At 34.4% G+C, this 72,089-nt stretch overlaps 1 protein-coding gene across 1 annotated transcript; it reads right to left on the bottom strand.

The window, feature by feature from the left end:
• Positions 1–44,287: 44,287 nt before the first annotated feature.
• Positions 44,288–45,562, bottom strand: LOC144436936 (uncharacterized). Its single transcript, XM_078125804.1, has one exon. It carries the CDS (start codon positions 45,560–45,562, stop codon positions 44,288–44,290), a length of 1,275 nt encoding a protein of 424 aa, XP_077981930.1.
• Positions 45,563–72,089: the final 26,527 nt, after the last annotated feature.

The raw sequence follows: 72,089 nt of genomic DNA on the forward strand, positions 1-72,089 counted from the left end.
TGATACTGGAGCTCAAGGAAACCAATGTACAATGTACATGTCACACATCGAAACCATTCACTGACAGTGTAATAAAGCTATTACTTACTCATGAAACCTTAGTAAAGAATTACATATTATGTAGATAATCTTTGAAGTAGGTGAGCATGTAGAAATATATAAGCGAAATTAGTATCAGCAAAACCATTTTGCTTTCATTATTCACTATTTTTAATTTTTATAGTCGGTTACATGTCATTCAGGCGGACATCTTGCCCGGCTACCAGCTATCATCAACATCACTGTATATATCAGATGCATGCTTGGCGAATATCTTAGCAATACACTGACATCAGCTACCAGGTAACGGTGAAGAAACTCAAAGTGTCCATATGGATGACAAATGGGCATGACTATTTATTTTGGATTTTTAGTTATTTTTAAGACAACTCTAGTATGTTTACCTACTTGACACCCATCCCCCATTTACAAGTACACATCTGTACATATTTACAAATTTGCCATATTTGTCTAACAATCAATCATGACTATTTTATTGGCATCAATTAATTACGAGAACTGCTACAGTAGTTCGCTGGCTATTTGAGTCATAATTAATCAACACAAGTGCAGTGAGTATCACATCAGAAATATAAACTGTTGATAGCGAAACAGACAGACACATTTCTGTGCCATTTTAATTATTTTTCCACAATCAACTGGTGCCACAAATCCAGTTATAACTAGAATACGTAAATACCAACTTAATGAAGAACATACTAAATACATGTACCTATAATTTCAGAAAGATTATAGAAAGCTTAAATTATACACTTCAAAAGATAACTGTTGTTGTCATGGCAATATGTGCTTCTTAGTAAAAAAATTAAAGACATTTTATATTTTCAGATAATTTCATATTTCATAATTACTGTAACAATTAATATAATAAGCCTGAACTATGAATGTATCTCTAATTTCTTATGAGGCCAGTTTACCTTGTTGAGTCTCTTTTGTCATGCACAATAGGTAAATGATATACATAGACACATCTCAAAATACATGTTGTTTGTTTAGTCAACGTGCAATTGCAATAAATCAAAAAACCACAAGATAGGTATTACACAGTGTACATATGGCATATGGTGTTGAAGTACATTATATTTACTAATTTTCAAATGGCTCCAAATGTAATAATTATTCAAAAGATGAATTTTCTGCAGCCATATTTCTGATCTCTCTTATATTCCCAATGAAGCCAACTGTTGCATACGGTGTTGAAATATTTACTAATTGCCCTGTACTAACTAAAGATTCATAAATTCATTGGCAAATTTCTTTAAAATATGATTCATAATTTGAGATATTTAATGTGATATAACTTCAAATAATATACCAGTACATATCTCAATATTTTGCACATTTTTAAAAGGAGTTTTTGAAAATTAATAGGTTACAAACAGGGACTACTGTAGGTCTGTTGTTTCAGTAGAAAAAACATTGTAATTGTTTCATTAATTCAAAAAATATATATATATATATATATATATATATATATATATATATATATATATATATATATATATATATATATATATATATATATATATATATATATATATATAGTAAATAAATAAATATCCATTTTTGATCAACATTACCACGTTAAATCAATTATCAAAATATTACCTGTGTACAACATTTTTACAAAAATCAACAACAATTTGTTCTAAAAACTTAGTTTATTTCAATGCAAGTTTTATTACAAAAACATCATCTCTGTCCAGATAACCATTACTGACAATACACAAGAATAGACCACAAAGTCGTTAAAAATATAACATAACAAATCAAGTAACAATGTGCACTCAATGAAGACAGCAAGGTCACGTCATAATCATTGTGACATCACCCATATACATATACATATACATATGTATGATTATTTTACATTAAATGTGTATGGTTAGAATAGCATATCAGTGCAATGCTGTGAAACTGCCTACAATTTACATGTACATCCAAACACTCAAGACATTTTCAAATTTATCTTACAAACTTTACATATAAATTAAATATAATATCTGAAAAATCATACTTATCCCTTCCATAAAATTGAGGACTTTTCAAGGATAACCTCGCTTGTCAACAACCAGTGTTACATAATTTTGAATTGACTGAATTGCAGTCTTTATATCAAATAGTCAAGTGTCTATTATTCATATACGTCAATTTACTGGATTACAGGAAAACTTAAAATCTACTTCACAAAATGTTTAATATTATTTTTCTTAATATGTGAGATGTTCTCTGCATGTAGACTCACAATGAAAAAGAGTGATTGAGAACGGATGAATGATATTATGTTGGAATGTAGGGATTGCGATATTGGATTTTCCAGTTATGAGAGATTATACAGTCCTGTCCAGATGCAAGGTGCCATCAGCATTATGTTAACCGTGACTATGTATATGTATGAATCCCCTAATATAAACTATCCAAATTAAAAGGGTTCTCCACATACATCAATCCCATATTTTCTAACTAAGTGGCATATTTCAGTTTATAAACCTATTTCAATTAATGCTTCTGATTACTGCACTTTGAATTCCTCTGATACTTTTTTATAACTGTTTTTTTTCTCATTAAAACTAGATATATAAATGCACAAATTTCATCTGACACCCTAAAGCTTATCATTATTACTATAAGCGATTCCATTATATTCAGTTTATGTTGGAATAAAATTTGTGTCATTGCACTTTAATATGCACCAAGCTGTGGTATTGATTTATGTGACTACAATTGAGCAGGATAATTCTACCAGGCACTTTTCAAGTCTAAAGAAATATTCACATGGTTATTATGGGAAATATCAAATATGATAAAAAATATTTTAAAAATTTGTAGATGTGGATGATTGAGCAGTGATTCTACAGAACAATTTTTGAATCAAATGTTTCTAAGATAAAAATATTTGAAAAATTATATATTTCTTATCATTGAGCAGTATGATGAATCTATAAGGCAGGTTTTAAAAGTGTATGAATATATTTGTATGGTTTAGCTGTGGGACATGTTTACTGTGGGGAAATATCAAATATTGTTACTTTGTAAATATATTTGAAAATCTGTATATATGTATGACTTATCAGAATTATGATATCAAACAATACCTAATCAATAATCAACAACACAATGACAACACAATTAAAAACTATAACAAAAATGTTTTTACAAGACAGTTATCATATGAAAAAAAAATATCCACGTTAGTTTTAGAAACTGTTGAAGGGGGAACACAACTCCAGGAAATAGAGACATTTTCATAAACTATAGGTTCTGGAGAGTCATTTCAGGATTTTACATCGGCTACAATTACTTGCGATTTCAGAGAAACGTCAAGTTGACCTTCAGCATTTTATCTTTGCTGTCGGCCATTGCATCATGGGAGGAGTCACCACAAATAGTATAGCCATGATTGCACAATGAATATTCAACTCCTGAGTGTTTATTCCCTTCAGTGAGTGGTGTTCCCCTATAACAGAGAGGTGTAAATTTGGTAAAAGTAATGCATCATTCAGCATAAAGGGCAAGGATATGAATTTAAAAAGTGATGTTTTACTTATACATTTTAGGGACTACATTATTACAACTTTTGTGCCCTCTAAGGCGTAATAAAAAATATTGTGTGGTTCAGATTACACTCAATTTTAGAATAGGTGGGGGTAGGTAGTTTAAATTTATTATATTTTCTTTTCATGTGTGAGTGTCTAGTTCAGGTTTTCCATCGTTTTCCAAATGGTCTCTGTGTTATTTATTTCTTCCTATCAGATGTACAGCCATTACACATTGGAAGAACAGTTTTATATTCCGGAGACACAATTTTTGCCATTTTTTTTTTTTTTTCTCGAATACATAAAAAAAAGTTCAGAGTCGGCGGTGATAAACTTGGTGGGGTAGGGTAATCGGAACCAAACAATTATTTTTTTGAGGCCTAATAAGACATAATTTTGATGGATACTTCAGACAAATATTATAAACTAGAGAGGCAATATACCTACTTCCTGCCCACATGAACACAAAACACTAATTGGGTCTACTGTCATTGTTGAAATCAAATATTAAGTGCGTTTTCCAATTCACCAATATATTGTCAATAATGTACATATAGTCTAGAGACGCTGAGAATGCTTCAGGGCAGTAAGATAAGCCTGAATGTCAGTCTCTTGGTAACAGGAAATGCAAGTGCAAACATCTGGGTTCCTGTCATTTCAAGTTAAAGATTATGGTTTTTACATTGTAGTAAGGATCTCAAAGAGCCCCGGATTAGGTGAAAAGAGAACCGTATCATCATGTAATTTTTTTTGGAAGTCAAGTTTACTAAGTCACTAAATGAAACAAATTGTTAAGCAAGACTGACATCTGAGCCAAATTGTATTCTATATATCTAATATAAATAAATATGTGTAGTATCAATCCATACTCCATTAGAATTCAGCTTCTTTCTTCAAAATCAATACCAAATTCAGTTCAGATTTATTAGCAATGCACACATACAATTGTTTACAACTGCAGTACCCTTAGTTATGACAAGCTAGTATGTCAGACACAACACATTTATTCTAAGGCAAATGTTTACAATGCAGTGCAATTAGATTTGAGGCAGAGACAGACAGACAGACAGACAGACAGACAGACAGACAGACAGACAGACAGACAGAGACAAACAGACACAATTATATTATTGCAGCATGCAATCCAGGTCACAAAGCATGAGTGATACAGATAAAATCATCCTATAATCAAAATAGCGTAAACAAGTGGGAAGTCCTTTAAAAAGTACATATTATTAAATATTACAAAGTGTACACACTCAAATATAATACTGCACTTCTACTTTCCATAAATTCTGAACCATTCTACTGTGAATGAAATCACATCAACTAATATCAGAATCTCAGTTTTACTTTGTTTCTATGTACTAGCTTGTTGAAAATAATATTGCCAAATGTAAAATTTATCATTTTAACCATCTCTGTACTTATTTCTAATACTAGCTATATTTCAATTTAACAGAACTAATGAAATACCAAATACACATTCATTCTGTTATCTACAGGCAGATTCATCCTCACAATAAATCTTAGCAGTAATTCCAAACAAATTTATTGAACATCATTACTGTGTAGAGCAGTTAAGAAAATAATCTGTCCATCAATTTGCTGGGATCAATTACACTGCTAAAATCTGTCAAATTTATCCAATTTCAATCCTTTACTAGTAAACGGTAATTTGGCTACTTTGCCAGGGTGTCCGCAAAAAACTCAGCATGAATAATCGATCTGACAATATAGTATACCTTTCTAATATTTCAATAGCGCTAGATACTTATAATCCAGATGCAAGCATCAGATTATGTGGTTCCATGGCAACAGAAAGTTTAGAGTACTATGCACTACAAACACACAAAATATCTATTTGCCGTTTCTGATGAGTCTATCAGAGAGCTGCATGTGTCACGGCTTCAATGTTTGATGGACAACGCACTGACACATTTGACATAATACATGTATTACTCTCAGTCTAGCAGAGTATTAAATAGCACAAAGGCCATACTCCATGAATGTGTTCAACCAGGTGACCGAAATAGCTCCTTTAAATCATCACATCTTAGTTAGCCATTAACTGAAGAATGATGCATGTATATATAGTATACATTACACAGCTGTCAAAGTGTCTATCATGCCTGGCAAATAAATTGTGTGAGTTCAGTTCAGAACGACAGTTCAACCACAGTAACTGGGAGATCTGTAAAACATCAACCACAGTAACTGGGACATCTGTAACATGATCAACCACAGTATCTGGGAGATCTACATGAACTACATGAACTACAGTAACTGGAAGATCTGTAACAGATCAACCATAGTAACGAGGAGATCTGTAAAAATTCAACCATAGTATCTGAGAGATCTGTAATTCTCCATGTAGGCAAACTGAATAAACACTTTGATGATTTAAGTTTTGATACTGACAGAGGCAACAGGACTGCTGAAAAAATAACTAAATGGAGATATGTATTTTGAGTCCCAAGTCAACATAAGTCCAACTACTAAGTATGCTTTTAATTGATAAAAATAGCGTCTGAACTTGGCCCTTGTCCCTTTAATACAATGACATTACCTTTAAAAAGTATTGAATTTTTTTTATTTTCACCTTTCGGGTTTACGACATCTCAATTTTGATGCTACTTGATCAAAATTTCAATTTTAATGCCACTTTTTACACATTTTTCTCAAACTACATAGAAAGGTTTGTCAGGATAATCGGGTAAAATCTGATAATCAAGACAACAAAATTGTTCTGCTTGGCTTCAATATAAACCATTTCCTTACAAACTGCTATAATTCACTATCAAATATTGTGTGAAATCTGGTAAATTTAGAGATTTTGCAAATATTAAACATTTTGTACATGTACATTCAGTCTATGACAGTTTTGATGAGAGACTTCATTGCTTTGAGCCAAGAAAAATTGTGCCTCTGAGCAATTCATATATCATACACGTACAGTCTGGCTTCAACCACTCTGATAAAGAGCCAATCTTACACATTCACGTACATTATAGTTGTTTCTATGGCAACCAAGCAATGTCTATGACATATTTATTGCATCTATATCAATGGTACCGCAAAGACTTCTTTTTTGATGTCAAAGATCTCTTTTTGAAGCCAAATATGACTTCATAATCTCTTCCTTATGTCACATGAGATTTCTTAGAAGTATTCTGACATCAAAGATATGTCAGACTTCATATGGTTTCTGGCTTGTTAACTTGTAGGATTCCAACGACATGTACATAATAAGACATGGAAGCCCATTCCCATCTCTGACTTCTGGCCTTTGAAGATCATACGGTACTTCTTCTTGTGCATAGCACAACTTCTTTGTAAGACACGGAAAAAAAATCTGCTTCCGTCAATTCAAAGGATTTGTATGAAATCAATCATTACAACTATTGCTTCTTTGTTGCTATTGTACGAATACTTTTGAGAATTTTCACGCATTCATACCTAACATTGCGAATTTGAGATGAATTCTCCCCTGCTGACAGTACATGAATTCTTCTCTGCAGTTAAAGGAAAACTTTCACTTTCAGTCTGCACTAAGTTGAAATCACAAGTAATTTTCCACTTCATTTTTTGTTGATAGGAATTGTCTGACAGATTTTAAATTTATACAAATCTATACTGTCAATAATTTGGAATGAGTGCTCCCTTCCTAGAACAAACTTTAATCAATACACAATAGTGTTCACTACATATGAAGGGTTGATATTTGCATATTCATGCCATTAGCATACTAAGAACAATATATAGTGGACACACATAAAGTGTCAACATTTTGTAATTTCATTACATTTGCATAACTATATTACTACTATCAACATACATGCAGTGTACACTGTATAGAATTCATACATTAATTAATTATCACTGCTTGTAAAGTGTCAACATTAGCTAATTATGATTCTATATGCATACTGACAGTTGTAGTAATGTAATTGTACAGTGTACACTAATTGCATGTAAAGTGTCATATTTGCATATTCATTATGTCATTTGCATATTGATTACAGTTAAAACAGTGTCTCCTGTATCAATACTGCATGCTTTTAGCTACACTGTCAAAGTACCCTCAAATAAAGACTTATCATGCAACTATTTGCACATCCATAATATCAAAACAATATTGTGATGGTGACAAATATGAAAATGAAAATATGAGTATGTGAGGCATCTAAGAAGGGTAAAACCAGATTAAAGATAAGATTATGTAGAATTATGCTGAATGTACCATATGGACACCTGAATCTGTTATTACAAAGTAGCTGAAAAACAATTCTCAGGCTCTATATTTTCAAATAATTCACATAATTTCTTTTGAAGCTTGTGAATAAAGAAATCTGTTCTTTAAGGTCTTTTTGACATAATTATTCCAATATTTTTCACACATTGTGGACTATGAATCTCCATGTAATGACTGATTAATCTGATATATACAAAGTACACATTGTACTTTCAGTTCAAATCTCCACTAATGCACACAGTAGCCTGCGGAGCATTTAATTTATCAAACAACTGTTCGAATTTGACCCAACCCACCCTTAGGCAGGAATCTCATTTATGGAAGCCTACAGGGAAAGACATATATATCTCTTCTTCGCATTTACAACATTGCTTACAATTTATAAATTAAATAAATGTACAACAGGAGCGACTGACAATCCAATTCCGAATTCTGAATTATTCAATGGAAAGAGTGCAATCCCATCTTTTGGCTATACATCTTTTAGAAAAGGGTTCTGAAAGAGATTGACATTTATTTGAACTTTTCTTATTTAATGTTGAAAATGCATGAAAATATAATTTAAAGTTCTTTTGCAAAATATGGGCATATTGGCGTGAAAATACATAACTTGTAAAATGTTAACGAAAGTTAATAAACTCTGGGTTCATACAAAACATGGTAACATGTAGTACAATGTATCAATTGCAAATTTCCACTCACAGTCAAAAATTCTAGGAAGAGAATCTCAAAGTGTAAACTAATGGCGTATCACATATTTTTATCATTCTTGTGAGAAAAATAACTACTATGTAATGAAACGATACACTTGAAACCTTCATGTATAACAGACTGCCACTAATGATGTACATGTAACTCTACACTTCAGGCAAAAATTACCCAATCATGAAATGTAACTAACAAGTAGTGGAGCTTCTATAAAATTTGCATATATTAAGCATTCAAAATGTGGGCAGCAAATTTTTCACCATGAAACATCTCAACCTCTATTTTCAAATTGATATTTTTCCATGATACTGTAACAGCAGTTTTTATCTACAAGTAGGCTTTAATTTTGTCGACAGTAAATAAATTCATCCCTGGAGATTTAAAACTTTTCAGTGCTATAAAAATAATTTTATTTTTAACTTCCATTTTTCAATTTCTCTAACTTTAGCAGAGGTATACATGTAGATGAAGTTTTCTCTGGGATTCCATTTTAATGGATGGTCAAAATGGTAATAGCAAATAAAATTTCAAATAAAAAATAACCACCCTTTTTCACAGTACATTTGCTGTTTATTAATTTGCATTATTAAATAATGCCAATGTACAAAAAAAAATACATGTACAAGAATACCAGTTTCAAAATTAAAAACTTACAAATCTACAAAGTAAGATGAAATGACAAGGCCAAATGAAAAATAATTATGTGTTTCCAATAATCCAACTGAAACTACTTTCAGCTGTCGACCTTAAAACACTTTTTCAAACATTTTTTCAAACATATAAAACAAAAAGATTACAAAATCCTTGTTCTCTTGACCTTCATTTGTTTTCTTTCCCCAGCTATATTTGTACATATTTCATCAAACTATCACAAAAGGGGTATTAAAAAGATTGACATTTTCTTTGATTTTGGGTTGAAGCAATATTTTTCAAAAATAAAAACAATTAAAAAGCTAAAATAAAATTATAAAATAAATTTCTACCTTCCCTATTTTCTGAGACCATGTTATTGGAAACATTCAATCTATTTTTTTTCCACCAAAATGAAGTAAAAATAACTTAGAATAAAAAAATACTAGAAACTTAACCCAGCAACTATTTTCATTTATCATTTTGAGAAAGTTGTCGAATGTCATCCTGGGAACATATACTGCTGGAAGTGTTTCTATATAACACACACAAAAAAGAAAAACATTTGAAAGGATACTTTACACAGAAATGTACAGAAGTCCATTTTTGCCAAATAACACTGTTACAATACATAATATACACTTGTGACATTCAAAATATATAATGTGATAAAAGGAAAGTGCTTCTTGGAAATACATTTAAAGAATTAACAAGGGAAAACAAAATACATGGAAAACACATTATACAATTTTGAATTTGTTAAAATGCAGTGATAATCCTACTACAGAGTTGTCACATTAATGATGAAAAGTATTGTTATCAAATATCTTTATTCGGGGTAGTTCAAATAAGTGCTGCAGTAAAGTAATTAAAGCCATCAAGGCAAGTGGAAAGTGAGAAGCTGTTAACAAAATCATCACATCCACTCTTTATAAAGAACACCATTCTCATTGTTATTTTCATTTTTTACACACAAAATGGAAAATTCAACTTTACTTCCAAGTATCTAGAAATCAATACTGTCTGACTGGCTTATACAGAGTTATACAAAGGAAATGAAATAAAGTCCAAATGAAATCTGTTTCTATACAAATATAGTTAGTTTTCTACTTAAGACATTCAATTAATTGTACAAATATTCTCATGCTATAGGTAAAATGTATACAAAATAATTCATTTGATTTGCATTAGCAGCATACAATTTCAATATCCCATTTCATAAATTGTAAACCTTCCAAGTGGGTAATAATTTTTTTAATGATTTTTAGGCATAGACAAACAAAATTCAACCACACTTTAACTAAATAATGTTTATATTATAAAATCCTTACAGAACTTGACCATTTTTTAAATAAATGTGCATCTATCAAAATCTCTCATATTTCAATATAGGTGGCATTTCTGTTTAAATCTTTATGTTAAGTGCCAATATAACTAAAACTGCAATATGAAACAGCTGCTATACACTTCTTGTAAAAGGAGAAGTAAATTGCTATGACTGCCAAAAGATATGATCTGTAGACTAAACTACATGCCTAAGTAATGATGACAATTCATACACATAAATAGAAAGATTATTCATATTGGTTATTCAGAGGAAAACATTTACAACAACATTCTAAAAACTAACTGCAACAAAGGAAGAGTAGGAGAAATACATCTCAATATCAAGTAATTCAGCAATACCTTTGGATGCTGCCTACTTCATGATAGTATACTCTAGAGAAAGCAATTACTAAAATATGTTTTTATTTCATATCTTCCTTCTTGTATATTTAACGCTCTAATTCCCACTTGTAGTGAAAGCTCCTTATGTTACCCATTTTCAGCAGAATAATATCATAGGAAATCATCAAAAGCAATATGTTTGCTGATCAGTGAGCTTTAACATTAAGTAAAAGCATACATACACATAGATACATAAATACATACATACATACATACATATATACATACATACATACATACACACACACACATACATACATACATACATACATACACACACGTACGTACGTACGTACGTACGTACGTACGTACATACATACATACATACATACATACATACATACATACATACATACATACATACATACAGACAGACAGACAGACAGACAGACAGACAGACAGACAGACAGACAGACAGACAGACAGACAGACAGACAGACATACATACATACATACATATATACATACATTTTTGTACACACACACACACACACACATACATACACACACACACATATATATTTTACACAAAATTAAACAATTTTCTGGTAAAATTGTAAAACATATAACATGTTACTAGATCAGGTTCAGCAGTGTTTCCTACAAAAGCATTATTTGGTACACCACTCAATTATTTCAATATGTGTAGATTCTTACAAACTCTGATTGTACCAATGGATAGTCTGTTTACTGTGTGTACAATATGGCTGATCAAAAATCTGGAATAGCCTTCTTAATAATCAACTTTAATATTGAGTTATTGATCTTACTTGCATATTATAATAGCAACGCTGTGACTTATGCATGTAAGTATGGCATATTTAGGGCATTTCCACAAGTGCTTATGAAGAACTTCTCTGCTGCTGTACTTTTACAAATGAAACAATAAGTACAAATAATATGTATTACTACATAATTAAAATTTTATAATTATATGATACTTATGAAAGTAAAAAAAACAACTTAAACCTTAAGTAAAGACAATGAAGGGTAATTAATTATTATGTGATTAAACCACAAATTAATGTTTGAATATAGCCTGGAATAGAAAATCGTTGAATCCTTATAATTGTTTATACATACATGTATACATTCTGGGGAAAAATCCAAATATAATTTTTTTTGTTTGAATTATTAACTACATACTATATATCCTGGAAAAAATCCAAATTTAATATTTTGTTTCACTTCTTAAATACATAATACATGTCCTTGAAAAAAATCCAAATTTCCATATTTCGTTTCAATTCTTAAATACATAATATATAGATCCTGGAAAAAATCCAAATTTAATATTTCGTTTGAATTCTTTGTTTGGTAATCGATACTTTATATAATAGCCAACACACTTAACAGGCAAATGTGAATACATGAGCTGTCATGCCCTATTACTCAATATATTAAAGTGAACTTCCTGAGTTGGGTAATATTTGGTCAAGTGTTTCCTATTGAAGGAAATGTGGGGCCAGATGTTTACTATGAAAACAGTACAGGCAACGTTTTTAAAGAAAACTTCATCTCCATTTCTCCTACCAAATATTGTTACTTTGATGAATTAACAGCTTTGTATGAAAAGACAGAATCAATTTCTTCTCTGTAAATTAAAAACGACACATGTTGACCCTGTTATTAAGCTCTGATATATAATTCATAAACTTATAAATAAATGATTGTGATACATGTATAAATAATAATTTTGGTATCTGTCTGCAGGTCTCGATAGGAAAACGTTTGAATTCAAACGATACAATGATGCTCCTTACAAAAGAATTCTCCCAAGTCAGGGTTAGACCATATATCCTTGGATAAACTCTTTCACCTGACCATAGTTAGCTCATTGTTGGTTTCCTCTTTGACAACCACATGCAAATGATTGTGCATCGTACACTTACATATACCGTTAACATGCGGTGAAAAGCAATTTCCTAAATGGCCTTGTTGGTTTGTTGATTTACTGCCAATCAATCACTTTGACAGTGAGATAATTTACAAGATGAATAGGTAATAGATGATATAAATCGCTCATTTTTTTCTACAAGGAATCAATTTTTTCAATATCATATTATGATACACAATGTTAACGCAAAGTGTTTCTTTTAAAACATATTCCTCATAGAAAAATTACTTTGATACTTATATATACATTTCCATACAGAATCTACTTCTAAATATTAAATAATATGATACTATGTAAGAACACAATGTTTCTTTTTTTAAATAAACATTTCAAATCTTTTCTAAAATACAAGGAATTGATTTTTTTCAATATTACATGATACCCGATGTCAAAGCAAAATGTTTATCCTTGTTTTAAAACATGTTCCTCATAGAAATTAATTTTATATTTATGTCAGAGCCTTTTTTAAATAAACATCTTTCTATCCACTGATGTAAAGAAAAGATGGATAGAGTAATAAATACAGACTATTGAGGGCCATGATTTTGCTAAGGTCCAGGTGAACCCAGTACAACAGAAAAAGGAAAAGTGGGAATCCGTGTGGTTTCCTGAACAATAATTTTGTTTGAAAAACGTAGTAAAATTACTGAGGAACCAAGTACATTTTACCTAATTGCTGACCTTAGCTATAACCCTAGTGAGTATCTAGGCATATACATGTTCAACTTTGAAAATTGCCTGTAAACATTCTAAATTTAACAACCTATGTCTTGTTATTTTTTCATTTCAATAATAAGCCCAATTTGAAATATACACGTACCTGTCATTATTTCAAATCTGGTTCATATCACTGCTACATAATATCTTTCCAGTTACCCGAATCCATCTAATTTTTCACTGCCGACCCTAATCCTTTCACATATTCATGAAAAAATAAATCGCAAAAATTGTGAAGTCTCGCGAAAAATAGTGAACAAAAAAACTGACATCAACTTAAAAAGACAATATAAAAGTGTTCTTCCAATCTCTAATGGCCGTACATCTGATGGGAAGAAACCAATAACACAGAGACCATATAGAAAACAACAGAAAACATAACTACCTGAACTAGACACTCACACATGAGAAGAAGAAAAATCTACCTACCCCACCTATTCTAAAATTGAGCGTAATTGGAACCACACAATTTGTTTAGGCCTTAACAATAAGTTAGAATGTGATATTAATATGCCACTTTTAATTTAAAATATCAGCATAATGTTTGTCTGAAGTATTTTATGTTGATGTGAATACACAACTATTAACCTAAAAAAGTGAAAAAGAAATGTTTTCTTGAGTGTTTCTCTCTTACTAGTGTTTTATATGAATATAACTAAATAATTTCATTTTTCATTTAAAAAGTGAAATATCAATCATTGAATATTTGTCTGAAGTGTTGATGGAAATATCCAACCTTGGATTTCTAAAGAACAAGCAAAATATTTCCTTTAATATACGGTCTGCCCCAAGTGTTTTATGATATCTCTTATCACCCAACCTTATCTGCTGGAACAGTGTCATTCTTATCTTCCAAGAAGTGAACATTAAACCTTACCCTTGAGGGCAGGATGCCATTTGAATTTAAATACACACATTTTTCTATGATTAATCAACATTTTACTTTGTTTTGAAGTCATGCCAAGACATTAGTAGTAAACTTTGCCCTTATGAGCAGGATTCCATCTAAATGAAAAGAAAAACGCACATTTTTCTGTGATTCATTGCCATTGTACTTTGTTTGGAAGTTATGAATTAAGAAATGAATCTTTATATTCACTTGTATGACATTTTCACTTGGAATATGCCATCACAGCCAAAAAAACAATTGACGTGACAAAAAAATAGCGCCAATGGCATTGCAGCACAACTGTAGAATTTGTGATTTTTAGAAAAATGTTTTATAATCCACATGTCAGTCAATCCCCCTGTTGTTATCTATGCAACATACTTCATCATTTTACTATTGCTATGTGTGTGGAATCTTAGTTGCTGGGTGACTATATATGGCATATCCTAACACTTGGACTGGGCTCTTGAGAAATAAAATGGAATTGAAGTCTCCTAAGTCAATAAAATGGACATTACACTACAAATTCTGTTTGGGTTCACTCATACATCACATCTTCCTACGGCTAACAGCAGAATTTTCATAAACGCATTCATTCTGAGGTGTTTTCATGTGTGCCATCTCTGACAAAAACACAGGATGTAGAACCGACAATAAACTTTACCACTGTGGACAGGATGCCAAATCACAGCTTACTATGTTTAAATCTAACAAAAGAATTTTTATAATCATATTAACTTCTGAGATGTTCTCACTTGTGTCGCCTCAGAAGAAGAAAAAAACATGACATAAAACCTGCATTAGCGCCATGTGACATAAAAACCCACAATGAATTCCCACATTACCTCAAGAAGATTACATATGAGGAATTAGTTGAATTGCCTACATAACTGATTACTCCCCATGTGAATACATAAAAAAATAATTGGAAAGATATTATAATGCTACATTGAAAACAGCAGTCACTTTCAAGAAAGCAAGCACTAATCTGCAAGGATTATAACATATCAACTTTTTGCTCTACACTTATATATATTACATACAGCAATACATCAGACTTTGATACATGTATACTAATTACTTCATAGGTAAAATATCATGTACACTTTATGAAATGACAACATGAAAGCAGAAATACAGATAACAAATACTTAACACATGACGTATTTTCTGTTGACTCGTGACCTCTCGTCTGATGACCCCCCTAAGTATGTGTTTAATTACAAATATTGTGGGTGAATGACATTCATACAACCACCTGATATTCAATCATTACACAACTTTTCTAATTTGATATGGTTGTTGATCATCAATTATATTTGTAATACTGATATATTATATGTATCAGTTGTAACATTATAGGATTATATAAGTAACAAATATGGTGAGATTAAAACCAGGACAAGGATTCAAGTAATCATATTAAAGAGTGAGGAAATCCAGGATGTCATTTCACTACAATAACGTATGTAGAAGATTATTTCTCTGTTACAGGAGTGTACCTTGATTAAAATGACCTCAGATTGAGTCATTTCTTTTAATCCTACTTGAGAGTTTTGATAAAAGGGTAGTGGCCATTTGCTATATGATACATGTAATATGTATGTATAAGGTATACAGATTCATGTAATGATACGGTATATACATACATGTACGTGCATGCATGCATATATACATGTACATACTTACATACATGTACATATGTACACATACAGACAGACAGACAGACAGACAGACAGACAGACATACATACATACATACATACATACATACATACATACATACATATCGGTACATACAGTACATGTATGCAGACACCCATAGTTTTATCGAGAAAATTTTGAAAATTTATTCTTTGCTCTTTTACCTCAAATATAATACAGTGTGATTTTATTTCCAAGTCTCCTTTCACTGTTTTTTTTTGTATGTGTGTAATTTGTTTGAGAAAGTTAATAATCATAAAGAAAGAATTAGAATGTCATTCTCATTCACTTTTTGTTCAAAAGTCTGACGCAATCGTTTGGAACATCAGATATCTAACACTACGTATCAATATATCAAACTTCTGAACTACATGTACCTGATCAGTACATGTACAATCAGATACATCTAGGAAATGTGTATGTACAAAGTGATAACTCTTAGAAGAACACAACTCATCAAAGGTACTCTTCATTGACATCGCCCCCCTGTTGAGACTCAATGATATAAAGTGAGGAACGATGGTACACATGCCCTGTTAAAGAACTGTGACTGATTAACAGTATTGTGCACTACTTCATCTACATGTAAGTGGCACTCACCATTCTGTTGACCTGGATATCTCAAAACATACATTAACTTTAAAGATTTCGGTTCCTGTTCTCATAAAATTGTTCTAATATTGAATCACATTACTGACAAGACAGCATCTTGTATTTCTTCTTCTTTTTGTTCTCAAGTTATCCACTGAAATTTGATATGGAGCCAATAGATTATTACACTGTTCTTTCATTCTGGAATTGGATCTAAACATGGCGAGAATGAAAGACCTTTACATATTGTACATTACATATCCTGCTTTCTTTTGATTATTTTATTTTCCCCCGTCATGTACAAGTACGTGACTCAAAAGCAGAACTTAACACAAAATATTCAAGTTCCATGAGGTGCATTACATATGTGTATGTCCACCTAAAAATTTAAGATTTTTGATGGTATATATTCCATTTTACTTTCTGCATTTATAGAATCACAAAATCTTTTTTAAAAAAGGAATCCCGAATTTTCACTTAAGGCCATCAATATTCATTCTTGCATGTATTCATTTATTTGCTGAAAACATAATTGAAGCCAATCATTTATATCATTAGAGTTACTGATGCATTGCCTATCCTTGATACGTAAATGTTCGATTTCTGATCACATTTTCGAGTGTAAAGAACTATCTTTGTCATAAAAATAAGTATTACAGCTGCACTACCACTTTAAAAGTTATAACACTTGGGAAATTGGATGTACCCATCATGTATACTTCCTGTAGATGGTTTTATTATGAGCAAGATCATATACAACTGTCATATATACATGTTACACTGTACTAATAAGATTCAAAAACTCAATCACAAGTTAGTACTACAGGAACACTAGTGTAAGCTTGTGACAAGCTTGTAGTATCCCAATCTTGTGACAAGCTTGCAGAGAAATTCACTGCCTCAGATACTTGCAAGCTTGCAGGGTATTACAAATGTGTGACATTAAGCTTGCAGGACAGAGATTGAAACTTGAGCTAGTTGCAATCTTCAACTATATAGGCTCCTACAAGCTGTTTACTACGAGCTTGTTCCAAGCTTGTGCAAAGATTGTAGAAAGTCAGTTGCAACTTTCATACAGGAATACTATGAGGTATTGGGGCTATTATCAATGAACAAGAGCTTAATATACATATAGTTACATGTATACTTAATTGAATATGGTTCATGTGCATGTACAGATACATGTAGGCTGACATTTTATCCAACGCTAAGATGACAACCCTAAACATTATATCTAAGCCTTGTCTTCCATCTACATGATGTTATCAAGTATGTATGATCAAGAACTTGAAGAAGTCGCCCTTTAAAGAAAATAACTAAAACTGAAGGCATTCTTGATAACATAAGTACCTATTCATCCTTTGGCATATGCAAATACACAGTGCTTCTCCTGACTAATGCATTTTTTGGAGTCTAAATTGATGTCAGTGCTACTTAAACTGAGACCTGCGTAACATGTGGGTGAAATGACATGAGAGGTATTACGATAAGATTAGGGATGAAAGTACCTGATAACAGCTGACATCTCTACTTTCAGTGTCTGCAAGATAAGCTCTTTAAGAGGAAAATCATCATTTTTTAATGTCAATGGAAGAAACATCATTCTGTTCTTCCGATTCAATGTTTGATGCAATTTTTTGTAACATTCATGGCCATAATTTTGAAGATACTTTTAATAATACATACATAATGCAATATGTCAATATTCCATCCTATGTTAATGAATGAACATTTGCTATTTATATTTCTAATGATATAATTTCACATATATACATGTCAATGAAATATTAAATACCATACATGGACGAATATTTGATGTTTTTTAAAACTCAGCGTGTGAATCCATTCATGCATTGTGCTTTCTTATCAGTGAAGCTAGACAGATTTAATACTAACTGAACATTCTTTTAATTAGTACCTACTGTTTCTACGTTGCTTTGCAAGATAAGTTTTTCTCATCCAAATGTTAATCCTTACCTAGCTGACAAGTGCCGCTAAATTTATCTCCAATTCTATTCAATGAGTTTTCATTACACAGCTGAGTATGTGATAACAACACTTGATTTTCCATATTCACCTTTGGGTTTTCATTTTATGGATTAGCTAGTCAGTGAAATGAGCTCCAGTAAACCTTGTGGAGTAGTCAATGCTCAATCACAGTACAAATTTGAAAAAAAAAATATTGGATATAACTTGTATGTGATATAGTCTGAGTAAACCCCAGAGAGTTGCTAATGTGTCGGTATACAATGTATATTGAGGGAACACCTGGGGAAAAAAATATTTGCATATAAATTATGAGTGATGTGATCATCGAATGCAAACATTTTGTTATAAATAAGGAAGTTACAGTCATGTATATAAAGTGTCTGCCTCTACAGACATTGTATCTCACAATCATGGGTTAACTGAAACAGCCTTGAATACAGGAATAATCAGGTACATGTATACTAGTATTACATCAGGGTAGACAACACAACAATAACCACTTTACTTTAACGAAGAAACTGTCAGGCTGATGCATTTTACAAAAGGCTTTCATTTTGAGCGATCAAAAGAATAAAAGCAAATGTATACAGTTACGACTATACATGTATATATACATGTATACAATGGCCAAATGCTTTCAAATGCTCCTGGTATGATAAATGTACATCAACATGCACAGTCACGTCACTATTGGTATTGATCTTTTGATATTCTGATGTCCCGAGAGACGTAAACGCATGATGTACATTGTATACTTGCCAGTCGAACACTAATAATTGAACTCAATTCTCATCTTTGAGAAATCTGCTCCATGAATGATTGACTGATCTCAATATATGTTGTACAGCAAACTGACATTAAAAAGAACAGCATAACAATCCAGGTAACTGTGCTCATTCTAAATCGAAAAATGACTGCTATTCAGCAGAGTCATACATGTATGAGCCTCAAAATTAATGCATATTTCCCCTTGCTCTGTAGTACCTGTGTGCAAGATTTTGATATTTGACCCTGAAGGTCAAGGTCAAGGTCAAAGGCCAAAGTCTTAAGAGAAAGATGTAAATACGGGGGCAGACACTTCAATGGCATCTCTATGGATTACACTTTTGGAGTTATGCACTACATATTGATTTTTAAGTACAAGTATAGCCGCCATATTTGCGTATGTTGGAAAGCAAAGTGACATGCATATGTTGCATATGATATGTCACCTTTGTGCTAGGTTTGATTGAAATTTGATATTGCATGTCAGACAAATGACATATTAAGGACAGAACAGATGGACAGACCCCACTATAACTATCCCCCTCCATAGTCCTTCCTCCAGGAGACTAAAACAAACGTAGCAAAACTGTGTGTTGGGGGTGTGGGGGTTGAAAATCCAACATCATGCTTTTCTGTATTAAGTGGGTGGGCAGAAGCAATCAGCGCTGCAGTTTCTTTGAAAGACACGACTACACATGTACATGTATATGTAGGGAAAAACATGTATTACGATAGATTGCTTTTCTACCTACTGGCAGTAACTGCATTAATTGGGATACCAAAAGTCTGTAGCAATCTGCAAATTAAGTAATTCAATGAAAAAATTCATTCAAATCTTTAAGGAATGGCACACCAAACAATATGACCTTTTACAAAATGGAAGAAAAAAAAGATTGCCTGTTTTCAGATATGTATGAACATTATACAAAGTTTGCATACAAAGTTTACAATAATTGTACATGAAAATTCAAATCACAGTATAGTCACACATGTGCACACACACCTCACGGTCCCACACTATGAAAACCTAACCAGTGATGTGAGCGAGAGATGTTAAATCTACACTTTATTCCCGTCCTGAACATAAATTTACATGATTTATGAGACTATTTTTCTCTCTTGAGTTAACTTTGGTGTCATGAAAATTTATTAGCCATGTCCAGTGTGGTTGTTGGGAAGTTCGGCTGAGTATAGAACTTACATTGTGTTTGTCAACAAAGAATACATTTCACCCAGACATCATGTATAGTAGATGACCACTGAACATGACTGTAGACTCACTGACATACCCTTTCCTTATTCTGAAGCCTTTGTTCAGACTGTATTATACTTTTCAGCATATACAAATCTTTCATCCACAGGGGAAAACTTTCATGTACAATGTAAAACATGGAAAATTGCATACCATGTGATCTGTATACACCCACTACATTACATTAAAAACGAAACACCTCTGCACTGTTTACAACTGCTACAGAAAGTATTTTGCACGTTCCTTTTTAACTACTAACAACTGCCCACAGCAGCCCACACACATTTGCCATGTCCATATATATTACAGTCTAAGATTAATTTGAAAGCACCCACCATGTTCTTTTAACAAAAACCAAACTTAATTATACATCTTGTAATTTAAGACGAAGTCCTACAACAACTAAAGATTACAAGTAAAGCCGCAGGAATAGAGCTTTTCACAAAAACCCACCCACTATTTTAGCAGTATCTCTTTACATATATACAACAGTTACTCCACTGTCACATCTTCAACTATCAACATCATTCCAAAACTGACAGATAGTGATTTATCACAATCTAACTAATAGCTGCCACAACACATTAATTAACTTTTTATCACACACGCCATCCTTATAAATGATAAATTAATAGCACAAGAGCGAACTTGAAGGTTCAATTACTCATTCTCATTTTAAAAAGCTATGATCAATGAATAATTCATTTATCCAATATCGAACTAGACAGAGAGCTTTCAAACATTTTCACAACAACTGCCACTTGTGAAATACCACTCTACATATCGAAAATTGAAATATTACAAATATAGCAGTCTCCTCCCCGAGGATGGTGGCTAATTTGCATAGTAATTTGCATTTAATAAAAACTGTAATTTGCATAATGTTGGCATAATGATCTGCATATAATATGCATGCCTTCATCATTGAAACATACATGTACCCTGACATGTTTATATTAAACACTGTGATACACACATGGACATTGGGATCAGCCAATTTGTCTTCATGTGACAGTAATTATCATAACATTGACATTCAAAGATTACTAAAATTTACGGATGGTAGAACACATTTCAAGCATGGCAGAATTAAACCTGCCAAGCATGGTGATATGGGTGGCAAGGTTGTAGCACGGCTCTTTCTCCACAAGTATTTATTAAGTGAAAGTATCTAATATTCATCTCAGCTTTCCTAACAAACCAGACAGAATATATAGAGTTTCAATTAAGAGACACAATGTTTTTTTTACATCTCACGCAACATTTTTGTAACGAATTACACAAACAAAATACATAGGCACTGATAGCTGTGCACACACACTCATGAAATGTTACATTTGATGTGATGTTGATTTGTGTTAACAGACAAATGTATCAATGTATATGCTTGTCATCCTGCAAACCAGAGCTATTATTTCTTCAGTAGGGACCGGCTCGTTACGAACGGCACCGTAAAACGGTCGTGGTTTGCGACGATGATGCTTGTGTGCTATCAGTGTCTTTATTTTGTTTTATGTAATTTGTAACAAAAAATGTCCGAGACGTGAAAAATATCATCCTGCCTAATTGAAACTTTGAAGTCACTCTAGTGACAGTAGATTTATCACATTATATAATTATGTTCCATGGTACCGTGTGATGCTTCTCAGTAACGACATATGATATTTCCAGCATTATATAAAGGTTGAAATAATTAATTCATTGGGCATAAAAGACATGTATATATCAAACTTTTTAAAGACAGTGTTCAATTTACCATGTAATTCACAAAAAAGAGGTCAATTTCAACACTTATATATAATTTTCAAGCTTTTAAAGTGGTATGCCACTGGGTTTTGGAGAGATTTGACATCATGTACTTACTTATATGTATGAATGCCAAGAAACACCGAGTTGAAACTTGTTCCTCATTCACTGTTCAGTGCAGATCTTCACCATGGGCATAGTCATTACTTTCATTTTAAGAATTATGCAAATTGTGTTATTCTAAATTTATTGACATTTTTCATCTTTACTAAGAAACTGAGATCGCTAACAAATAGCTGAGCTAAGCAAACGGAATGTCAGTGATTCAATGGATGGCTTCTACCGATTTTTTTTGTACAAGAAATTTAGATTAAACATCTGATTCAGCATATAGATGAAGTTACTTCAAATGTAAAAAAAAACATGACTATTTATGTTCTGCTAATCAACATGCATAAAGCATGTAATTCTTAAAATGAAAAAAAGAATAATACAGAAAAATGTATGGGGGCTTAAAAAGTTCATACCAAGGCCATACACTTGATCATATATTAAATGCACTTGTACTTGGTGAGAAATAAATCATAAAAGATTCATGTGCTTGGTTAACAACTTTCAGACTTGTTCAGAAATAAATGTTAATAGAGTTTGTGTCAATGTCTTACAGGATTACAAACCACTGACTGTTTGACCACAAAACTGAGAGGGAACAGTCAACAACTCAGCATGATCATGCGGGCCCACGGCAGGTAAAAGCATCCTGATATATCTCCATACTAATAGTGTTAATGGCAGATGCTGAAGACAAGCCTTAAGCTGTTTCTTTCAGATTTGTATCTGATTATATTTACTGCAGTAATAGAAAAAAATTGATTCTCAAAGGAAGCCACATGTGGGCTTGCAATCCCTGGCAGCATGGACACAAATTTTTTTATTCAAGATGTGATTCGTTAGGATTTACGCAGTTACATTCTGTCAAAGGATTTTTTTAAGACGGCATACAGACCTGCAGCATAACACCTGGATGAGATTATCCATCATGTCTCATAACACTCAAAATACCTGGAAAAGATGTTTCATCCGAGCACATCACACGGAAGCAGACACCAGGGAAACAGGCTTATATTGATATGTAAGATATTGACAGAAAACATCTCATATTTTCCTGTTTTGTCAACCTAAAGACTTAAATATGGACAAAATCAGAAGGTGACATAATCTCTTTTTTTCCATCCTAAACAACTTTCATAATAGCAAATAATGGCGGATAATTACTTCAAACTAAGGACTTACAGGCAGAAAAAAATACTAGATAATCTCCTCTCCTTTCTCAATCTAACATAAGACTTAAGCCATTACTAATCTCTGCACCTTCAGGAACAAACAAATACTGCCTGCTAAATCTGCAAGAAATATTAAATCCCCATATTAATATGCCACCAATCAACATGTACCTCTACAAAAATCATTGTATTTTCATGACTTTTGAGCTTCCATCGGCATGGATTTTGTATAAAGTTGGCTTAATAAATATCACCAAGTCAACATAGTTTAGTACAAAGTTATCAAAGTCTTGAGTTACATCACATAAAAAAATGTTTCATTTTTAAAGCCCTTCTCCATTCCATTACTTTATAAGTCTCAATTCTGAGTAATTTTCATATTCATTTTCACCCCTCAAGTTTTTAACAACAGAGGAAAAAGAACTTATTGCCCACGAGAATGTCATATACATGTAGGTTAGATGATACATCTTCACGGCTAAGTTGGGCGTAGTAAAGCAAAGCTGGACTAATCCATGCAAAGATCTGTCTTATCAAACATTGACCAACTTAGTCATTGGCTGCTTGTTTTGATTAATGACAGCATCAAAATTGTCACTCAAGGGCTCATACAATAGTTTAATATTTGATACGGAACAGAGTTGCAAACAAACATTGTTAGATGTGTTGGAGGGGGACACAGTATAAGCCATTGTTTAATCAATCTCAGTAGGATGTCTTCTCAATAAAATACAAAATTGTAGCAAATGAGCTGTGAATATTTCTATTGGGCAATAGCTCAGGGTAAACAGTGTCCGTACAGATGAGGAATGGCATCCATTATTTATTGTTAATTAATGTAATGTATATTTATTACAAATAATGTAATGTATATTTATGCAGATTGTACATAACATAGCAATTACTAAATATGTTTACCTAATTTATTTACAAATCATTTCCAGTATGTACAATAACAAACTTTTCCTATATTTTTGTCTTGGTCTATTATTTCCTATCAATTTTTTCAAGTTGAATAACATATATGTTTATTACTCAAACAGTCATAATAAATAGCTATTTCTCAACATTATGTCCATTTCAAGGGGTATGGTTATACGTAAGCATTGAAATTTCAAATAACATAGACTCAGAAGATGTTGGTCAACAAATAAGAAGATAAAACTCAGTTGAATTACAGTCTTTTGTATGCAATCAAAAGTTTCGTCCACAATTTCTACTTTATACAGCGAATTTCACATTACCGTTCAGCTTTTCTGTTTAATACAACCACACAGAAACCAATAAGATACTGGACATGTACAATTTCAGATAGCGAGATTGAATGAGTTCAGTTTCTTGCTTCATTTTGTCTAGGTGAAATGAACTACACATGTCACCATATACACTATACGAAAAGACATATTTGACCATATCTTGGGCAGAGGATATGTAAATGAGGGTAGTATGAGACGAAGTACCACCTTTGACTTAATTTACCCCCGGTGATCTCTCACCTGGGAGTTGTAGACAGTCAAAAGTGGTACTGCGTCTCAAACTACCCCTGGACAGAGATGGTAGTTAGGTGGGTCTCACCTAGGGTAAAGGTTGGGTAAAGGTGGATAAATTTGACTTTTCGTATAGTGATACAGACATCAAATGAACACCACAAAATCGATTTTACGTGCTCTTCATTGGGTGTTTGATACAAAGGAAAACACTGACGCCCGAATGTCTGCATGGAGTTGCAATGTATTAATAAATTATTTCTCTTTTAGATTATATGTAGCAAAAAATGTGATTTTGCTATTGAAGTGTGGCATATACCGGTACATTAACAGTTTCTTATTGGTTTTTGTGTGGTTGTATCAAACAGAAAAGCTGCACAGTATTGTGAAATTCACTGTACATGTATGTGGTACATTTTTTGTATATGTGGAATTTGAATATTGTATGATGCCAAGATGGCCAGAAGGAATCTTTTGTTATCATCTGTAGAGCATTTGGGCGATACAGACATGTAAGTGGGGTCAACAGCTATACCCTTTTAACTCAAAACTCAATTTCCTGTTTCAATATGGAAGTCAGGGATTGATAGCTCCGCTTTGTTGGCAGTTCCTTCAGTATGACACGTACAATCAGTGTTTCTACAAACTCACTATTACTACACACAGAAGTTTGTAATCCCTAAGTATTCTTGATGTGGTTAAAGTAAAGATGTGCAAAATTAATTGCACGCAATGTGTAGATGTAGGAATGGATATCTTCTCTTGAAAGACACAGCACCCATCAATCACAATTGAAAAAAGTTGCATTTCTTATCAGGATACATGACTGTACATGACTGTCTTACAATGGAAGTAGTGTATTCCCTTAGTGTCACACACGTCTTTTTCCCATAGACCTGTCAATTTAATATTTGCTGGAGAAAAGTAATGATCACATTCATACAAATATACAACAGTGGTCTTAGTATATTATACTACATGACTATACCTTCTTCCAAAGCTTTGTAAATATCTTGTACATGTATATATACCACACTGTACGCAACATTGAACTCTTGATCACGTTTCAAAAATTTCATAATATGCAAAACTAAACCAAGTCAACAATGTGATAACATTTATAGGGTGGAAATGAATGGTCATGGACTCTTGGGTGGGTTCATATATTAGTAACAAATAAAATTTCTACACACACAGTCAAACAAATTTGGAAGAACACCCCCTAAGGATCTATGCTAACAAAACATCAGTGAACATTTGCTAGCCTGGTTTATGACCTTAAATGACCTTTGTGACCTCAAAATAACTTCTTAGTATGTTGTGAAGTAAACTTTGCACAAATTATCCTTTTCCTATTCTACGACATCATCATGTTTGGTTTTTTTGTGGTTAGCGCAGAATTTTTCAACCCATATTGATATCTGAAAATACAAGTGCATACAATAACATAACATAACCTGATCAAAATCTTATTTTTAGGAATATGGTTCAATTGCTTTATATACCTCTATTGCCTTTTATACTGTTGTTTGTTTTGTCCCAGGTGAGGCCTCTCTAGTCAATAAAGATGTTCTGTGTATTTGTAACATTTAGAAAACTGGCTGCAGACTAGTTGACAAAAATACTCCAATACATATAATGGTATACTGTACATCAATGTTTTATCATTCTATGGACAATACTCGAATATTCAAGTGTATACTTTCATTTCATTGTTGTTTGCTTTTGTTTTGTTTTTCTTTTGTGTTGTGGGGTTTTTTTTGTTTGTTTGTTTGTTGTTGTTTTTTAGGAGTTTTTTTGTTTTTGTTTTGTTTTGGTTTTTTTGTTTTGGTTTTTTTGGAGGGGGGGGGGGTTCATGTCCCTTTTTCAGTGTTTTTATGACATGCATTGTCATAGCTTCTGCAGTTTTCCTTGATGGCACATACCTTTTCATTGTTTGCACAGTGTATCTTTTAGATGTGTCATTCTGATATTGAATGGATTTTGTTATGTATTTCACAGTACGAGCAAAATAAATAATACTTTTCATTTGTTTCCATCTTGTATTGATGTAGGAGAAACCATGCCACCGTAATTTCTCTTACGTAAGAATAAAAAGAAAGGATCTTTCATCTTGTAATGTATGGGATGTCTACTTCTAATGAAAAATCACCTCATTTAACCTCAACATTGTTTGAATACGTAACCCTTACCAAGTTTTAAGTCGGCTTTTCTGCCCGGTTTCTACCGGGACTTAAATTCTACATGTACAACTGTACAATGTACTGCGAAGGTTGTGGCCTTTTAGTGATTGACGATACTTTGGGCATTTCTAAAAAAATAGATAACCATCTGGAGAGTAGTCCACAAAAGTAGTGCCATCTAGAATGACATTAATGTTTTATCTGTCTACTGTATGTTGACAATGTTTGGTGATGTTGCTTCTAATGGAAAGCTTTTGATTTGTCTGACAAGGAAACAATTACGAGTCATAGATAACCCTCATTTGACATGGCTCAGGGAAAAACACCACTTATCTCGAGTACACAAAAAAAAAACGCAAGTAGAAACTACCTAAATTAAAGGATAAATTTGATAATATAACCTCAGGCTTAACGTCTATCAAAGTTGTGTCTATCAGGGTATGATGAAAAGGATTACTTGCATGGTATTTGATAAAGTTGAAACCTGCTTAACCCTGAGTTTTCCTTTGTTTAAAACATGTACTAAATTGTGAATCCTTTTAAAACCTGTCAAGTGGAAACAATATATGCACTGGACATGATAGTTTATACAATGATTACTTTTGTTTAGAGTGGCCATACTTAATTCTAAGTCTCTCATTGCAACACCTTAACAAAGACAAGTTAATCGGTCGGTCGGTCAGTCGGTCGGTTAGAGATTTATTTTAAAGATTTTTAAAAAGTATGTATAAATAGATGTTGATAATACTTGCAATTCATAATCGTATTTTAACAGTCTGAATGAATTAGAAGTGACAATTAAAGTCAGAGGGAAACTTACAACCATTTTTTTTATTAAATTACACAAATTTTAGCAATAAACAATAACTTTCACTCATATACATGCATGTGAGGTTTCCATCTGCCAATCAGTGATGTTGCCAGTTTTCCTACTCCCGCCATAGAGGGCACTGATTTAATGTTTGCCATATTGAATAAATATAGGATCAGTCAGGTCATGAAAAACAGAATTTACTAAGTCTGCCCTTAATACCTACATGTACATGTAGTCTTTACAAATCACTTCCTGTACATACAACTGTGGCGGTCGGTTGCCGATCGGGGGCCCGGAGGCGCGTTGTGTCCCAATCGCTCGACCAGTTTGCGCCTCGTGTTATCACTGCACACACTAGGCTCTCACACAACAACAACACGAGACTGTTCGTTTGAATTGTGATCGACACTTTGCTGGTTTAATTCTTCATCACCATCTACAACATGATGGGAAGGCGAAAGGTCAAGAGGGTAACAACTTTACAATAAAATACTAGAATACAAAGTTACAAGCTCATCAAAACTTGAAATACATCTATGACGCAATGCTAAATACAGGCGACTATGACAGTTCAATCACAGATGTTTCAATGTCTCAAAAAGTAGTAAAATCTAAATGAAAACTTTCCAAACTTCACTCGGACATCAATACATATGTCATCTTTCATTTGGCATACATCAAGAGTCTGGATGCTTTGGATTACTACACAAATTAAATAGTTTTTCTGAAGACATGAAATCACTTACCTACAACATGATGGGAAGGCGAAAGGTCAAGAGGTCAAGACGAACATCGCCCTCTCACACATGAAGTGAATTACTTTTGTCTTTACTATATGCACAAAGGTATAAAGCTTACAACATAAATATAAATTAACAACACTACCACAAGGTTCTAAGAACCTGGGTCACACAACAACAAAATTTAATGTTTTACATTTTTTTTAAATATTTTGTATGATTTATTGAGTTGCACACATGGGCTTGGTCTGTATTGTTTAATATTGGTTTTTCAAGTAGAAAAATAGTGAAATTGTTTTACTGATGAAAAATCCCAAATAAAATATCTATTTTTCATCCACTTGGACATGTTAAACATGACCAATACCTTTGACTATATATTTACACTCTCTGCTTTTCAATAAAACTGATATTTTTTTTACATTTCATAGTGAAATTTATACGTAAGGATACTGTTTTTTAAAGCATTTCCAGAGGAAGTAACCTTGCTGCTTCAAAGTTTGTAAGTAAATCTGAATGTGTATTCCACACAGAGTGAAATTATACTTTCAAATGTTTCAAGTTTAACACCAACTGATAATGTTTAAACTGTTTTTCTGAGGAAGTAACCTTTCTGTTTAAAAATAAAATCACAATTTTACTTTACATATGCCAAATTATACATTCCAAATGTTTCAAGTTTAAATGTTGTAACAAGCAATGTTTAAACTATTTTCTAAGGAAGTAACCTTTCTGAATGGCAATCAAGATTAAATATTTACTAATGGTATCAAGTTGACATGTATTGTGCGTGGTATGTTGAATGATTGATTCCATTATTTAAGCCTGATACCGTGCAATCATTCTACTTTGTTATCCTAGCAAATGACCTCTTTAGTAGAAAGGTCAGAAAATACTGGGTAATCACGATACTCTGTTATCCTGGCAAATGACCTCTTTAGTAGAAAGGTCAAAAAATACTGGGTAATCACTGTACTCTGTTATCCTGGCAAATGACCTCTTTAGTAGAAAGGTCAGAAAATACTGGGTAATCACTATACTGTTATCTTGGCAAATGACCTCTTTTGGAGTAAGGTCAGAAGATACTGGGTAATCACTATACTCTTATTATCTTGGCAAATGACCCCTTTCGGAGTAAGGTCAGAAGATACTGGGTAATCAGTATACTTTTTATTCCTGGTAAATGACCTCTTTAGTGGTCATGAGAGGTCAGAAAATACTTGGTAAATGCAATAATCCAGGACTTTATTATTCTTGGCAAATGACCTCTTTGCCAGTGAGGTCAAAAGATACTCTAGGTAAACACTAAACTCCAGGACAAATTGACATTTATATCTGTCACACTTTGTTGTTGACTTGTTTCTTTATTTTTTGTAAAAAAAAACTAATTCAACCAGAGTCTCCTGTGGTTACACCTCACTTTATCTTACAGCTTCAGTGAAATTAAGTAAACAAGATAACATGATTACACCTTGAAAACCAGACTGATCATTATAAATTGTTTATTGTAAGCAAACGTACAGTACCCGGTTCTCAATATGCTATGAAGTTCTGGAAAACGTACCAGAATGTTAAATAATTTGATTTTGAAATCTAACAAAAAAGTACAGATACTTGGACAGAAAGACTGATAAAAACCACTGCTATTATGGCATCAAGGTAGTTCCACACACATCAAAAATCAACCGACATCATTACACAAAAACGGTTGCCAACACTAAGTTGACTATAATTGTATCAACACGGCTATCAAGCATTCAGCGTATCAAAACTAACAATGGCTCAGTCAAATAATTTCTTTCAGTTGTGCATGAGTCAACACAAAGTGTATTTGCAGATAAATTTATTACACAAGCGTGTATCTAACTTTCTTCAAAATGATAAACCCGAATACAAAATGGACTACATGAAAATTACCAAATGACATTTCTACTCGGTCAAAAAATTCTTCAGAAGCAAATCCCCAATTATTTTTGTAATACACTTCCACAATGTTGACAAGTAATCAACAACAATTTGGAATTCACCTCCAAAGAATTTTTTTTTCTGAAATTCACCTTTGAAGATTTTATATTTTTTTTTACTAAACGTGAGTAGAAAATTCCATTAATTTTGTAAATACGAAAACAATCCGTAAATACTCTTTTTCATATACCATTAAATGTTTATAGCTTAATACTTCTTGATCGGCCCACCAATGGTTAGATAACCCATAATACATTTCCAGTCAAAAACTAATTTTAGTTTGAAATGAAAATGCTGTCATGCAAAATTACTGGGAAAAGATTAATCAAATGTACATTTTCTAGATCTATACGGTTTTTAAAACTGAAAGTACATATCGAATTATTTCGCCATTTATCTGATGTAATCTTTTATGTGATTTATAATACATCACTTTACATACATATATCAAAATTCGTCATTATAGATAAAAAAAAGTAATGGTTGCATATATGGTAATCAAAACATTAGAAGCCCCATAATTACATTGACATTTAATGGGAATTTGTGAAAAGTATTATCTTGATAACTATGTCTGAACCCATGGTATTTCAATTGATTAAAGGATACCAATTCGATATAATGAGTTTCACTGAACTTATAACAGCTGTAAAAATTAACTATTTCGATTCCAATTCCATGGGGAATATCATATGAAATTGGTCTAATAACACTATAAATAATAACATTTCGTATCTTTTTATCTCAATTATGTACATTTTTCATTTCTATGCAAACTGCAATTTTATATGATTTTGACATGTAATCTACATTTGTGTCTGATGAACAATCCTTTCAATATCCGTAACACTAAGATATCATCCCCGATATTTTCTACACTCAGCTGAAGGAATATAAGAGTGACATAAGGGGCCTAAGTCACTCCGAGTGAAGGAATATAAGAGTGACATAAGGAGTCTAAGTCACTATGCGTGAAGGAATATAAGAGTGACATAAGGGGCCTAAGTCACTATGAGTGAAGGAATATAAGAGTGACATAAGGGGCCTAAGTCACTATGAGTGAAGGAATATAAGAGTGACATAAGGGGCCTAAGTCACTATGAGTGAAGGAATATAAGAGTGACATAAGGAGTCTAAGTCACTATGAGTGAAGGAATATAAGAGTGACATAAGGGGCCTAAGTCACTATGAGTGAAGGAATATGAGTGACATAAGGAGTCTAAGTCACTATGAGTGAAGGAATATAAGAGTGACATAAGGGGCCTAAGTCACTATGACTGAAGGAATATAAGAGTGACATAAGGGGCCTAAGTCACTATGACTGAAGGAATATGAGTGACAAGGGGCCTAAGTCACTATGAGTGAAGGAATGAGTGACATAAGGGGCCTAAGTCACTATGAGTGAAGGAATATAAGAGTGACATAAGGATTCTAAGTCACTATGAGTGAAGGAATATAAGAGTGACATAAGGGGCCTAAGTCACTATGAGTGAAGGAATGAGTGACATACGGAGCCTAAGTCACTATGAGTGAAGGAATGAGTGACATAAGGAGCCTTGTCACTATGAGTCAAAGATTAGTTAAGTGACAAAAAGTTAATCACACATATTTTCTGTCTACATGAAGAAATATAATTTATATAATTATAACCGTTCATGCCAGAACAAAAAAGAGGGAAACTAATGACTGTTCTGAATGTGTTGTTTGGCTCATTTTTCAAACACAGCAAAATCAATGATGTAGATAAATCAGGTAAATTCTGTACATTCTGTTCAAGCATGTACAACTTGCTTTGCAATGGGTATAATTTAAAAATGAACCAAACATGTACAAGCAAAGGTACTGTTTCATTGGTTTTGCTATCCAGCAAAAAAAAATTCTAATTTTCAATATTGTCTTCCACAAGTTGTCTGATAATCAGTGAGTTATTGCATGATAACAAATACTTTAAGTTCCTATATCAGGTGACAAAAAGGAAACTAGCCAGCTCCTAGGCAGAAAGATAGCAATTATCAGAAAAGATTACAAGCACTGATGTGAATGTTATCATTCAAGTGTATGTCAGTACAATCTGTTATACCTAAGGTGTTGATAACACCCAGACATTTCAATTCAACATTTTATTAATATGATTCATTAGAAAATTCAACTCTATCACAAGAAATAACCTATAATTGAAATATCAACTAAATGTACTTCATTGTTATCTGTTTGTTTTTATCACACTCATAACACATGTCATACAAAATAATTGAAACAACACTAAACAGTCAGGGTAGTATGGTGGATCAGCACGGTAACTCAAGGTAGGACAATGGACATCATAAATACACTGGTTGATATATATTATGGATATTTTACTACATGCAGTATGGTCATTTAAAAATCAGACCTGATCCTTAGGGAGAGGCCTTACTTAATTCTATGTTCTCATGACCGGACCAACCCTTTATTTCTTCAAGCTGGTGAAATTAAAATAATTGATACCCTCTAGGCATAAAAAAAATTGTGTGGTTCTGATGACATTCAATTTGAAGATAGGTGGGGTAGGTCGATTTTTTATTTTATTTTTTAAAATTACTTTTTTTTTCATATGTAGGTGTCTAGTTCAGGTAGTTTTGTGTTTCTGTTGTTTTCATATGGTCCGTGTGTTGGTCTCTATGTTATTGGCTTCTTCCCATCAGATGTACAGCCATTACAGATTGGAAGAACAGTTTTATATTGTCTTTTTCAGTTGATGTCAGTCTCCGCATCCACTATTTCTTGCGAGACTTCACAATTTTTGCGATTTTTTTATTTTTTTCTCGAATATGTCAAAAATAGTTTACGGTCAGGATTAAAATTAGGTGGGGTCGGGCAACTGGAACCAAACAACTTTTTTTATTTGGCCTTACAAAAATCACGTCACTATCAGATGGCAATCCACAAATGCATATCTGAGCAAAAATTATAATTTATTGCTGAAATTCAGGAAATTTAATAAAACAAATGGCAATAAGTTTCCTTCTGACTTGAACTGTCATTTCTAAGTCATTCAGACTGTTAAAAGTATAATTATGAATTGAAAGTATCACCAACATGTACTCCTACACTTCTTACTATACAAAAAAATTACATCTTCAACCAACCGATCCAAGGTGTTACGATGAGAAACATATCATTACATACTGGTGTCCTAACCTCAGCATAGTCTAACTAACCACAGGACAGTCACTGCACATGTTGTACAATTGAAAATAGACAATTTGTACAAATTTTACTTCTTTTTACACTTATGATTTTCTTCAGTGTTTTTATACAATTTCAAATTGACCTTTATCATTGGCGGGGTGGCACAATACTTAACAGCTGTTACATCTTATTACTTTTCATTCCTCAACAAATTTACAAATGAGAATATGATCAGTATACTAACATTTCATGGAATAACTTTGAATTTGCAAATTTAACACAAATTTCAAATCAGTCTGTAGTTGGTTAAAATTAAGCCAAAAATCACAGTTAGTGATTGTGTGACATACTTAAATTGTAAGGTACCTGGCATGCTAAAAGCCAGACCTATATGCAACAGCAGACATAATCAAATCAAGTCGTAACAGGTAGGGTGTACATAAAGAGATTTTTTTAGTCAAGCGTGCAATGGAACTAATGTTGCTTTAAATCTGAATTCAATGATTTACTCCCCACTTAGCACCACCGTTAATACCATTATTGTATTTTCTGTTGGTTAAGTGCAAAAACCCCTTAGGATAAATTTCAGGAGTTTGTTCACACCACAGTACATGTAAGTCAGTGAAATTGCTCTTTTTTACACTACCCTGGTCTGTATGTTTAATGGACCATTGGTTCAGATGCAATCACCATGCTCACATGAATCACAGACACGGCTCCAAGGATTGTTACACCTGCAGACTTGTAAGCACACTCTCGCATGACAAGTATCACATCATGGAATCACAAACATAGTTCAACAGTTTCTTTACATTTACTTTACTGTAGAAAACTAGTTTAGGCAATGAAATAAGAAATGCAATATGAATCAGTGTCGGCGCTAAGGTTCATTAAATTTATGTCCATGGATACTTCTAGGGCCACTTTCTGATGATATAAAGAACTTATCAAAACACATGCACATCACAGACACAGCTTTGAGGTTTTTCACATGTTCCTGTAGACTTCTAGGCGTAATTTCCAATGACATAAGGAACTTATCAATATACATTTATATTATATACAGGCATCAAAGAGAGAGCTCCAAGGTTTCTTACATTGACTTTTTTGTAGACTTCGAGGCACAGCTTTCTCAAACCATATGGCACTAATTTTATTATAAAGATAATAGACATACATGTAAAAGACACAGCTGCAAGGTGAAATTACAATGTACATGCATACTCCTGCAGACTCTAAGGTGCAGCTTTCTCATGACATAAAAGGAACTTACTACCTATAAAGCACATTAAGTGGCATCACAGATACAGAACTTATCATTACACATATATACTTTACATAATATATATAGGTATGGATTGCAAAGATACAGCTGCAAGGTGAGTTAACAGTTATACTATGACAAACTTCTATGTACACCTTTCTCATGACATATAAATGAACTTATTATATATAATACACATTAAGAGACATCATAGACACAGAACTTATTAATATACAAGTATGATGCATAAATGGCTTTTAAAGAATCACAGACAGAGCTCCAAGGTTTGTTACTTAATCAGACTTCAAGGAGCATCTTTCGTATGAAATGAGAAACTATATACAATACATGCATGAGACTAGAGGTATCACAGACAAAAAACCTATTTCAACAAAAATGTGTATATTATACATGTAGTAGTCGTGGCTAGGCATCACAGACACATCTCCAGGACATAGTGTATCTATACACAGGTAGAACTTCTATGCACAGTTTCTTCAAAAGAAGCACATGTATTATACATACACTTTACTGCACAATATAGTAAGGTTCATTTATATGTAAACAACATTTGTCATTTCAGAAAAATATGACATAATGGCCAGTGTATATTGTCCTAAAATAATGGCACTGAGGTAATATATTACCACTTGTGAACTTAAAAGTTAAATTTGGTCCAACTACACAATATTAATCAGGGAGTTTATCTCTGGCGACCATACACATAAAGATAAGGGTAAATATTTTCTACCTTCAAAGTTTGTCTTATGCATCATATATCAGGTAAATTTTTAATTCATAACTTCATAACACTTTACTTTTGCAGTTGTATTTGAGCCTCGAATGACAGTGTTATTCTTAATTGTCCATAGCTATATTTTGTATATTTTTCATTCATAAAATTTACTCTGTTTGTCTTTTATTTCCCTGCAAAGGTTAGTTCAGAAATATAGTTGATGGCATTGCATATCAATAAATAATCATTTTAATCATTGCAGATGGTTATAAAATAAAATTCAGGTCTTGTAATATCATGAGCGAGACTGTATGTCAATGGTTGTTAACTGAGAGGAAAGGAATCTTGAAATTGAAGGTAGATGTATGCAGGGGTGCATTCAATTATGCCACCCAGAGAGTCTTGGCTTGGGCAACCAACACACTTGGGAAGCCTAGGGGCATGCGTCAATGTAATGCATTAGGGGTAACCCAGGAAACCCAAGCGGTACATGTGCATGCATTAAATCTGTGATTCACAATCAATAAATTGGTCCATCTTACCAAAATATTTTAGACACTTTGAATTTGAAAAGATTTGCTCACAAAATATGGATAGAGCTTCTCAAAATATAATTCTTTCATATCTGATAAAAGTAACCATATGTGTGTGTCCAGGGCAGGCCAGGTCAGGTCAGGTCAGGTCAGGTCAGGTCAGGTCTTTCCACAAGCTACCCCTGCTTCACAAGGAGAGTTGACGTGGAGCATCCCAAGCATGACATCATGTAGTAATTGAGTGGAACTTGTGGCAACGTGGGTGCCTTAGGGCTCCCCAGGTGGCATAACTGAATGCACCCTAAACAGCTTCCGGGAAACTTTCGGAAATTCTATTCCACTTTGGAAAGGTCTCTTTTTTTGATTGATAAAGGGTTAACAGATATGCTGCTCACTGTAGACATATCAAATCATGACATAAACTTGCATTTGACACTTTCATTTTCAAGATTAACCCATGTAAAAAGTTGCCATTTGGCCAAAAAATTGCCCAATTTTTTGGTATTTGCCAAAATATTGGCCAATATTTTGAGACTTCCCAAAATATTGGCCAATATTTTGAGACTTCCCAAAATATTGGCCAATATTTTGTGAGTTTGCCAATATATTGGCCAATATATTTTCAGCTCTCAAATAAACTGCCCAATATATTTTTCCTAAATGAATGTATTTGGTCAATATATTGGTTTCCTTTAAACAATTTTACCATTTTGTCCCCAGAGTTACAAAATTTACTACTTGTAACATGTTTTAGTCGAGGTATGTAAAGGTACTTAAAATGTTAAACTGAGACCATGAACTGAGAGTCTCAGTTGCAAAAAAATAGCCATCTGAGACTAGTCTCAGTTTGCCAGTCTCAAATGGCAAAAAAAACTTCCATGGTTAGAGTGTTTAATATGTTCTTAGGATTTCGATACTTGTTTGTGTTTGTATTGTAATCAATGTTGCCTTCCATACATACCTTTTGTTATTCTGTGTATATGGTGTCAACTCTTTCTTTTGTGTAGTTATCATGTGATCTGTATGTGTAGTTTACTAAGCCTTTGTTTTGTTTCTAGCATGGATGTATTCATAGACCCTTATGATGTATTAGGGATGCATCTATGTTACTTGTAATGTTTGTTGTCATTACAATCTTTGGTAAATTTTCAGTCTCAATAGTATACATGTAGTGTGACATCATGAATTTTTGTGAACTGAAACTATTCTCAGATAGACTTTTTTAAATCTGGGACTGAAGTTCATGGCAAACCGAGACTGGTCTCGGATATGGATGGCTATTTTTGGCAACTGAGACTCAGTTCATGGTCTCAGCATGTCACACCCAGTCCCTCCAGGTGGGTGGAGGGACTGTGTCTCAGTTTAATGTTTTACATGTAGGTACTTTGTGTACCATTACATACCTCTTTATTCATTATATTTTAAACTCATTACTTAATTGCAGTTTTACTTTTCAAACACAACTAATAGCTCCCTTTCAAAGCCAGGCACTGCACTGTTGTGTGTTTTTAATCCCAGTAAAGCTCGAGACTTGACATTTTTTTACAGCTCATTTTAAAAGATAGCCACTAGGCCAATGGGTCCATGTTCAAGATGGCCACAAGCTTATGCTCCATGTTCAACTACAACGGCTTGCCGTATGTGGACCATCTTGTGTGAATAGTTTAAATCTTAAAGGTATCTCAGACATGCAGACATGTTTACAAAACTAATTTATTTGAATGTTGACAGTTTCTTCTAATAATGTACAGAGTTTATACACATTGTGATTGTGACGTCCTATATGTAATATCTCTGGATAAATTCTCAGGATTGGGGTTGGAGAACTACTAAACATTTTGCATCGGAACTTAGGGAAGGGTTTGCCTGTGATCAGTGATAGTGGTAACATTTACCTGTTACCAGTGAATATCACTTTGATGACAAAAAAATTTCATTTGTCCTTAAAACAGAGAGGAATTATTTTGATTCTGATGGCTAATTGAAAGATGAATATTTTGACCATGTATCTGGTACTATGAGGAAACATTTAGTCAACATCACAAAAATATTGGCAATTTGCTGAAATCTACTGACAATCTGAATAGCTGTTGGTGAATGGTAAACTAAATAACTATCGATTTGCTTGGAAAAATCATGGAAGTATAACCCACTACCTGGGATATCCCTAAACTCTTGTTCTTTGTTGAAAATTATCAACATGACAAAAGAGTGACAGTCACCCTTGTATTCAGATTGTAGCAATGTTTGTATGTACTTTACTTTTGCACTCACAATGATAACACAACATTGTAACAGTCACCTTGCAGCTTGGCTTCAATACAAGTATGTTCTGTCACAGACAAGGAACACATGTGCTGCATGTCTGTGGTTCGATCTGTGTGTCACAAACCGTACCCCTTTCTACCTCAAGTTGTCTTGGCCAGTAGATGTTGTCTCTCTTGCATGATCATATAAATGTATCTGTAAGTGAAGCAAGTCACGTCATTTCTGACATATTTAATATTTCATGGGTGCACCATTGAAATTTTTTCTTACTCAGATATGTGTATAGGGCTGAAAAGTATATTTTACGGCTATAGTTACCAGAATTCCCTAAATGTTGTTTTCAAATCAATTAAAAAAAAATTTGCATTTTGTCAGGACAAGAAACACTCTGTGCTGAATGCTTTGTTAACAAATGGCATGAATGCTACATTTGGAAATAATTAGCACACTGTCATTGGGTATAAAACATGGCCAACTTAATACAAAATATGTAAATAGTATGCAAATGAGCATTTTCCAAATATGATTTAATGACCTGACAGTGTTACGTAATCATGATAAAATATCCTGAGATTATCACAGTCTACATGTCATAATCTGCAAAAGCAGCATACTAGTGCTTGATCGAAAACCATCGCGTCATGTTCTAGTCTTCAAATGCTTAGATGGCAATGTTAACATCGTATGGCACGTCAATGGAAAGAAGGAAAACTTGCCCTAGTGGAAATGTCACTTTGATACAGAGTGGAAGTGAAAGTTCCGAGATTGTGGTAAGTGTAGCTCTATCATTTTGGAAAGTTAATTGATTTCTCTGTTGTGAATGTTATTGTCAATAGAAATTTTACATCCATCCTTGGAGTAATTAATTACTCAAAGATACATCTATGCTGACCAAAGATGATTTGCTACTCAATTTCCAGACTCCACATATAATGGTTGATTTTCAAGTGAAGATGGTAATTTTATGGTAACATGTCATTGTCCAAAACGTGTGAACAGTAAGCATTCTACTGTGGAGTGGCCTTGCATTTCATTTGTTTTCTCAAAATGTTGAACTAATCACAGACAACTAAGAAGTTAGTTGTGTAGCAGTCTTTGTTGTTTGCTTTAGAGGTGCTTCCTTATCGAACCTTCAATTACTCTTGGAAGGATGTGACCCCAACCCATTTTTACCGGTAAAAACTGAAACTTCTAGCATAGGCAGTGGATCACCTTTGTCCATAAAATATATGCTAGACCCCTCAGGCTATTTTTCTCATTATGATGGCTACCAAAGGTTGCCAGTAAGGGCTAGCCCAAAGTGTCTTGGAAAAGTTGAAATTTTCCTTAGAGCTAATTTCTATTTTGTGGGTTGAGTAATGTATGGTAATCTATTCAATAACCCATGACCTCTAGGATATGTACATTAACATACATGATTATAATGTTTGTGTTCTTACTGAGGATTACATCTTAGTGTTTGTGTAGCAACCGTTTTGCAATTCTATGCATATCTTTTCTTATTCTGTGTATATGGTGTGAACTGTTTCTTTTGTCTGTGCTTTGTGAAGTATGATTCATATCACTACTAGTGATGTGATGTGACCCCTAGCTGTACCGTCTGTGGTTGCATTTTAGCCCACATAGTGTATTCCAAGTTCAAACTGGTGATACCTCTTATACTTAGTTTCAAATTGATTTCTCACAAAAAGGCAACTAAAGCTTGGAACATTTCCCTTGAAGCATGTCAAGAGAAAGGTTCTTGTATCTGAATGCCTTTTTCAGTTATTCAGTCTATACGATGGGATGTCTATCTAGGTTCTATGCTCAGTCATGATGGTATATAATCTCACTACTGTATATACATGTATGGTAATTGTGAGTTTGATGAGTGTGTAGACATTGTCATTCACACATTTTGGTTGATCCATTGTGGTTATTTTTACCTCAGACCACTAAAGCCACTGACATGTTCTCTGTATTACTAGCTGTCAACTACCTTTTCTGATCAGCTGTTATTTATATCATCAAAGTGTGGAGATGACTTTAGCTAGACCTCAGGCTTTCGCCCTTGATTGTGTCCCACCTATCAGAAACACAGTGTTGAGAAGAAAACCTTACTGCAAAAAATTTTCAATTAACATAATGAGAATGAAGATTTTTTTCCAAAAAGCCTTCAATCATCATATGGATATAATTGGAGCCATTTATAAATTGTATGTTTGTACCAATCCAAAGCATCTCACAGGGTTGAATGAAAATGTATTCTTTGCCCCAGTAATCAGTAATAACATCTGTGTTATTTTGTGATGAAATCTATAAACTTTTCATTGACATGCACAAACAATTTGTACATGATACATGACCTGTGTGTTTCTCGAAGCACAGAAAAAATGCTGAAAACAAGACCCAGAAGCTAGTGCTCTGTACAGCAGTTTGAATTTCCCGCATTTGCATAGATTAGCCATAATCCTCTTTATATAGGGCAGTTGTGTCTATATTCAGTTACATAATGCAAGTTTTAATGCAAGCTCTTTTCTTTGTTTTTCAGGTTAAAGCTGTAATGACTGCCTTATGGAGGGTGAATGGATTGTGACAGTATATGATGAAATATGTGTGGGAAAGATCATAAAAACTAACTGGAAAAATGCTTTAGTACATTTTTTGGAAAAAAACTGGTGTTTATGAATTGTGGGGTGAAAGGTAATTCTGTTTGGGAGGGAAATTTCAAAATAGAAACTTTGTCTTGGGAAGGGGCTGAGATAAAGATAAATTTATGAAGTAAAAGTTAGATGTTTCAATATTACATTTATGCATCATGGTCTTTTTTCAACAGGTGTATGTGTGTGCCATTTCTCATTGTTAACTCTTCACCATGGTTACAAAAAGAACTGTAGTTCTTGAGAATGTTTTAAGAATTTTTGTGCTTTGTATCAAACACTTTTTCTTTTTATATTCCAAATGGTATGTAAAATTGCTGAGTATTCGGCTTGTCAGTATACCTTGTATATATGTGATGGTCATTGTTATTGTTACAAGAAAGTTCAATAGGTCAGTCACAAACACTCATTCGATTGATCTGCTCAGAGCAATGAAGTTTTGCAACCCCCCGCCCACCAAAAAGAAATAAAAATAAAAATAAATAAATAAATATTAATGTCAAAGCAAGAGTTCATGTTGGAAATTTTGTTGAGGAAGCTTCCAACACTGCAGCAACTAGGAAGTGGGGAACATAGAATTTTGGATAGTAAATAAACAAGAAAGGATTACTTCAGCTGTATTTCCCATCTACGATAGCTCGCCCAATATTGTCACTGTTATTATACTAGTTTGAAAGTGGTCATTTCTTTTGTCCTAGTCCATAATGTGTAAACTAGCACAGCAACTAGGCTCATTTAAAATTAATGTTCAAATATTTTAAAGTAAATTGGCAATAACAAGGTGTAGATAGGGGAAATGATGGATAGTGTATAAAAGTAAAATATTTCACAATGTTTACATTTGATGCAACATTTGGTATTAAACATTATGGGATGGAAAATTTGATTTAAAAAAATAAGGGAATAATTCCTAAAAATACTGCAAATGGCACTGTAGCACAACTGTACAGTTTTTATAAATGTTTATCCACATGCCCAGGTCCATGTTAACAATAGGTGTTCATTTGCTGGATGACTATCCAGTTGCCTATCCAACCATGTTGCTATCTTTGCAATGCAAGCAATCATTTGGCTGTTGCTATGGGCGTGGTCATGTTGCTAGACATACTTGCATACATTATAAAATGTTTTTCTTCACTTTTCTATGAATTCTTGATATTATCTTTGCAATGTACGCAATCATTTGGCTGTTACTATGGGCATGGTCTTGTTGCTGAATGTTTACTCACTTGCCTACCTGAAGATGTTGTTATTTGACCAAAATATACTGCCATCTGGTTGTTGTTAAGTTAAGTTTAAGTTTAAGTTTATTTATTTTCTAAAGCGCCTTTTCTATTTAAAATATTCAAAAGCGCTGCACATAAAATACAAAAACGTAAATAAGGTGAATGCTACAAAAACAAGTATACCGTTAACACCCTTAAAATGTCAAATGTTAAAAGGATAGTGAATGGTCATTAAAATTATAGACTGAGACTTGTTATAAAAGCCTTAAAAAATGTCAAATATTAAAACGAACGTAAATGACCACTAAGATAATATAAATTTTGTACTCTGAGTCAAATAACCAAATCACAATTCATGATACATTTTAAAGAGGTGTGTTTTAAGTTTTCGTTTAAAAAGTTCAAGTTCTGAAAGGTCTTTGAGATCATCAGGAATGGAATTCCATAGTCTAGGTCCTGCAATGGCCAGGGCACGATCATTAATCTTGTTATAAGAACGGGGAATTACAAGATTTCTAACAGAGTTTTTGCGTAAATTATAACGAGGCTTATCAGGGCGGACAAACATGTCACGAATATAAACAGGTGCTGCGTTATTTAGAGCTTTAAAAACTGTGAGGATAACTTTGAAATCAACTCTTGCCTTTACAGGAAGCCAGTGTAACTCAATGAGAGTTTTGGAGATACTGTCGTACTTTCTTAACCCTTTAACCACACGTGCCGCATTATTCTGAACTCGTTGCAACCTATCAAACAAGTATTGTGACATTCCAAACATTATGGTATTCGCATAATCTAGATGTGAAGTAATTAGAGAATGAACTAATGTTTCAGTTGCGCTTTGATTTAAATATTTCCGGATCTGACGAATATTGTGTAAGTTGTGGTTCACTTTCTTGCAGATTTGATTGACATGGCGATCCATTGATAGATTAGAGTCTAGCCATCCACCCAAATTACGTACATGGTCTACTACTTGTATTTGATCATTTCCGACGGCAATATGTTCAATTGTAGTCTTTGCTAATTGTTGAGGTGTTCCTAAGATCATGACTTCTGTTTTGCTATCGTTTAACTTGAGTCGATGTGTTGTCATCCAGGTCTGAATATCCCGTATACACCTCTCTATACACATTGTGACCTCGGTTTGATCACTTATCCTGGGCTTGAACATCTTTATGAGTTGTGTGTCATCTGCATAACCATGAGAAGTTATCATATGTTTGTTAATGACGTGAAATAGTGTACTGGAATAGGCTGTGAAAAGAACTGGACCGAGACAAGACCCTTGTGGGACTCCGAACTTCATTTGAACACTCTTAGATGTACTGCCAGATATCAAGACTCGTTGTGATCTGTTGACAAGATACGAAGATAGCCAATCGAGAGCGAAATTATGGATACCAAATTCTTTTTGCATAATGTCAATGAGTATATTATGGTCCACTGTGTCAAAGGCAGCACTCAAATCGAGGAGAACTAATAGTGCGACTTCTTTTCGACCCATGCACTCTAGTATGTCGGATACAACTTTACCAAGAACAGTCTCTGTATACTGTGGTGTTGTTTGTATGCCGATTGGTGTATTGGTAACGGTGCATTAATCTGCATATGCTTGGTAAGTTGGTCGGCGACAACGCGTTCTACTAGTTTCGATATGAATGGGAGGTTGCTGACTGGTCTGTAATTGGATAGCTCAGTACCACCACCTGTTTTTTTAATCAGTGGTATTACTGTAGCTTCTTTCCACACAGCTGGAAAAGTGCCAATCTGAAGAGAACGGTTTGTCATACAGGTGATAATAGGTAGTAGAATGTTAACGTATTCTTTAAGTAACCAAGTGGGAATGGGATCACTTTGGCACTGCTTTGTCGGCGATTTCATTATGTATTTCTTTATTTCATCTGGCTTCAGAGGTGTGAATTTATTCAAGTTGGTGTCGACTATCCGTGATCTGAACCCATCCGTCAGGGCAGTATTTTCGGCCTGGTCATCTAATTTCTGTCTGATGTTGGCGACTTTATCAACGAAAAAGTTGTTGAATTTGTTCGCTAACTCAGTCTTACAGTCGTGATCGGGCAACAGCGTCAACTTTGGTGGTCTCATCAGAGAATTCACTATGCTATATAATTTCTTCTGGTCGCCTTGGCATTCTGAAACAGCGTTACAATAGTAATCGGTGCAGGCATTTTCAAGTCTATTTGACAGTTTATTCCTGAACTGTTTGAAAGTCAATCTGCTGTTGTGGTTTTGATTTTGTCTCCATTTTCGTTCAGCACGTCTTCGAAGTCTTCTTGTAAGCCGTATTTCATCATTGATCCACGGTAATGTTGGTCTTGTTGTAAATCGCTTGGTAATCAAAGGGGCGTGTTTATCCAGAAGTTCAGTAAGTACGGTATTATAGGTAGAAACTAACGAATCAAGATCGCTGTTATTCAGCAAAGCATGATCGCATAGTGATGAATTAAGTATATCATTTCTGAAGGCCTCTTTGTTTATTTTCTTGTATTGTCGGAAGGTAACAGTATTTTCTTCAATATGCCGGTTAATGTTGGACAGATGTGTGATTACAAAACAGTGATCTGAGATGTAGTGTCCGCTAACAGGTGGGGTGATGGATAGTCTGTTATCATCCCGTGTAATAATAAGGTCTAGGGTATTGCCTGATGTATGCGTTGGAACAGATACATGCTGTGTCAGGTTTCTTGACTGACATATGTCATTGAATTTATTTGCTGAGTGGTCTTTGACGTTGTTAACATGGATATTTAAATCGCCACATATCATGACAGGTTCACTGGAGTCTAGAATCTTGTCCAAATAATTTTCGAGTTCTTGTAGAAAGATATTCACACTGATCGGATGTACTGCAGAATATGGAGGTCGGTAGATTGACACCAAGTTGACTTTAATATCTTTATGCTTGGCCACCCATTGTGTGTATTCAAACAAACTTTCTTCTTGTTAAGGGCGTGGTAATGGTTGCTAGGGCCAATTGTGTCAAAATATTTTAAGAAAATATGCAGAATAACACTTTTAGAAACATCTCACCAAGTTTCAGTCTCACTGACCATGTACTTTTTGAGATATAAATTTTTGACCAAAATTCACATTTACAACTACTTTGCATATAACTGACAATATAATTTGCATCATCATGTCTTTTGAATCATCATGTCATGAACAAATCTGAATTTACTAGCCTTCAAAACTGTTCCCACCAAATTTCAGGCCAATCTACCCAGTCTTTTTTGGAGTTTAAATATTTTTACCAAAAATCCCATTTTTGTGACCCAAAATCACATTTCTGATGCAATCATTTTTATTTGAACAGTTTCCCAACTAGACACCAGAAGTAACATGACCACCAAATATCAAAGCAATCGGTGCCAGCGGTTTTTGACTTTAAGTTGTTTACACACACACACACACACACACACACACACAGACTGACAGACAGTTTGCCATGCTTATAGCACTATCGAACCTTATCAGTTCAGTTGTGCTAAAAGGGAACAAATATATTGGCCAATGATACATTTATAGGGGAAAAATATATTGAGAGCTGAAAATATATTGGACAATATATTGGCAGACTCCAAAAATATTGGCCAATATATTGGTAAACTCACAAAATATTGGCCAATATTTTGGGAAGTCTCAAAATATTGGCCAATATTTTGGGAAGTCTCAAAATATTGGCCAATATTTTGGCAAATACCAAGAAATTGGGCAATTTTTTTGCCAAATGGCAACTTTTTACATGGGTTAATTTTGAAAATGAAAGTGTCAAATGCAAGTTTATGTCATGATTTGATATGTCTACAGTGAGCAGCATATCTATTAACCCTTTATCAATCAAAAAAAGAGACCTTTCCAAAGTGGAATGGAATTTCCGAAAGTTTTCCGGAAGCTGTTCCTAGTAATCACCATAAGGAAGTCCACTATCATAAACCCATTCTCGCAAACCAGAGCTGTTATTTCTCCTGCTACACTTCGAAATAACGAGACTGTTCTTACAGCAAGTTTCGACGGTGTCGTAAAAGAGGCCATGGTTTGCGACGATGTCATAAACCCTTCTCCTTTCATGACAATTATGCTAAAACATAATTATGCTTCTTGCATAAGAAGGAAAAGTATGAACTGACGAGAATGAATACCATCATTCTACACACTACATGTATCTCTTTGCATTCCACCTAGAAAGAGAAGAATTCCTCATAAAATAGAAGTAACTTTTTGATTGAGCAACGGCCACTTCTTTGATCTTAGAAGTATCGCTCAATAACTTCTACTTTATACCAGTAAGTCTACTCCTACATCATTTAATAGCAACTTTATCCAGGTATTTTTTTCACTAATTTCAACTAGTGTGAGAGATTTGTCAATGAGGTAATTCAAGACCACTTATTTCAAACTGAAATAAAATGTTTATGGATGGGAACTGAAAGCTGTGCTCATATTAAACTACGAGTTTACATGTATGTTATTATGAAATCTGTCACTGTAGAAAAGAGCTGCATCAAATAAGCTGTGAACATTAAAGTACAAAGCTCTCATCATCACATAACAATTCTACTCTATCAGCTGTCACCAACCATCTATCTTTACATCATCAGTCGGCCCAAAGAAGCATCCAGGATAGGATGCAAAAGTGTTGCCATTCAAAACAACAGCAAGTCCAGTACGATATATTGTAATTACTTCGTTATTAACTTCAAACCTGGATGATTGAGAACATTTATCTAAACTAGAAAGCATAAACCATCTAGATTATTAAAAGCTGAACAAACTATCACAACTTGTAGTAACATGACACCATGCATGCATTGTCTCTTCATATCAGACGGTCTGGATGAATCTATATTACATATTGTTATTGATTGGGAAATATTAGGACTTACTTTCCATATCTGATGGTCTGGATGAATCGATATTACATGTTGTTATTATTGGGAAATTAGGACTTACTTTCCACTCTCATATAACAGTCTGGTAAAATTTCCATACATTTCATATTTTGTACCGAATTCTCAGTACCTGAAATAACATCTCACTTTATGTTAGAGGGTCGAAAATAGAAAAAGGACAACTCATTCTATTGCACGCCTATAGTAACGTAGTGCATGTGTAGTTTGAGAAGCAGAAGTCATGGTGTCGACCAAGAAATCGTATAATCGTTAATTTTATGGCACACCTAGGTAGCAGAATTATGGTAATGCAGGTTCCGAGAATTTTGATGCGAAATCCTGATATAACACCAGAGGAACATATTAACCTACTTACCACCCTTAACAAACACATATAAAATAGATGCATGATATACAACATACATATATAAAGGTAACTTATAGCATGTACTTAACTTAATTTTTGTCAGGTAAGCTATATGCCTTTAGTTATTTATGTTTGTGCAACACAGATCTCCCTTACATGAATAATTAACTATTATATTAATCTCTGTAAAGGCTACTTTTATGTCGACATAAAAACTTCTGCTGTTTTCACATATCACATCAGAGAAGGTTTTCTTGGTCATATAAATATATATACATATATACTCTCCACAGTTTTCTTTTGAAAAAGAGATTTCTCATTAATTATTCATCAAAACTGCTCATGAAATTATATGCCTAGTGCAGATTATATGCCTTTTAAAGTTACAGTTTTAGGAGTAAACTTAGCTGTGCTAGTTTGTCACCTGTGTTTGATGTTTTAATGCACATTCAAGTTCTGCTAGCCGGGTCCTTTTGAAATTCTCGTTAAATTTTGTGTGCTTTATATAACATGTTGTTTCAGTAGTTGTTTAGTAAACCGATTACAGTTCATTGACATTTCAGTTCTATACAACCATATTAACTAAAATCCACAAATTGTCACAAAACAAAATTTTCATAAATTTGCCATCATTCAAACTACTTTTAATGAGCAGTGTCATACAGAGAAATCAATTTTAACTAACGAAAGTACTTTGTTCTCCAGATCATTTTGCTTCAAAGGACATAATAATGGAACTGTGCAGAGCATATTCAAACTACAGGAAGGCATTTCTCATAATCACAGTGGGAGCTCCATATGGTAAAATAAACATTCTGCTTTATTAAATCCTTTCATGGATGCAAGAAATCCTACATATTGTGGATGGAATGAACTGTATTAAACTACAATCTATATACCATGAATACATGCTTTTGCACCTTGATCAGGGATTTACAAATTTTTGCTAAGGATAATGTTAGTTTTAAGGTTTAATTTTCACTGCAATGATGAGTACAACAAGCATAAAATCATTCCAAGTCAGTGAATCCTAAAACATGATTAGCCCATTGATTTATGTGTTTTTTGTTGATCATGATAAAGTGTAGTTGAGACAGCTATGGTTAACCAACATATTTCTGACATTTGTTGGCACCTTTTTTAGTATTTTATTAATTATTACACTGCATATTCATGAGTATAGAACATAGCTGAAACAAGTCAATTGTGTGGAAATTATGTAAATGTGCTACTACTAGGCAACACAACACATTAAGGCAATTCATGAATATTGAATATGCATGTGTTCCATACTCATGAATATGCAGTGTTCAACCATTCAATATTTAAGAGGCTAGCCCCATGAGACAATGCGCAACTGCTAATAAGGATTGTCACTATACAGTAGACAGCCAATAATTTTCACTTCCTATTTCTCGGCAATCACGCATAATGTAAGTGATATAAAATCATAAAATGTCACTCTCAGCAACCCAAAGAGTACAAAAATGCCTGTATTTCGTGGAGTGGTGTTTCCCTTCAAAGTAGATACATATCTTAGTACTATGTGTTATCATGTACTGTATTGCAAAGTGTAAATGAAGATTGACTCAATAACAAAGACATGTGTAAATTACAGTACTTCTAAGACAAAAAATTATAAAATGTACCATGTACATATATATAAAAAAACACCACAGATGGAGACTTTGGATGAGACCATTCCACCAACGATACACTAGAAAAAGGAATATGTATTTCTATTTACTGTGGACTTGTATTTTCTCTACAAATATATATTCATTTATTGCTTTCTTCAGCTTTATCACCTCAAAATTGCTCAAATACTCATAATACTAGGAGTAGAAATGATAATGATGCCTCCAGGACCTCAGTCTACATCATGTGTTATTCGTGACAAAATCAAATTAAGGTAACTTTGCATGTCTATCATGTTCTATACACGTTCACATAATAAAGCCCATCAATTCATTAGGACGATTGATTGCTTGCTATTACTTCACTTCTTTTCTAATATCACATAATCAAACAAAATCACTATGGATACGATTCACACAAAGAAATCTGGAACAGCATTACCCACGCTGAGATCGAAATGGCATATGCTACATACTTGTTTATTATAACTGCTCATAGTACCTTTTGTCAGCAACAATAAGTCCCACCCTTGACATCTTAATTTAACTGCTATTTGTAATTACTCTTCGAGCCTTTCTCTTTTTTTTGACAATCTTCTCTTAATTTAATAGCAAGAATTATGATGTAACCATAACATTTTTTAACTGAACTGATCATGTATGTGATTATCTGCTTTGTTTGTGAATCAAATTACTGATTGTTCCTGACATTTTAACGCACTACCATAACTCCAAAACCTTAGCTTTTTCATTATCTGTAATAATATTTAAAAACTATAAATACACAGAAACTATAAATACTGTTATACATGTAATCCAATGTTGACAGCAAGATACGAGATTATATTACTTATGATATGTATTGGTAATTACTGACATTGTAAAACATGCATACTGGTAGTTGCGCTGTATATTTTGTTAATCTATATGAAAATTAGATTCAGTTATAACCCAAAATCATGTGAATCATGCATGATTATACTTTTTGTGAAAATTGCTGTTCTAGATAAAGACACAATGTTAATAAATGTAGAAATAACAGAACGCCATGAAGCATGAATCATGCTTGTGGTATTTACTGCTGCACTGTCAGTCACTTCACTCATGACAGTACAACCATAGAGAACACTGCAATTGCAGCACGTGTGCACATACTCAGAGTATGCCACATTGTCACTGACATGTCAATCAAGGGGTTCCAATAGATTACCTGCAAGAAACATTTCTCCAGTAATGATATATCGGCGATGTGTGGACTTAAGCATTCCTGATGTAAAATACAGTGAAGTATATTATATCCGCGATGTATTGACTTTAATAAGCGATCCTGATGTCAAATAGAATAAAATATATCTGCGGTGTGAGGACTTAAGCGATCCTTATGTAACATACAATAAAATACATTATAGCCAAGGTGTGTGGACTAACATAATCCTGATGTAAAATACAGTTAAATACATTATATCATGGTGTGTGGACTAACATAATCCTGATGTAAAATACAGTAAAATACATTGTATCATGGTGTGTGGACTTACACGATCCTTGTGTAATATACAGTAAAATACATTGTATCTACAGTGTGTGGACTTACGCAATCCTGATGTAAAATGCAGTAAAATACATTATATCACTGTGTGTGGACTAACATAATCCTGATGTAAAATACAGTAAAATACATTGTATCATGGTGTGTGGACTAACATAATCCTGATGTAAAATACAATAAAATACATTATATCACTGTGTGATGTGGACTAACGAGATCCTGATGTAAAATACAGTAAAATACATAATATCACTATGTGTGGACTAACACAATCCTGATGTAAAATACAGTAAAATACATTATATCACCATGTGTGGACTAACACAATCCTTATGTAAAATACAATAAAATACATTATATCACTGTGTGATGTGGACTAAAGAAATCCTGATGTAAAATACAATAAAATACATTACATCGCTGTGTGACGTGAACTAACAAAATCCTGCTGTAAAATACAGTGAAATACATTATATCGCTTTGTGATATGGACTAACGAAATCCTGAGATGTAAAATACAGTAAAGTACTACATGTCTACATGTGTTACTTCTATGAATCATGCTACTGAAACCTTCAATTCTATAAACTGCTATATGGTTTTAAATTATTGATTGTTATACCCTGGTTGCACATTAACATTTGTTCTGAGGCAGTGTTCGCAATTTGAATCAAAACATCAGAATCACCATTAATACTCTTATAGACTAATATTCCCCTGGAAAATACTCACAACATGAAGCTTTTCTCATTACCATATATGTCACTTTACATGTACTTTCCTTGACTGAACCAAGAAAAAAAATATTGGACAATAATATCTAATTAGGCTGAACATTTACATCTAGACTATTAAAGAACTAACATATTTTTTATGTAACTATGCAGCCACAGTTTTATGTAAATGTAATGTAATTATCAAAAATAATTCTAGCGAAGGCCAAATACAAATTATACCTAAGGATTCTGTGGACTTTCCCTCCTGTTCCTGAACATTTTGATATAATTGTGAAAAAAACATGAGAAAATGGCCTAAAAATTGGGGAAGTTAAAAAATAACAAACGGTTATGACCCCTCACCTCCCCATCCACACAAAAAAAATACATTAATAAATTTTTTTAAATAAAATAAAACCAGGCAATATGCATCTAATTATAAATTTATCAATACTGCTACTATTTTTGAAAGGTTTGATGTAACACAACACTTTTTTATTTGATGTAAAGGAAGTTGAAGTGAACTTATTTAAAAGAGTTTATGTATTTTTCTTACAAAATATTTTTAATAGTCACAAAATTATTTAACATTTTTGCCCACACAGAGCAAATTTTCCAAAAACATTCAAAGATGCTGCGTCCTTCTTCTGTGGGTCTACTTCTCACTGAATTGTCTTTGTTATCTTTTTGTTTCTTACAAAATAACGATAATAATGTAGAGAACACAGCACTGCTTCACATCCCTTCCCTGAATACTATATCCATCTCCATTTGTGAAAGTACACAATAACAATACCAGCCTAGCTCATCAGGAGTAACAACTGAGGATCTATATTTGTTTACAGTTTGTGAGGGTACATACAAACTGTACATGTATGCAATTCTACAGAGAATAAACATAGGCTCAACCCTATATTTATAATAATACTATATATATGGATAGTAAACTATATTTATGTTGACGGATGAAATTTTAAAAAGTTGATGGTTCATGTAGGGTGATGGTCGACATTTTATATATTCTTTGATTGAACATTATACATGTATACATACCAGTGTGCCCTCTGAGCCAATTTGAGGCACCACTGACGCACACAATTTCTGGTAACGCACCAACATTTGATGTTCCTCTATTTCTTACTATGTGGTGACTCACAAGAAATGCAAGTTTTTATCATATTGACCCAGAACAGCAAAATTTAGCTGTCATTATAGGGCACACTGATACATACATACATGTATGTACGTAACGTACGTACGTATGTACATACATACATACATACATACATACATACATACACACACATATACACATAGCCACATTATACACAGTCAACAAAACAGTTGATGGTACCAAAAATATACATCATAATATAGGTATACAGCTGGCAGGATGATTTATGTAATACATCTATAATGATACCAGCAGGTCTAATGGTGCTGGACATGATACATTGTATGTTGTTATCTGCATACATAAAGTTTGCTCCTTTCACTGCTTAAAGAGAAAGGGTCACCTGGAGCATGTCTTGACGTCTGAAAGTTACTAATTTATTGATGAAGATAAAATCATTCGGCAGAGGAGCAATTGACATTGCAAGTAGAATATGATCTATTAAGTGGTACATGTATATGTTAAATATATAAGTACATGCAGCCATCCAGGTGGCACCTGCTCAGAGACCATAACAAAGGTCTCTTGATAAATTTCAACAACACTATGGAATGTCAAGTTAAATGACAGGCTGTCTTTGTCAACTGTTCTTACATTAGTTTAAAGTCCATGGTGAATTACATGTAACTGCAAAACATGCTATCAACCTTTTCAACAAAGAGAAGTTTTCAACAAAGAGACAACAGTTTGTTATCTCCACCTTATATCACCTGGTTGTGTTGTAAACACATTAGTGCACGCAGTTCGTATGATAAGACCCATTTTGTTCTGTTCACTTTCTATTGTATGAAAAGATAAAGTTGTAACATATTGTGAAGGCTACTGATTGTATCGTTCTGTACCATAGATTCTAAAAATGTGACATTTCATAAATGTTCTTTTTGGGGGGTAATTTTTACTCTGTCAATAAATCGCAATGCATTACACATGAATAATCTGTTCAGAAAGTATTTCTTTCCCTGTGAAGCCACCACTGCATCCTAGGAGATACTGGGAATATTAAAAAAAATGAAGATGGCTTGTTAGAATATAGGCACATTATACTATAGAGAAATCTTCCCTCTGTGGATGTACTGCCTGAGGTACTCCAGATTTCTGGGCAAAAAAGGACATGTTCATGATTACATCTGGGGCTCCTAAAGGTTGCAACATTATTACTATAGTGTTCAAATAGTATTTGACTGTTTCAGGAGACACATCCTTTAGATACTTGGGTCAAGTAAGTATAAGTTTAGGACCTAGTTTCATATCGGTGAGTCTTGATGGATGATTTTATCATCTAACCTAATGGCCCTTATGTCAAGAGTACCTATGCAGAAGTATGTAGTTGGAACTTTCTGTTTAATATAGTTAGACAAGTATTTTAAGCAGCCTGGGTAGAAAGGGCAAGCCATGCATTATTGTCAGCTGAAGAGTGTGATGTCTATACAGCAAATTTGACACAATGCACAATTCCTTGTGACATCTAAATTGGTGTCCCCTATCCAGTAGTGGTGACTCACCAGGAAAGCCTGTTTCATTCATTTTAACCTAAAACAAGAAATGTTGTCAGTCATTAGAGCGCAAGCTGAACTTGAATCATGTTTTGACCAACTAGACATTGTTCTACATTATGTACAAGGACTTATTTTAGTACCTACATGTAGTGTTGTCATACTAATCAAACCCTATCAGTTTAAACCCTATTTATACGAAGATTGATAGGGTGAGTCAAGTGATTGAATTGGAAGACCTTGAAAGACAACATGGTATAACATGATATGGTTTGACATAGGCCATTACAAACTGCAAACAGGAAATTGTGAATACAGCGCCCTCACTCAAATTGGGGGTATCATCATCTCAAAGTACTGTTTATGAAGAGCTTTGCCTCTGGGTATTCTGTCGAAATGTAAATCAGGGATGTTTTTTGTAGTGCTCAGAATCAAGGAAAGCAGCAGTGCTCTATGATTAACTGAGTAACCTATACCGTGTATACCCCCAAGGTACACACAGACAGGAAGTAGAGTGACACCATGGCAAATTTTGGAAAGACCTATTGAATTAAGGTGGCGTTTTTTATTTCTATCTTTGTCATCTATTAAAGTTAGTGTATATTTGTGTCCATCCCTTGATACCATATGCATGAAGTAAAGATTTACTTCTCATTTCGTTTAAGATACATTCATTTCTAGAATGTGCCTAGGGGACAAATTCACTCAAAATAAAAATTGTTAAAATCTCTCCAAACATTGCAATATGAAAGTTTGTTCCTGGTCTTTTTAAAACGATAAAAGAAATATGGGGTTCACCATCTTATTTTCAAGGAAATTGCGTCATTCATTTTCCCACACAGATAAAACGGTATTCGGCGGCCATATTGGATTCTGAAAATGGCTTAATTGTGATATCATTTTGACTTCTACAAAATTTGTAAATCACCCCTCAACATATTCCTTGATTTGAGCTGAGAATTGGTTGGAGTTTTCTTGATTTTCAAAGGCATATTCTATATTATGTTGAAACAGAGAAATAAAAAACAAACAAGAGCAAAAATCACCTGTACAGATTTGACACCCTGCAGCAGATAAAAATGCAATGTACTAATTTTGCCTTTTTGATTTCAATCACTGTCTAGCCACCGAAAGTACTTTTCTTAGCTGTAAAATATTGCTTCCTGTCAGCTGTCGGCCTCAATTGAAATATACAGAGTCCACTAGTCCTCTAATCGGTTTCCTAGGTAACCATTGTATAAACAGAGCGTATAATAATTTTTAATGGGAGTCTCTGACATCTCCTTAAATCACCATAATAATGCAGAGAGATGCTCTCATAAAATAATTGGTAATTCTTATAAAATGAAGTTAAAATCCCAAGGTAGTTAACTCTGTTACATACATATGGATACTGTTTAGTTTGTCTACGGGGGAAATCTTATGTGACAGTACAATCAAATTTATCGACTAACAGTGTTAAGTTTGACAATTTAAGTATCGCATGCAACATATATAACTAAGGCTTGTTTTCATTTTAGATCGATTTTGACCATAGTTTCTCAAATCTAGCTTGTTGCTATAGTAACCAGACGTGAGTATAATGCACATGTCAAAAATATGACAGGGACTGAACTGGTGAAATTAAACTTTTTTACAGTCAAAATCTGTTTAAGCTGGATTTACCATGGTTTCCAAAATCTTGCTTGTTGCTATAGTAACCACATGTGAGTGTATTAACTATTATACATATCCATGGATGTCAAGTGATGGACTGTGTTCAAAGTATACCTGCATGGTCAAAATCTGTTTTTCTTTCTAATTACATCGTTTTGTTGTTTGTAAGTTGTTTGTACACATCACTGCATATGACTCATTAGGTGAATTCAAAAGCTATTCAAATTGTATCCTTCATCACAATAGCTGTAATACATTCACATTGTATATTCCCAAGTATCATGTTTGCATTATGATTAGTGGTATACCTCAAGGTGAAAACAACAATCGTTTTGCTGTATTAATAGCACTGACTTTTCACCATTTTTTTCTATCCGGGATACATACCCAACTTAATTCTCACAGTTTGGGTTAAAATTGAGAGTTGAGTTATCATGCTGCTCATTTTATTCAAATTTATTTATTTAGTTACTTGTCATAAATACAATTACATGTAAGAATGGGAACAGGGCAATGTTTATATTGAGTGGGAGTGAATAAATGAATGTGGATGACTTTTTCAACCCCCCCCCCCCCCACCACACACACACACACACACACACACCATTAGTGGCCACTCAACTTTAATTTTAAAAGCATTCAAAATGTTATTATATTAAATCCGAATTTTTTTTTAACACCACTATTAAATTTTACAATTTCAAAAATAAAACATACAACTATTTCTTCTACAAATTTTGCATGTGATTTGAGCCGCTGAATCTTGAAAAAAGCACTGCTGCCAAGATTTCCTGGGCTACGACGCGATACTGACAGTACATGTGTCACTTTTGGGTCCATCAATCTCGAGATAGTCAAGGAGAATTCTCCATTTCAGGTGTCTGCCCGGGGTGTCTGAGGTGGGAAAACGATGCCGTATGAAACAGCTGTTTTCTATAAACGTCATGACAATACATCATCTATGTAACATATCTTTTTTTAACATCAATTTTGAATTTGCGAATAAAGTACACAGTCAAGCCAGCAACAATATTAATGATTACAAGCAGTCCTGCAAATATTCGAACTGCCAGTGGGCAGAACTGATTGGTACATCACTTACCTGGAGACTTCGGCGTCGAGATCTTGATCGGTGACTTCTATTTTGGGGCCAATTTTCAACGTGGTGGGTTTGGTTAATCCATGGTGATTTAGCGATGACTCCGGTGATAACCTAGACGACGAACTTGACGATCGGTTGTTGTTGTAATTGCTGTCTGTACTGTAGCCGCTGTTTGAATCCTTATGTTGCAACATTCCCGACAAATTGAAGAAGTATCCCACCAGTCGGGGAGAAAAATAAAAGAGAAAATAAAATCAGAGAACGCCAGCCTAGTAGTATCAACTAGCTAACAATTATCTCAGTGTGGTGACCTCACTGGTGTTAATATAATGTAAAGACAATTTAAAGTCGTCAAAAGCAAATTTGGCGGCAATTTTCTACTGGCAGACGCCATCGATAGTGAACATTGAGTAAGAATATAAAACCGGAAGTGAGAGTTGAACAGTGATCATCACGAAACCAAAGAACGCGCTCAATCGAGTGGGCCTTACTTTAGTTCCCTCAGCAAAGTTGACAGTACGAACTGGTACAGTAATGCGTCGATCAGCCATCGTTTTCGATCGTTAAAACACAAGACACGACAACCTGAAGCACAATGCAACACAACCACGATTTCGTAAAAGTAGTTACGACTGTACACTGTAGCCCATTCGGAGTGTGTTCCCCAACGGCCACACGATTAGTGATGAACAGAGCACATACGCTACGTAGGGGCACAGAATATCGCTAACAAATTCAGAGAAAGAAGTCACCCGCTTTCAACTTGAAGCCCCGATATAACTTCTGCAAACTGAGAAATAATATAATATGCATTATCTTTCCACAACAATCCTGGGTGCATGTGTCTCAACTAATTTGCATACATAATAAGTCGTTGTTTATATAGCCAATATAATTTGCATATCACGCTCGCGCGTCGATATATGGTTTAATCGGGGAAAGGTAAACTAAACTCCAGAAAAGAAACTTCCAATTTAAACATATATAAGCGTGTAAAATACACATACGCACGGTAATCATAATCGCTGAAGTTTACTAGTATTGTTCAATAAACCGAATGAACAGCATAAACTAAAAACGTGCTCATTTCATAAGCTTACATATTACATGAACGTGCTTTCATACTTACAAACGTGTTCGTTTCTTATTTGAGTACATTTTACTTCATCAGCGACCAGAATCACTATACATTTTATCATAATAGTACGCGTACGTATATGAAGCCATACCCGAAACCACCATCGTTTATCGGTTTATCAAGTTACATATACACCATCCATTATAAAACGATAAAAATCGATACGTACTTTCTCCAAAAGTTAAAAAACACAGTGAACTCAAATGACTAGCTGGGCCCGACTGTCTTTTTTCATATAATAGTCACTAGTAAGCGTATAGCGTCAATCATATCAATGGATGATTTATTTAAGCAATAATAGTGCGATGAGCTATATATTTTAAAACGTTCCTTCAAAAATCCTCCCCTGGGTAATAGCTTCTTAGTTTGCAAGTGACCGCTCTTTATCAGTTTTTAGACCACTATATCTACGCACAGCTGATTTAAAAGACAATAGTATATAGAAAAGGCAACAATGTTCAGAATAGTCAAACGTAAGGTAAAATTTCCTCCACGAGAGAGGGCGCTACATATGTTTCTGTACATGTACATGATCATACTATGACTAACTGGCGACGAAAGAAATCAACGCCTGTCAAGCCCCGGTTAAAAACCGATTGTCAAGAATAACTTATAAGTATACAAGCAAATCGATGCTGTTTACCATAACAACGTGCACCACAAGCATAGGACCAATGTTTTATCGGTGTTTTTTTTACCATTAAACATCAAACATCAAATAGAAGAAATATATACATCAACACTATAAACATACGAAGCTTATACACACGATGAACTCCACATCCTGTCATAGAAATATCAAAATCACCGTGTCTATAAAACGACTACTACTAGTGTCTGCATCGTAAACTTCGTAATGTGCGTTACCTAGCCTCTGATCTGATTCAAGCTTTTTCATTATCACAAATTGTGTATATTACAATCACCGCACAACAGGCAATGTAACGGCAATGAGTGCCTATTTTGTTTTGTTCATTTCAGAGATGATATATTATTTTGTTCTTGACTTCTTCCTCTTTTTTTGACAACAAAACTTTAGCCGGGATAAATATAGAGGTGAGAGTAATCTCCGGTGTGCGGCCCATGTAAACACCTGCCTCTGTATTATATAAAAACAGACCTATTGTTAGAGAAATTCATCAGGTCAACTACTTATGGAGACATTTGCCATTTCATCAATCCCTTATTTAGGGAATTCTCAGATGAAAAGTCGAAAGTCGACTCATGCCATGAGATTGTCTTCGTGAAAAAAATGGCTCATTTGCCAGGGGTACATAACCGCAGTAACACCTCCCCCCCCCCCCCCACACACACACCCCTCCGTTGTTAATGTTTTCATCATAAACCCCTCGATTGAACTATTCTAGTACAAGTGTTAATGTCGATGCCTTCATTCGATGGTATTATTAATCCTATTGTGGAAGTTGTGAGCAAAGGCCGTGATGTTATATTAGGGTTTCTTTCACATCCTAGGATATGTATACGAGATTACGTCGACGTCATTGATGGCTTAACTTAAATATCATGCCTGGGTACCAGGTCTGAGTTCTACTAATACAAAAACGTAACAAGTTATGGTCAAATGTCTTTCAATTGGTCGCGATCGAATACAACATAAGTCATTTAAAATGCGGTAAAACCGTGTGTGCAGACACTATACAACGGAAATCTCCTAAGTAGAATACAAATCAAACGCAAGCGATAACTAGAAAAAAAATAGAATACATTTATAGACATGTGTGGTTATATGCAACATAAGGAATGTTATCAACAGTATAATCTTAGTGAATAAAATGACCATATATATCAAATATCATACATCACAGCCTTCTAATCTACTATCAGACGAAAAATAAGGACTGCGCCCTCACACGGTCAACTATACAATTATCTCTTTTGTCTGCGACTACAGCGGAGTATTGTTCCAACACACCACACGTGACAGAATGTAGTACATTTGTACATTTCGAGTAAAATTAGGAGTTACTATTTTTGAAATATTATCATAAGTATTGAACACTCACTTTTTACGGAACGTGTATTTTTATTTTTATTTTTATCTTTATTTCTATAATGCTCAGACCACTTATAATGATAGTGTATATGGGTTGTCAGTTCTAGATCTCAAATAATCTCTGCTCGGTTCAGAAATACCGCAACTTATTGGAATAGGTTTCGTATTAGCTGCAATGATTGCAGATTGGATTTTTCTAGCAATTTTTGTGATCTTTTTTCTCTTTTTTTCTTAAAAGTATGTTTGTGTTTTTGTCACTCTTTCTTCATTGTTATCTGTAAAGATTAACGAAAAAAATCATGAACCCGGAAGTCAATGTAGTATAAAACGTATAGCAAAAAACGCTGCAGTTACTGCATCTAGTCTTGTGTATCTGTCGGGTAAAGTTGTCAGCCCGCTTACAAGTAACTTCAAACCAAGCATTTAACCAAATTTCTAAGTATGACTTCGATTTAAGATGAAAATAAGCCATGTGTAATCACTGATCAGATTCAAGTTGATGTCAAATTGTCGTCGTGCACAAGACCACCTACATTTTCTCAAAACTCAGCAACGCGAAAGTGTCAGTGGGACTTTTATATGACTTCGGATGCTATAACTTTTTCTTTGCTGTGCACATAATTTTGAAAGTACCTTCGCCGAACTAATGCGCATCATACGCGTGGTTTCTATGAGTATAAATTACCATCCAGAGACGTAAAAACACGTTCCCTTATTAGTTACGAGCCTATGGTAAGCTATGCGCTATCTTCCTGTTGAAGTTGATGTAAACTTGGCTCGAATAACGTAATACTGCCATGCTCATTATCAATACAAGCTCGTACCACTGACAAAGGCTCGAACGTGTTGATGATCTCATTATCTGTTCGCCCAGCCACCACGCACAGAGATCAAACGTATAGATTTTAGTTCGCTCAGGGTAGTTCGATATATGAGTGACTTCTCCAAGACATTTCATAGATAACAAAACGAGCCTAGATGTTTTTGCTGAGTACTTAATGGACACAGCTACCTGGAAACGTTAATGTGTTTCTGCATAAACCCTCCAGATAGAACTGGAAAGCCTTGAGCAACAAGATTACATTAGGCCTATACCGCTGTGTTGTTAAAACATCATCGTCCACAGTGTATAAGTGCACTTCAGCTATCAGAATCTGGTCGATATCTTCCAGGGGACATTTCTCTCAAAACACCTGTCTTCCCATAAATGTATCTTGTTCGTGTCACATACCAACCGTCATCTATCGTGTTATACCGGATGTCGCAATCGGCAATCAAGATAAACCTGAAGTGGCGCTATCACTTTGTTATCGAGTTATCCGGGCGTCTAGCACTTCATCAGCAGTTTTCATCTCGCCTACTTGAGAAATGTTCCTGACCTCGTTAAAGACAAGTGACATTCTGAGATTTTCTCATTGCAAGGTCAAGTGTTCCCTACGCTGATTGCTAATAACATTTCAACAGTTCTCGTTGACGGGTTTTCCATTAACGCTCAATTTACTCTTTTCAGTCAGTACTGCCGATTTGTTATTCACAGAGATGGACACTTGGGAGTCGCTTGTGTTCACTCCTGTCACTCGCCTATACTAGCTGATGGTTAATGAAGCGCCAACAACGATGAATCGCAAGATTTTTGTTGAACTAGAACCATACTCGTCATGCGTCAATTGCCCGTGTTTGTGGAAGACTGTAGCAGAAAAAAATATTGGTATATCCACTCCCACTCATGAACGATCTCCCATTATTACATGTTCTTCACGAAGTTTGTCGTGACTTTCATATGAAAAGCCTACAGCACAGCACAGCATCAATCTGATTAAAATATGTTGTAGATGTCGGCTAATCGTTCATTGCTATGTTTACCTTCGTTAGTTTGCCTGAATTGACCTTCGTGATACATGTTTACGTTTTTATCCTGATCGCCTCTTCTTCCAGTTCAGATGTAGACAGACAGACAGACAGACAGACAGACAGACAGACAGGCAGGCAGAGGAATACATGCAGGTACGCATGTACACACAAATACACACTCACTGACTGACACGCTAACACACAAACTCAAATAGGTAATGACAGGTGGTATATATGTTGAAATAAGTATCAACTAGTAACGTTGGACGCCATATTAACTCGTAACACTGAGAACTATTTAGTATCGCTTGCCAACTTTAAGTTTGACACACGAGCGAAATACTCGACAACAAGACAAGTCTATAGGCCTGTCTTATCAGGCACCTGATGTTTGATAAACATGTTATCAAATATAGCTCAATTTCACAATTCTCTAAATAAGGCTAGCGATAGCGATGAATCAGACTCCATATAAATAAATACAATCACAGTGTGTACCGAGTCAATCTAGGCAAATCATTATAGAGAATGACGAACTCAGTCAGCAAGTCGCCAAAACTCTTTGAATTACTTCACCCATGACGTAAATAATCCGATTGAGGGACATTCAATTATGAAGAACTCTTTATGACCACAAATCGTATGTCATGTCGTCAGCGTGTTCATATAATCAAGGAACTTCAAATGCCAATCCTAACGACGACTTCCCGCCATTATTTCTCGAATAACCTTTCCCCCCCTGTACCTTGTGGAAAATCCTAACTTTTACTTTAGAATTGAACTTTCAAAATTATAATAATTATTTGTGCATTTGTGAAAACATTGGATTAATATTTTTGTTATTTTTCATAAAAAAATCATGAAAGTAAAATATACCATTTAGGGTTGGTTTCACACTGTGCATAGGTTCACAGTTTCACACAACGCGTACGAGTACATCATTCCTACAGACAGCTAAATACCAATACGGAAACTGAATATCCATTACAACACGATGTCGAAATGCGATGATTTCATGCGTAGTTGTTATGGCAACAGAAACTAGTGTTAAGGAATGCAGTTGATGCATGGCATTGAAGTACAGTTACTGTATGAGTACATGAGTGATACATCAAGGGCCTTGACCGTTTTGCAGCCTCTCTCGCAGCTCTGTTAGGGAGCAATCAGTAATTACAATAGGGAGGGTCGGGGAAGTCAAACCCGGGCTGTAGCATAAATGTGACCCTACCCCTAGTCCGTTGTGTTAACAAGTGACCCTCCCTCAATTTGCTTTCTCTGAAATATAACCCTCTCCCTGTTAATTAGTATCACAGTGAGTTTTCCCTTGTATTAAATCTATGCCTGTGTTAGGATCATATTGGCCGAGCTAAATTAAGGCCAGAACTCCCAAATATCAGATGAGAAAACTGACAACCTCAGGACAGAGGTCGATATCTCAACTCTACCACAATGTCCTTAATATCTTGCCACGTTGTCCCCCTTTACTACTGTGCGACCCACTCCTTTCCTGACACCACAACTAATAGTTAATTCACTGCATTTCAGGTAGGCGTAGAATTTGGACCCAGTGGCAGTGAAGAGATCATGCCAAAATCACAAAATAATGTAAAATTAGATATAAAAGAATGAGTCAATGTAAAATGTGACGCTCCCCTAATTTCCATTTTGTAAAATATAGCCCTCGCCCTAAGGACAGATTTGTAAAAAGTGACCCCCCCCCCCTAATTCCCTCCGGCCCTCCCCTCTTGTAATTACTGAAGGCTCCCTTATGTACAGGTTAATCGTATCATTCACAGCATCAAATACTAATAGAACACTTAGCCTCTTATAAAGTACCTTGATTAAAGTTAAGTGATCGTCCAAGGCGCATGTCTGAGCTGTTCAAAGAGCATTGCGTTTGTTGTACACAGTACTGTCAGTATAGCTCGTGCCCATCCGCAGTTCCGACAACTTGCAGTTCGACCACCAAGTTGTGCTGACGCCGGAGTTTATTTGGGGAAAGACTTTTGTACGTAAATTATGTACATGTCCATCTGCTCAGAATGTTTCCCCTTTAATACTGTCTTGGTTTTCGCAGCGTGGGACCCAACTGAAGAGTGTGCGCGCGCGCGTGTGTGTGTGTATCTGTCTGTCTGTCTGTCTGTCTGTCTGTCTGTCTGTCTGTCTGTCTGTCTGTCTGTCTGCCTGTCTGTCTGTCTGTCTGTCTGTGTGTCTGTATGTGTCTGTGTGTATGTATGTGTCTGTCTGTCTGTCTGTCTGTCTGTCTGTCTGTGTCTGTGTGTGAATTTGAGGTCTACTTAAATTGCTAAGCTGAAGAGGTTATTTCATAAATGTTGATAGATTTGTTGAGCGTTTCAAGGGTGTTGTAACGGTTCAACTGGATAAATTGTATATAATGAGTTGTTGGTATGGCAACAGAACGCATATTAAGGAATGTATAAGAGATGTACTCAATATTAAGTATCGTTAACACTACATTAATAGCTCATTAGGACTCTAGCTTTTCTCATATACCTGTCTGTCGGGTTTCGCTCATTTACATGCACTGTCAGTGACTGAGTGAATTTAATCGCTACTTCTACAGTGTCCTTGAAATTTCAAACACCTTCATACAATTTGAGTTGAGAGTATGATTGCATATGAAATTTGATAACCTGCTCGATTATCGGAGAGATTAATAAGGGTTTTTCTAATAATACACAATGCAAGTTTTCTCTGTTCTTAGTACTTGAGATTTTCGTGATAAAAGAACTTGTATATCGATTACTGTGGCAGTGCATTCTCGCAAACCAGAGCTTTTATTTCTTTAATGCGACACTGCCGAAATAACGAACCGCTTGGCGTTGCGTCTTGAACGGTGACGTAAAAGAGGCTGCGTGGTTTACGATGATGTCACAGTGCTTCCATTCTGATACTAACGTTCTATACATGCCATTTTTTTAATTAATGTATATAAACTACTATATCCATGACTCTGGGGTAGGGGAGGATATACTCCACCCCCCCCCTCACGTCTGAAAGCTACCCTGTATCGTCGCTGAAGAGACCCTTTCCCTTTAATATGATCGTGTCGTCTGCAAGATCTAACTAAATGTCATTTTGGTTGTAGAGTTTCGCCATGCAATTTCAATTATTTCATGTTCGTGAAAACTTAGAAGTTCTTTTTGACAACACGGCACTGAGTACCAGTTACCGCCTGAAGCCATAGTGTTCACCGGGGAATCGACAGTGAACTAAACGCGGGTTTCTGAAGACATCGTGAGTTGTTGTATGTTAGTCACTTTCTTGCAAGTGCGTTGAAAACTAAGAAGCAGTTTATGGACGTATGTCAGGATCCTTTCAATAATGGGAATATGCTATTCGCACACTTGATAATCATTATAATTTAAAATTCCATGACAACCCAGAGGTCTCAACTATTAGGAAAATCCGTTCAAAACAAGGTCCATTCAATGCAGGGGTTTTTATAATGACACTTTGGATTGCTTGTTAGTGAAAGTTTCTATGAAAAATAAATAAAGCTAATATTCAGTTGGGAGTATACTAATGGTATCCGTAGTGCATTTCATGACATGGATAGATTTACAAAAAACACTCTCTAAATACAGATAATGCATTTCTTTCACGCATAATGAGATCGCTTATTTCATTGGTTTGTGATGAAGGTGTCAACATTCCACACCAGGAAGTAGCGTTTGAGCATGATGGTTGCCTCTTGCGCATTGTGAAGAGTCAAAAGAACAGAGAACTATCAACTCGTAAATTTACTGACAGACGTTTACCTTATATTCATTCCTGAAGATGGAAAACAAGAATACGTCAATATCTTCCTTATTGTGTTCGTGTCTCAAAAAGTGCTGTCGTGAAGCTCTTTACGCATACATATTTTACATCGATTTCATATAAAAATCGAGAAAACTGCGTTCTAAATAATATTATTCCTTTACAAAAGACGATATAAATATATTTTGATCATGAAAACACGAGAAAAATAAACCCAAAAACACAAAGGGAATAACAATAATACAGAAAGGAATCTAAAACTCTGCAAACTCACAATGAAATATATAATTAAATACGTTAAAACACTGAACGAAACTATTATACTAGGGTGCATTTAATATACAAACAATACTATTAAAGGGAGCCTTTAGTAATTACAGTGGGGCGGTGGGAATGGAGGGGGTCACTTTTACAAATGTGTTCTCGAGGGAGGGCCATATAGTAGAAAGTGGGATGGGGGTGGTCACATTATTTTATTTTGACTCACTGTATTGGCTGATTGTGCATTCTTGGGGGATTTAGCATCCCACTGCTGCTACATCGGTTAGGGATAGGTTTAGGTTTAGGTTAACGTTTAGGTTAGTGTTAGGTACCGTAATATCAGACCGTGTCAAACAAAATCACTGCTTACAACCATGGTGTGAATTAACTATCAGTTGTGATGCGAGGAGAGAAGTCACAGGAGTAAAACGGGAACAGTTTGGTAGATATTAAGGATGATATTATAGAGATGTCGACCTCGGTCACGACAATATCGGGAGTATGCCCATCTAGATTTTGGGTGTTAATTGTCTGGCCTTCAGCTCAGCCAATGAGATCCAAACTCAGGTTTAGATTAATTCAATGCTGATTTTCACTCAAATTCACTCGGGAGATAGTAGTTTGAATAACAATTTCAACATGGTGGCAGTGGTGGGACTAAGTCCTTTAAAACATTGATTCTGGGACTAGTGTCCTTTTTCATGTCTGACAGCATTTAAACCATGTTTTATGAAATATTTTAACAGGGGGAGGGTCATATTTTAGACAAAGGAAAATGATGGAGGGTTACCTTTTCGCACGACGGAATAGGGGAGGGTCATATTTTATGCAACAGCCTGGGCCTGATTTCCCCCTGCCCTCCCCCTGTAATTCAAGTAGGTCTACTAAATACACTCTGGAGTGTGAGGCTATAAGTTATTACAGTTTGTCCAATAAATGCGTTTTTGGAAATAGTATATAAAGAAGATTGTCGTAAATAGCTGGGTAATGTATTCCGTAATTTGGCAACAGTGTATTTAAAAGATTCATCAAGAAATTGTGTATTTGTGAAAGGTCGTATGATATTTCCCTTGTATCATGAATTTCGTTAACAAAAGTGTATCTACTCTTGAGATATTCAGCTACTAACGAGTAGATATTCAGCTACTAAGCCGTTCAAACACTTCTAAACCATATATACGCTTCTTAATCTATACGAACTCTAAATGCCATAAAGTCTTAGATAATTCAGACATGTTCAAATTAGACGCGGCTTTCTTTGTTGTTTGGGTATGTCGTATATGCACTGGTTGAAAAGGGCATATTTATGGCACTTTTTACTGGAATGTCACGTTATCATTGTAGACTCGAGTCCACCTAATAGGTTAATCATGTGAGTTGTCATGCTGGTGCCTACACTCTTGTCTCCTCTGTGTATAGGATATAGACTGTGAGGTATAGCTAGCGGCTAACAATTCGACTGAGCCACGCTGGGTAAGGTAGCCGACGTGAGATTAGTATCAAATCGTCTACAATTAGCAGTGCATCTACAGAACACATGCTGAGTTTAAATGTGGTCACCTTTTTACAAAGGTTTCCACTATAAAAACAAACTCCCTACGCGAAGCTAAGAAACGTTCGTCTTATTGTACTCCAGGGGTAGAGTTCTTTACATCCAATTATTAATGTTTTATCTGTAGTACACGAAACTGGATTGTTCCAGAAGTGACAAGTACAACTGTTAGATAATGGTTCCAAGCGTTGTACTGTGAGTTTTACCGTAGACGAGAGAGAGCGAGAGAGAGAGCGAGAGAGAGAGAGAGAGAGAGAGAGAGAGAGAGAGAGAGAGAGAGAGAGAGAGAGAGAGAGAGAGAGAGAGAGAGAGAGAGAGAGAGCGAGAGAGAGAGTGAGAGAGAGAGAGGGGGGAGACAGACAGACAGACAGCCAGCCAGCCAGACAGACAGACAGACAGACAGACAGACAGACAGACAGACAGACAGACAGACATATCCCCTCTACTGCCTGTTATTTTACCTTGCGTTCTGGTTTTTCGGAAACTAATCTCACAGCTTGTAACTCGCCATATAATGGAAAGAAATCCAACGGCCTTTACAAGTATCACGATATATTGTAAGACTACAATTTAGAAGAAGACAAAGTTGCCTAATATGAAGCATCTTGTACTCTATGGTAATTAGATTTTTAGGTGGCATTGTTACTTTAAGAGCGTTTTCTCTGACATACGAAATTATTTTGAACTATTCACGTGAAAGGAGAATTTTAATAATTGTATATTGTTATAAAAACGTATAATGAACTAAATTGGCGTAATCAACTGAGTAGAAAATCAATTACACACCATATTCAAATGTGTATATTTGGATGGATGGATAGATGGATGGATGGGTGGGTGGGTGGATGGATGGGTGGGTGGGTTGGTAGGTGAAAATATATGTCTGTCTACCCACCAATCAGGTAATCATACCTTATATAATCATGTAATGAATAAATAAATCGATCAATCAGATAATCAATTAATCAATCAATCAATCAGACAGTCAGTCAGTCAGTCAGTCAGTCAGTCAGTCAGTCAAAAAAATAAAGAATGGCCACGAACGAATATTAGGGGAAGAAAGAGCCGACATGTATGTGTGGAATAATGGGCCATGCCAGAGCCAGCTGTGTAGTATTAAGGTGTGTTATCGATCCACAGTGTGATAGCAGGAGATCACGCCGTGTACAACAGAATCAGAAGACCAATTACCGAAGGTGAGTTGTGCGTAGGTGTTGGCAAAGCTACGGCAGATAAATCTTGATGTCCTGACAAATTGCTTGCATTGCGTCAAGATTTGGAACTGAGAATGACACCCAATAACACGGACCGTCGATATTTCGTACCAATCAACAAATAAATCACGTCGCAAGGCGACACAAAATGAGCGATTGTTTTACTATCCCTGACTATATACATCATTTTGTGCACGCTTCGATGACAGGCGAACAAATCTGATTTCACCCGATCGGTTGATTGATTCCAATTCGTCACGCTATGGTCGACTGAAAGAATGGACACGGTTGACAAATTATTTCATATATGATGCTATGTTCAACCGTGGTATTATATACTCTTTTTGTAATGTCGGAAAGTTAAATTTGAACTCTCAATTTTTTTTTTAGTATTAATCAAGATGAAGCACATGGCGTTACTAAACCCTACCGTATATCATCGATTAGTGAACTTCTTTGCTCTAGGTTCATGGTAAACTCTTACCAAGCTATCTCGGCATGCGTACGCAATCAATTTCTTTTTAAAGGAACAGCATGATAGCTTAAAATTTACAGTCACATAGATCGGTACAACAAAGCGTCGGTACGTCGTGATTTGTTGTGAAAAATTACCTATTGCATCGGCTTGGCATTAAGAAGTTGTGGGTTGTTAATTTCAAAAAATGTTGAACAAAGATTGTATTCCTATCGACCTGTTCTTTTTCCAACATTGTCAATGCTAAAGTGAGAAGTCAGCTCTGGGTTATTCCCGAAACGTCAGTTATTTGTACCGAAAATATGTTATCTTAACAATTTGTTTACGTTCATTTAGTTGTTCCTCTTCTAGATAGGTATGCAAATTTGGGATGGATTGCTTGATACTTGACACGCGAGAAATTAGCATGCAGAATGTCAGCGAAATAGTAATTTTTTAAAATCATACGGACCATAAACATATTGTTACTTCAAGCATGATATTTCGAGATTGCTCATGAGCCGTCCTAAACCTATGTACACTTTATAGTATTGTCCATAAATTCAAAACTTATAAATTACTCTAAACCAATCTCATTATTAGCGAGAGAGATATATGTAAAGCAATATATAACCCTTTATGATAAATATACATGAAAAATAGCGAACTCACTTTTATTGCAAATTAAAGCAAATGGGACACTTTTAAGCGAGAATGTGGACAGAAATTAATACACAGTGACTAAATATATGATTGACATCCAAAATAAATAAGAAATGTGCCACAAATTTACAAAATACAAGAATTTTGTGTTGAGATGTTTAGCGGGAAAGTTCTTGGACTGGAAAAAGGGTTTAATGCCAGGTACCTAGTAGCCACCTTAATAGCTGAATATCTCATAAGTATCATATCAAACCAACGACGTATGAAAAGGTGCCCTACGTTGAACTGTACTGCATTTTATCCAAACATACATCTCTCTGATTCATATTGATCTTAGTGTACTGTTGTAGATCAAAATGCGTTCATGCATGCGCAACTGATGAGATGATGGACATTCAAAAGCGATGTATACAGGGTGTGCGTGGGTGCTCTCACAACACTTAGGATTATATCTGCACACGCATGAATCAAGGCAATCATTTCAACTCAGTTAAGGCTTGAGTTATAATTCAAATTTCAAATTTCTGTAAAACAAAATGTACTTATTGCCAAGGACGAATATAACTTTTGTTTATCTTTATGTCCACTTTGCGAATAATTTAGAACAATTCAAATATCTCTACATTGGAAAGGTATCCCTAGTCTCTAGCGTATACAATCCAGTCAATATCTTTTAGGTCGTAGTATCAAAACTGCCTATGTATTTATTAAAAGCGCCGTTCAAAAGACGTGAAATGTTACCAGTGTTAACAAGATTGTAACTTTTTTAACTTGTCATATCTTTATATGTTCTAACTTTGTATCGTAAAAGCCTCTGACCTTTCTACAAGTTTGTAACAGTGTTACATTTATATGTACGATGGGTTGAGGCCTAATACTAAAATAAAATGAACTTCAACTTGTTATAATTCCTTCTTGCTACATATTGTGTCACAATTTAACTTACACATAACTGCGTGCAGAAGCGTCACGATCACGAACACATTAGGGATGACCCTATTTTTTCTGTTCATCATAACCGACTGACCCAAATTTTCAGCTCCGACATCGAAATAAAAAAATTATTTCTATTTACGCCCGCCCTTAATATTTTGTGGAACAGCGCCCTCTCTGCAAGAATAAGCAAGATATCTGGACTGTTGACATCATCTACCGTTATGGCGGCGGCGGCGATACTTGTTCACGAACAGAGCATTTCTTTCATAACGGAAGTTATTCAAGTTGGGGGCTCAGAACATACCAACTGTGTAGAGAAGCTGGGAAAGGGCTTGCTACAGGAATCCAATAAAAAGAGAAGCGGAAAAGGAGAGGCACAGAATCATGAAGAAGATGATTTTTAATTTCAATTTGTTTTTTTAAAAATTAAATCGACCGACCGACCGACCCATAGTTGCCATGAAAAAAGTAATGAGAAACATTGTTTAAAAACTAGGCTCACCCTTACGGACTATTAAAGCTTACTTCTATAGGACGGGTAGTCACGAATAGCCTTCTATAGAAGATTAACAGAAAGCAAAGTTCTAACACAGACCTTAAGTGTGTTTTCATGCCAATTTCAATCTACCAACTCTTGAATTAGTAGATCACACGAGGAAGATCAACAAGGCAGTTGTTCATTTCAAAGTTGAATGTAGAAACGTACACATTCATTACCAGAGCAGCCAAACGTATACGTCCGTCGAGGCGTTTAGAAAGGCTTGTGGAGAAAATCTATACATGCCATGCAATGAATATCAATGACGTTTTCGACAGTCAATGGTTAAAGATGTCACTGAGAATT

The sequence above is a fragment of the Glandiceps talaboti genome, chromosome 6 (assembly GCF_964340395.1).
Source record: "Glandiceps talaboti chromosome 6, keGlaTala1.1, whole genome shotgun sequence".
NCBI lineage: Eukaryota > Metazoa > Hemichordata > Enteropneusta > Spengelidae > Glandiceps > Glandiceps talaboti.

Excerpts from the sequence above, each read along its gene's own strand:
- LOC144436936 (XM_078125804.1), bottom strand. The coding sequence starts at position 45,562 with ATGATATGTGGCGATTTAAATATCCATGTTAACAACGTCAAAGACCAC.